This window comes from Convolutriloba macropyga, chromosome 7 (genome assembly GCF_964194025.1).
Source record: "Convolutriloba macropyga chromosome 7, txConMacr16.3, whole genome shotgun sequence".
Classification (NCBI taxonomy): Eukaryota; Metazoa; Xenacoelomorpha; order Acoela; family Convolutidae; genus Convolutriloba; species Convolutriloba macropyga.
In genome coordinates, this window is record NC_134474.1 from 48,055,553 (window position 1) to 48,118,201 (window position 62,649).

The 62,649-nt window shown below is 36.4% G+C and overlaps 1 protein-coding gene across 1 annotated transcript; it reads right to left on the minus strand.

Moving 5' to 3' along the window:
* Positions 1–9,023: 9,023 nt before the first annotated feature.
* LOC142343050 (uncharacterized) lies at positions 9,024–36,468 on the minus strand. Its single transcript, XM_075394737.1, is given in 3 exon segments — positions 9,024–12,844; positions 12,847–14,243; positions 34,883–36,468. Coding segments are annotated over 3 exon segments (6,624 nt in total). The 3' UTR covers positions 9,024–9,203.
* Between the last annotated feature and the right edge of the window lie 26,181 nt (positions 36,469–62,649).

The window sequence follows — 62,649 nt, forward strand, 5'->3', positions numbered from 1 at the left end:
TTCTTGGTTACGTTTGTGTTCTCTGACCGTTTTGCAGGCTACAATATTTATCAATCATTTTGGTGGAGATGTGTGTTCCGTGTGTGTAATGTTTGAGTGACTATAGCTAATTCGTCTTTCGTATTAATGTGTTTATTCTAGTTCGTTTTGGCCAGAGTATTCAGTTTTGCATAAGGAACAACTAAGGAGTTGATAATAATATAAATCAAAACAAAGTCTTGCCACTCAACTGAAATATCTACTCTCTTATATGTTAAAAGGAGGAAACTACTGAAATAAATGACAAACAAAACTGGAAAAGATGCTCAAGCTTATCTCGAAATTTACAGGCGAACGACATGAAGCACGAATGCCGTGCAGTGAACGAGATCCAAAACTACAAAACATTTAAAGTTCTGGTTCGTGTCAACTTTGCTTTTGGACCAAATATTTCAAAGAGAACATAAACATCGAAAACGTGTATCATAATTAAACAAAAATAGTTGCTGGAAAATTTTTTTTTGAAGTTTTCATATGCGTTAGAAGGTAAAGCAGTTTCTGGAAAAAATTGTTTCTGGCGAACCATCCAGTAGTCCATCTCAAATCACTGCAAAAATTTGACAAGCTTGCCCCACTGCTCTGTCAAAATTTTGCCTAAATGGCAACGCCCTATCCAGATTTGTTTTACTGCATGCGCTGATTGGACTGGTTTTCCGAGTCTTCAACGAATCTTTCAACGGATTTTTAGCTCGACAGCTGATATGGAAACAAAGCTTAGGCAACTGCATGTTCCATAAAACAACCAGACTGGCATGAAACTTCGTTATACAATAAAAATCAACGGGCTTGTTCAACTGTACGAGTACTAGCACGATGTCTTCAGCGCAAAATTTGTGCTGAAAACGCACTCAGTTTCGAAATTGACGATGCAGATGTGTTTCCTGTGGACAAATCACAAAATGTCTGTGGCAATTTTTGCAATTCCGAAGAAACACAAGAGCTATTGAAGTTCCCATTTGACTAGCATTTAATCTCTCACAACACAGAAATGATAACCAACAACGAAGCAGTCAAAAGAAACAACTCTGGAAAATCAATCCGCAAAACTGAGAAGTTGAGGCTGAGTCATCAAGTTGAAGCATTATCTTTAGCTGAGATTTAATTGAATGTTATTGACGCCAGTCTTCAAATTTCCACAGGGACCAGCCAACAAGTTGATACTAACCTAATGCAAAATAAAAACTTATAATTATCTATCATATTAAGTGTTAATAGGTAGACACTACGAGGAAAAATGATCAGCAGGACTGGAAAACGTTGGGACAACTATATGTACAGACTAGCAACGAAGCAGAAATTTTAGAAAAGGGACTTGGAATTATAAATGAAGCCAGCATCGTAAAAGACACTTGAGCACTTAGAGTGATAGAAGTGTGGTTCACGGGTTCAGTGACTCTGGGGAGCACAAAATAAGTTCACCTGTTTAATTACATTTGCGGCCAGAAGTTTAGCTAGGGGAGATAGAATCTGTAAACGAAAAAATCTTTTTGTTCAATTTTGCCTGGCTTAGAGCTGAAGACAGAGGTATTTTGCGGAGAGATTGAAAGAGCACTTTTTTAGGGAGCCCATGATGAAAAACCAGAGTTGTAATTTCTAGACGCACTCAATTAAACTGCTGCAAAGTATAAACGGCTCTTACCACGAAAGGCAAAACTTTTATGCAAAAAGAGTGACCGCAACAATGGAAGCAACTAGTGTTTCACAGTTAAAACATGTAGGCGCTAGCAAAACAGTAAAGAAGTAAATCTGGCGGATATAGTCGACAAACTCAAGTTTTGAGAGCCACATTTCTCAAAAACCACCTTCTGCATACAAAGGGCGTTTCGATCATTAAATACCATTTTTTAACAGCAAAACTTTTATTGAGAAAGTTTTATTAAAATTTTTTAAGGAAAAGTGTTTATCCAGCTACCATTTGAACTCTCACAACACAAAACTGAGTTGTACAAATTGGTAGCCAACGACAAAACAGTAAAAGAAGTAAATCTGGCGGATATAGTCGACGAACTCGAGTCATGCGAGCGGTCTACTTAGCCAGCGTTGTTTAAGCAACCAGTGAGTAAAGATCCTGTGCAAAAAAGCTATTTTCAATTCTGACAAAAAATGAGACCCATCCAACTCATTATTCCAATTAAAATCCGAGGAAATTAGTGAATGTTCATTGGGTTTGATTCAGCTATTTCAGTCAACTACGGATAAAATAGAATAGGTGTTGCAAATTCTGAGCGTAACAAAGCCAAGAAACGTGGTAATAATTTTTGAAAAAAGAAAAAACACGTTTGAAGTTACTACAACAAGAAGCTACAGTCGTATCAGAGAAAACAAAGGAAGAAGAAATCATTTTTGAAGAAGTTGCAAAAACATTATGTCAGAAAGCATTGGAAATGAGAGCCACATTTCTCAACCACCTTCTGCATACAAAGTGCGTTTCAATCATTAAATACCATTTTTTAACAGCAAAAGTTTTATTGATGGCAGATTTTTCTGTAAGAGGTCTTGTTGGTTGAACAATCCTTGACAATGTCGGCGTGAACAACATTGGTCAAACTACAAAAAAAATTAAACGGCAAAATGAAATTAGACGGTGCTCTTTCCTGACAAATCCTACTGTACGAGCTCTGCCTACAGAAATTGTATCAAAGGTACTCTGAAAATTTTTAAACGGAATCATGCAGTCCAAAACTCGAGGAAGCAGTCCGGAAAAAACAGTCCTTGACAGCAAGATGATTATCGTTGGAGCAAAAAGAGATCGCAATTTGTATGTTGCAGCAGAACAATTAGTCCAACAGGGGACCAGTTGGATTTTAACCGGACCCGCAGCAAACGTTTTTTGGAGTGCACCCACGGATGCTCAGAGGATACTAGAAAAGTGTAAACAGAACTAATCAATTAGGCATATTTACTCTAGAACACTGTGTCTGATTGAGAATATGTCCAGTTCACACCCATTAACGGCAGAAAAATCTGTTGTATCCACATTGGATTCTATCTATCACTCTAAAAACTACTGAGGTTGGAACCTATCACCCCAAAGCTCACCGCTAGTATTGGAAAGTTGGCAAATTTAGAAGTCCGATTCGAACAGAAAAATATTAAAATCAAAGTTGATATTGTTTGATAGATCGATGACAGTGACAAACGAGGGTTGCGTGTGTAACTGCGTGGGAGTGGGAAACCAATTTCAGCGGTTACTTTTTTTACTCTCTGTTGCCATACAAAATTTTTTAAGGAGAATAAAAGGGGAACGAAACAACAACAGTGCAACACAACAGATTCCACAGATAGTGGTTTTTCTTCAACTCATACTAATGACGCAAGGATAATATGATCTTGAACTGCTGAAATGTAAAAATATTGTTACTTGTTTGTTAATCTAAGTATTCTTAGCAGTAAACAAATTGCTACAGTGTCATGTTTTTAAGAATGACTCGTGATCAGTATATAACTGGCTTCTGTGTTTGTGAACAGCAATTTTCTCATTTATTTGGCACAGTTTTCAGATTCTTCGAAGAACCAGCAGATTGAGAGCTGATATTGAAAAATATTTTACGCAAGTGCAAGATCTAGAAAGCAACCGGGTTTGCGTAATTCTTTTTTTTGCAAAAATTAACGAGCTGGTTCAATTGTAGTAGAACGATGTTTTTACAGACAAATTTTACCAATTTCTGCAGATTACATACTTAAACGTGTTGAACTTGACAACAGACGAATTTGCTGTGAGAAAAATAAACCCAAAAAATGTCGTTTGATTTTATTCAACTCGATGTAACCACCTGAAGAAGCTGCAAAAGTGTTTATCCGGCTACCTTTTGAGTTCTCACAACACAAAACTGAGCTGTACAAATTGGTAGCCTACGATAACACAGTAAAAGAAGTAAATCTGGCGGAAGAAGTCATGCAAGCGATCTAATTAGCCAGCGTTGTTTAAGCAACCAGTGAGTAAAGATCCTGTGCAAAAAAGCTATTTTCAATTCTGACAAAAAATGAGACGCGTCCAACTCATTGTTCCTATTAAAGTCCGAGAAAATTAGTGAATGTTAATTGGGTTTGATTCAGCTATTTCAGTCAAATACGGATAAAATAGAATAGGTGTTGCAAATTCTGAGCGTAACAAAGCCAAGAAACGTGGTAATAATTTTTGAAGAAAGAAAAAACACGTTTGAAGTTACTACAACAAGAAGCTAAAGTCGTATCAGAGAAAACAAAGGAGGAAGAAATCATTTTTGATGAAGTTGAAAAAATATTATGTCAGAAAGCATTGGAAATGAGAGCCACATTTCTCAAAAACCACCTTCTGCATTCAAAGTGCGCTTCAATCATTAAAAACCATTTTTTAACAGCAAAAGTTTTTTTGATGGCAGAAATTTCTGTAAAAGGTCTGGTTGGTCGGACAATCCTTGACAATGTCGGCGTGAACAACATTGGTCCAACTACAAAAAATTCAACGCCAAAATGAAATTAGACGGTGCTCATACCTGACAAATCCTACTGTACGAGCTCTGCCTACAGAAATTGTATCAAAGGTACTCTGAAAATTTTTGAACGGAATAATGCAGTCCAAAACTCGTGGAAGCAGTCCGGAAAAAACAATCATTGATAGCAAGATTATTATCGTTGGAGCAAAAAGAGATCGCAATTTGTATGTTGCAACGCAAAACAACAAAACGATTCGTATTGCAGAACAATTAATTCAACAGGGGATCAGTTGGATTTCAACTGGACCCGCAGCAAACGTTTTTTGGAGTGCGCCAACGGATGCTCAGAGGATACTAGAAAAGTGTAAAAATGTCACAGAACTAATCAATTAGGCATATTTACTCTAGAACACTGTGTCTGATTGAGAATATGTCGAGTTCACAACCATTAACGGCAGAAAAACCTGTTGTAACCACATTGGACTCTATCTATCACTCTAAGAACTACTGAGGTTGGAAGCTATCACCCAAAAACTCACCGCTAATTTTGGAAAGTTGGCATATTTGGAAGTCCGATTCGAACAGAAAAATATTAAAATCAAAGTTGATATTGTTTGGTTGATCGATGACAGTGACAAACGAGGGTTAGGTGCGTAATTGCGTGGGAGTGGGAAACCAAATTCAGCGGTTACTTTTTTCACTCTCTGTTGCCATATAAAATTTTTTAAGGAGAATAAAAGGGGAACGAAACAACAACAGTGCAACACAACAGATTCCACAGATAGTGGTTTTTCTACAACTCATACTAATGACGCAAGGATAATCTGATCTTGAACTGTTGAATTGTAAGAAATATTGTTACTTGTTTGTTAATCTAAATATTTTTAGCAGTAAATAAATTGCTACAGTGTCATGTATTCAAAAATGACTCGTGATCAGTATATAACTGGCTTCTGTACTTGTGAACAGCAATTTTCTGATTTATTTGGCACAGTTTTCAGATTCTTCGAAGGACCAGCAGATTGACAGCTGATATTGAAAAATATTTTACGCAACTGCAAGATCTAGAAAGCAACCGGGTTTGCGTAATTCTTTTTTTTGCAAAAATTAACGAGCTGGTTCAATTGTAGTAGAACGATGTTTTTACAGACAAATTTTACCAATTTCTGCAGATTACATACTTTAACGTGTTGAACTCGACAATAGACGAATTTGCTGTGAAAAAATAAACCCAAAAAATGTCGTTTGATTTTATTCAACTCGATGTAATCACCTGAAGAAGCTGCAAAAGTGTTTATCCAGCTACCATTTGAGTTCTCACAACACAAAACTGAGCTGTACAAATTGGTAGCCAAAGACAAAACAGTAAAAGCAGTAAACTGGAAAATCAACCAGCAAAATTGTGAAGTTGCAGCTGAGTCAAACACAGAGGGATCATGTTTAGCTGAGCAATAATGGAATGTTTTTGATGATAGTCGTCAGGTTTGCACTGGGATGAACAAAACAGTTGAGACCATTATAATCCAATCAAACAATGGTCGCTGGTACTATGGGTATGCGACCCAATGGTATTAGTTACCCCATAAAGTGTTTGTGTGAGGGGGGCTACTAAAAAAATCTTCAAAAAGATGGGACAACTTTGAGACAACTAAGTACAGAGTAGCAAAGAAGCACAAACCCTAATTAAACATTCAATTGTTGCTGAAGCAAGCATTGGTAGAAAACACTTCACCACCTAGAAGGACAGAAGTGCTGACTCTTAAAATGTCATAACAATTGCACTTGGTTAATTACGTTTGCGGTCGAAAGCTTAGCCAGTGGAGCTAGCATTTGTAAACGAAAAATCATTGTTGCACGGATCTTATATTTGTCAATGCTCGGCTTAGTGCTGTAAGCAGAGGTCATGGCAGTGATATTGAAAGAGCAAGAGCAATTTTTAGGGAACACGTAATGAGCACTTTTTAGGGAACACATAACGAGAATACACATAAAGAGTTGACATTTCTGGTTTTACGAATGGAGAAACATCCCTCACATCAAACAGTAAACATTTCTTGCAAATAGAGTGACAGTGATACTGGAACCAATTGATGTTTCATAGATTTAACATGTGAGCGCCACCAAAAAGGCAGAGTAGATTGACATCACTGCGTAAAATTTTAAAAAACTCGAGTCATGCGAGTGGCTTACTGGGCCAGCGTTGTTGAAGCGACCAGGAAGTAGACTTCTTGGGCAAATAAAATTATTCTTCGACTGGGATAAGAAAAGTCGCTACCCCACCCGAAGTACCTACCCCACCCGATTCTCCATATTACAGTCTGAAGAAAATACGGATTTTTCTTTGGTTCTTTGGGTACGGTTTAGCAAATTAAACCAATTAGAGAATACAGAAGAACAAGTGTTTCAAATTTTCAGTACAAAAAATCCGCAAACGTTGTAATAAACTTTGAAGAATGAGAAAGACAAAGGCAATACGTTTCGAGTTACTACACGAAATTTATGTTTTACCAGAGAATGTACGAAACAAACTCTGCTAGGCTTTACATTAACATTGCTTATCAACATCTTTTAGCATACGAAGCGAGTTTTGTTCATCGTTTAAAAATTTTTCAATAGCAACAGCTTTTTGATAGCCGAGATACCTGCGGAAGGTCTTGTTGCTCAAACAATGTTTGCAAAGGCCGAGGTGAACTACATTGACCGAACAAAAGTGAAAATTGTATGCCAAAATGAAAAGTGAGTGTGCTCTTTATTCAAACATCTCACTAATTTTTTGAACGGAATCATGCAGTCCGGTAAAAACGTTATTCAATGACAACTCATTGAATTTCGTTGGAGCAGACAGAGAGTTCAACAAGTGTGTTGCAACACGGAACAAAACAGTTTGTATCGCAAAACTATTGATTCAACAAGGAATCAACCGAATTTTCAACGGACCCACTGCATTTCATTTTTGAGGAGTCTGGCAACGGTTACTCAGAAGATACCAAAATATGTTCCCAAACCAATCAATTGCTGACATTTAACCAAAAAAATAGCATCTGTTTGAAAATACGTTGACTTCACAATCATTGACACCAAAAAGATATGTAACCAAATTGGACGATAGATTATTCTCATCTCATTTATGATCAACTCCGACAAAACCCTCTGCCAATTTTTAATATTCGGCGAAATTGGATCTTCAATTCAAACAGAAATATAATAAGAGAAGGTGGTACTGTTGATTTGATCGATGACAGTGGAAAACGAAGGTGTTAATATCTCGGTTCGGTTACGAAAAATATTAGGAGTTTAGGTGGAGCATTTCGATTGGCAAAATTTGAAAAAAAAATGTTGGAGTTTAGCAGAGGCATGCTGAGAAGCTCACTCCAGTGCAACCAGTTGACGAAGTTTTTCTGAAAAAAAAACAGAACTGGAAATTTAAGAGCGCAGCTTGCGTTCTAAGGGGGAAAGAAAATCAGCGTTATGAATTTCCTACCCTCTATTGCCATAGCAACTCTTCTAACTACGGAAATATGACTTGACAAAAGGGAATAAAAAGAGAATCATCAACAACAGCACAACACTATTAAAAAACTTATTACTGAATTTTGAATCTAATTATTCTCAGCAGTAAGTAAATCTTTATAGTGCCGTGTATTAAAAAAATTATTGGTGAGCAGTATATAACTGGTTGCTGTGTTTTGTTTTATTGAAAAACTTGGAGTGTAAATTTTTTCGTTTGGCTGTCCTGTTCCTGCGGATAACTTCAGCTGCAATTTTTGCTACCCTGATCGGTTTTTCAACTTTTGAGTACATAGAATGGGACTCAAGTTAAAATTCATTTGCATAAACAAGTTTTAGGCATCTCTTTGCCTTCGAGTGGTTGAGATATCAGATTGAAGTGATATACATAAAAAGGTCCGTATTGTGAGATTTATTGCAAATCGAGTTGCATTTCAAAATCGTAAAGCTAAAAAATCGATTTTCTAAAAAAAATGTAATGGAACAGCAATAATATAGCGATTATACAGTTACAAAAGTTAACTGTAAAAATATAACATCTGGATAGGTTTAGAACCACTGAATGGAACTGGGGTGTATAAAGCTTTCCTTTTCAAAAGTGGGAAAGCAGCCTTTACAAGTCTGATTTCCCATGCTGCAAAGCTCACCATTGCACATAGTTTCAATGCCATCAAATTACTAATTCCTTGGAGAAAAAATTGTAAATGGATTTTGAAGACATCGGGCATCAAAATGGTGCATCATAAATTAGTCTGGAATGTCCTCAAAAAAATCTGACTTTGTTTGATTTAAAACAACGTGGAATGGATCCAGCATAATTTTTTGCATTAATTTAATAATATGTGGGAACAATTGAAATCACATCATAAACACACTCCATGCATTTTTCCTTTCTTTTTTTAATTACTGAGGCCAACGAACTGAGGTTAGAATTCTAAGAGTTTTCTGTTCCCGATGATAGTTGATGTTAGAAAATATTGGGTTTTTGTTTATATGAGTTAGAAATAAAATATTAACACAAAGTTTGGTAACTTATTATTTTTCAATAAGTATTACTGGAAATCAATCAGAAGTTGGTGGGCTGGAGCTAACTATAAGTAATTAGAATTTCTCAACGACTACTGTTATTATTTTTTTCTAGAACGGATATCACAGCTAGTTGTTAGTTTGGAGCAAATCAGATTTTGCCAGCTCAGCAAATCTTCGTCGGTCAAATCAATTTTTTAGTGTCAATCAATGCGTTCAGTTGATGTTCTCCAAATTTAGAGACACGTAGCCAATCACGTGGATTTGGTAGGGGTCGTAGATAAGACGAGTTGGCTGCATAATGTCACGGGAACCCTTTTCATTAACGCCAACTAGGGCAAACTGATGCGTTTGGTCTTTGGGTTGAGCTATAATGACACTACAAACCAGAATGTTCTCATGATCGGCCGATTCTGAACATAGTTCTTGACTCGATCGGGGAAAAATAATCGGGGTCCTTGACTGGCCAGCCGGAGTTTTGTTCATATGGAATCCGAATTTGCAATATCTCTCCGGATCGCGAGAGGTCTCTTCACTGTAGTAGCAAAGCGTTTCAACAACAGTTGCTGGACTATTAAGCTCAATTTGTTTCTGCAGAAAGGTAATTTTTGCTGGGGTATGGTCGACAATGACAATTTTGCCGATACGAGCCTCAGAATTGGGACTAATGGAGATAAACCTGAGCGTTTTTTCTGTCATTTCATAATAAAGGGAACTGTATTGGCTGTCTAAAGATTCCAAATTATTCGGACCGAGTTCCAGATAGGAAAGACGTGTCAACCGTCGCGAAGATAGTTGTTGAATTCGCGCTTGAATTGCATCATTGTTGAGACTTTTCGTATCTACAGAAGTGCTTTTTTGGTCATCATCCATCTCAATTTGGCTGGTTGCTTTGCTTTTTTTCTTCCTCTTTTCTGCCTTAGAATTTTTACCTGCCACTCCATAGGCCGCTTCATTTTGTTCAACAGTTTCCACAACAGGCAAGGCTCCTGTTCGAACTTGTTCGCAAACTTTACAATCTGACGCCTCACACTCTTCGAAACACTTCTTCTTACATTTATGTTTGCAGTCGAGAGTTTTTGTGCACTCTAACTGGCATAGGAACTTATCACTAGCGTTACAGCACGTTCGTTTTGAAGACCTCTCACATTTTTTGCAGGTGTGGTGGATATGTGCATTGCATTTAATTTCACTCTCTGATTGATCCACTTTTCGTTTCAGAACTCGGTTGCATCTGTTACAATTGAAAGTGACTTCCTCTATTTCATAAGCTTTAACAACATCAGTTTGGTTCGGTAACCTGTATGGTTTCTGGTGTTTACCGTTTCTTGTTACAGGTAATGGTTGAGAGAATGATTTTCTCAGTTCAGTATAGTCGTTACACTGAACGTACCCGTGGTCCGTTTTCACATCAACCTTACAAAATAGGGAGTTAGTGTGGTCATGATCGGAGCCGCACATTTGTGAGCAAGCATGTCCGCATTTTTCCAATATTTTCCCACATTTTTCCTCGCATTTTGGAACATTATTCTCTGTAAGTACGTGACATTTGACATAATCATCATGGCTGCATTCGGAGTAGGTGAACAAAACGGGTCTAGTGCACTGGATATCCTTGACTGTCCGGCTGCATGGCCTTTTCACGATGCCAGTACAGTCGGGACATGTGTCCCTAACCATGACCCCACACAAGACGTCGTCATGATTGTGAGCCGGACCACAATTCTCGGGGCAGGCGTGACCACATTTCAACATGTCTGGACAGTCAGCTATGCAGAATAGATCTGACCCTTTTTCGTAGCATTTTTTTGTGAGTGTAGTTCCACAGTGATGCAGAACTGTTTTGATAACTTGGCATTTCTGGTCAAAATGGGAATGCTGACTCATACATTGTTCTTTGCAGGGATCTCCACAAGGGTACAGTTTCTCATTACAGGTATTATGACATTCTTTGGTGATAGCATCTTCATAGCAATATCCATATGATTCATGACGACCACAACTCAAATTGAATTGGACTCTGGCGAAACATTGGACTTGGAAGATATTTTCATGGCACTTCTTGGATCCATGTTGACCACATTTTGGACACGTATGATCAACTTTGATCACGCAGATGATGTCTAGTGGATCTTGATGACATAGTTTGACCCCTGTATGACCACAAGCAATGTGTGTGAATTGAATCAGTTCACAACATTTGTAAAGATAATTCTTCTCAAAGCATTTTCTTTCAACTGAATGCAAATTTTTGTCACAGAATACTTTCACAAGTTGAGGACAGTGGTTGTGTGTGTGCTCGTCCCCACATTGTCTGTCACAAGAATGCACCCCATCCCTGTCTTCATCATGTTCTACATCATCACGCTGTTCTTGGTTCGGCTCTGTTTGATGGTATTTGTAAGCACAAGGTGCATTGCATTTGACATGATGCGGCTCTTGGTAACACTTCTTTGTTCCTTGATGGATTCCACAAATATGAATGAACTCATTTTGAGCCTGGCATTTCACATCTCTTGCATTCATATAACACTTCTTTTGACCAACATGTCCACAAGCATGCACATGGTCAACCATTGTGGTGCACTTCAATTCTTGAGCATTTTGATAGCAAAATTTCTTGCCTGTGTGGATGCCACATGCATGTGTGAAGTCAACTTGTTCACTGCATCGACTATGATTGAAGCGGCAATTGCGACAGAGCTCCGGACAAGTATGCATTCCACAGCTCATCATTCTGCCACAAACTTCATTGCAAAATTTAGATAAGGCAAAGTTTTCGCCAACAGACACGCCTTTGGTAATATCAGGGTGCTTCGGACAACTTAGGATCAAAGATTTGCCAAAATGTCCATCTTCTTTCAACGCGTTCAGAAACGGCGTCCAGACTTCTGCGCTTCTTTTGCGACGTTCCAAGGTAGCTGCATTACCCAGAAAGATGACTCCAGATCGCGCCCTGCTCTGGGCAACACAGCGTCTATTTAGAACTCCAATGAATCCAGATGTTGAATGTCTGTTGTTCCTCACAAGGGACACGATGACGATGTCGTTTTCATCACCTTGGAACATATCGATAGTTTGCACATCAATCGGTCTACCTAATGCCATTCTAGTATTTTTTCTCATCAATTTCCTCAGCTCCCCTGTTTGGCCTTGGTACCCTGACAGTACTGTAATTTTCTCAGGAAGATATCCGATGCCGTCCACGAGATACGACACGAGTTCAACCACGGCTTCTGCTTCCGCATAGTTGTAATAGCTTCTGCCTCCAGTTTCTAAGTTATCATGATCCCAAAAGAAGCAATTATGAGCCAATCCAGTAACAGCCGGGTTCATTTTGACGCGTTCATGGTCTTCCAGTTGAGGATAGATATCTCTCAGGTATTTGGAAATGTCTGGCCTCATACGATTCTGAGTAGCCAAGGTTGCGAACTGAGCGTTGTTGTTGATGAGCCTTTCCATCATGCTAACGTCAAAGTTACACTTCTCAACCAAATCGAAGCAAGTTACGCTTGGTCGCAGCTGTTTGTGATCTCCAATCAGTACCAAATGCTCCACGTGGTTGCCTAGTAACGGTATCAAATGAGCCTCACTGATTTCTGCAGCTTCCTCCACAATTATTACTTGAGGTTTGACAGCATTCAATAGATCCACTCGCACTGCAGCTCCTGTCACCGTCATTGCCACCACTTTGCACTTTCCAACTGCTTCCAGTTCTCTCTGCAATTTCATTCTATTTCGCTCCTCAACTTTCTCATGCAACTGGTCTACTAACAAATTCATTTCATTGCGGACAAATTCACGTTGCTTCCAGACTAAGTACTGAACCAGGTGCAGCCTGGCTAATTCAGACATTTCCCACAAATTTTAAGCGCTCGTATTTTTTTTGTATCTACTTTCCGCGCTAACATTTCAGTGACAAGGTCAAAGTTGCGGAAGCACTCCGGACTCTGGCTTCCGTAAGGGTCAATCATTGGTCCAGTCAAATCGCTTTCGCGGATGACAAAGTTACCTTGCACTTCATTGCCCAGGCCAGAAGCTTCAAAAATCTCCTCGAATAGCTTTTCAGATTCAAATGTAGCTTCCTGATCATCATAATTTGAGAAACTTGTTCGGTCGTGAGTTGCGGTTTTCATTCTCTTTCCGGCGCTTGTTTGGCCACAACTAAGCATAAATGCATCCGTAAATTTGTCAGAAGGCAACCAATCTTCGAGTGCTTCCATCAATTTGTTCATGAGAAAATCAATAGCAGGATAGCACTTTCTTGTTCCGAGATGTTCAAAAATAGCCTGGCCAATTGCTTCAATCGAGTCATAAGTTTTCAGGTGCTCCGGCCAATCATCTTCTTTTATTGTTGCTTCAATCATACTCGCCAGTTGAAACGAATCAAAGAACTTCAACATAGTGTCAATTTCTAGCGGATCGTTCAAAACACTTCTAAAATTTGGAAAAGCGTCTTTAACTTTCACACTCAAACGCTTAATTTCGTTTTTCAGTTTGAATTCCGCCAATTCAGGTCGTTTCACATGGTTCTTGAGCGCATATTGGTTCATCTTTTCGTTTTTCGATTGATTTCCAAATCTTAGAAAATTTCCAGGCGTTTTGAGCGACTCGCTTGACAGTATTGATTCGGAAAATTCATCTAATGCGTGGTTCTTGTATGTCATTACTAAAACTGGAGATGCCAGGCTAGGATCAAGATCGAGCAAAATTTTAGTCAGATGCACTCCGATGTAAGTTTTTCCAGTTCCTGGTGGTCCTTGAACTACTGCGATTCTGCTTGATAACATGTGTTTCATCGCTTGATATTGACTGTTATCCAGTCTACAACCAGCACCGTACTCAATGTTATTAACTAGGTTGGTAACCGTGATATCTTCACTTCGGTCTTCAAACAGATGGTTTACGTTCAAGTTACCGTTGGCATAAATGGATGGCATCTCCGGCTTCTGTTCATCAACTTTCACTAACTCAAGAAAAAACCCGAAATTTGGCGAAACTTCCTTAATTGCTTTTAAAGCGGGACAATATGCAGCTGATAGAGTTTGAGCTTCAATCAGAATGATAGAGCCATCGTTTGAAATCAGTGACTGCAAAGCACTGGCAAATGTCGTGCCTGCCGCCTCAATACTTTTCACAACAACTGCCACCTGACCACTTTCACTTTCATTACCACGACGCTCGATAGAACCCCAAACAACATCCTGAGGAGAAATACCACCAATCAAGGCAACAAGCATTCCTGGTTGAAAACACCTGAAAGGAGCAAATGGGTGTTTAAAGGGGTTAAAGAGTTTTCCTTTCGAAACAAGTAAAATACAAAATATGAAAGGCTAAATATACTTGAAACAAAAAAAAAATAAAAACATACAAGCCTTCATCAATATCATTTTAACCTTGAAACCAAACCGTCAAATTAATTAAATTAACGATTTTGCTCTTTTGTTTCCAAAAATGAAAATAGCTTTTGCATGAACATTCCTTGGCAAAATCAAAACTCTTACATGATTTTCGCCAAATAAGCTGAAGTGAAACTGAATTACATTTTTGGAGACAACCACTAATAATAGGTTATTCAAGAAACTGAATTGAGTAAAAGAAAACTTTTTTGTCAGCAAATTATTTTTTTATTGTTTCAGCACTTCGCCGGTGAACTGACACGTATGTTTTTTAAAAGCAACTTATATACAAAGCACATGGTGTAGAATTGCCTCATCAATCTGGTCAAACACTCCCCCTCTTCCATTGAACCCTTTTGCAAATGAGGTCGGAGCTATTCTTGAAACAATTTACAACGGGTGATATTTGGAGCAGTGGAAAATTAAAATTTGCACTCGCACTGTGTCGGGTTATGGGTTTTCGCGAGCGGAATAAAAAGCGTTTTTTAACTAGGTAGAAAAATTAATTTCTCAAAATGAGAGAATAACAAAAATGATATTTTACAGTACAATTTTGAGATTTACAGGACAGATCTGATTATTGGATCAAGAAGGTGATTTGATTTTGGGGGATGAAAAAACGCTCAAAAATCAGCTGTATATATACCCCTTATCAGTGCGAAAAAGTCAAGATACAAAACTAATCTTAGCACCATGATTTACAGTGGGGGTCGCAATGGTATTTCGTGGAGATGTTGGCTGAATAACAAAAGCCGACTGAAATTTTGTCTCAATGCGTTCGCTCCTGTTGTGCATGACTGGGTTTTGGAGCAGTTTGATACAACTCTGGTTGTCCTGTACAATTGCTTTTGGATGTTTCTGTTGGATGCCGAAATCCTCAAGCAGTTGTATGAGATAAATGCCTCTTGAACTGAAGCTGCCATGCCGTAATATTCTGCTTCTGATGAAGAAGGAGCAACTGTGTCCTGCTTCTTGACACCCCAGCTGAGTGCAGCGCCACGTCCGTTGAGCTTGAAGTAATAGCCCTTCGTTGATTTTCTGTCGTTCACATCACCAGACCAGTCTGCAACACATTCCCCCACTAAATGATAACTAGCTTCTTTTGTGTAAGAAAGATTTAGATCTTTTGAACAATGAGGATATCACAGAAGTCGTTTTCCACATATCCAGTGTTGATTGGTAAGAGCATTCGTGTGTTCGGACACAATGTTGAATGTGAGCATGATATCTGGCCTCCTCTGTTGGTCAGATACAGAAGTGATCCAACCAAGTTTCCGTAGATTCCTTGTCCACATCTTCGTCTCCGTTCTGTGCTGTCTGAAGTTTCATATTCAAATTGGCTGGAGTTCTTGAGGGTTTGGATTGATCTATATGAAACCGTTCTAGCATTATTTCTATGTACCGTTCTTGATCGAGTGTGACCTTGCCCTCTTCTCGTCTGATTCTTAGACCCAAAAACCATTGTGGTCTCTCTCTGTATTCCATGTGAAAAGTTGCCTTGATCGCCTCTTTGACACTGGAGATCACTTTCTTGCTTCTTGCTGCTACTATTATGTCATCAACCCAGACCAAGATGAATGTGTGACCCTCTGTCTCTGCTCTCGCGAACAGGCAATGATCGCTCTTTTTTCTGCTGAACACTTGTCTCAGCAGGAAGTTTGCCAGTTCCTTATACCAGCTGTTAGCTGCCTTTTTCAAACAAAAAAAAAGGATTTATTCAGTCGACATATCAACTTCCCTACATCTGTTTCTTGTTTTACAAACTCCTGTGGCTGTTCCAGATACAATTCTTCCTCTATTGGTGAGTGCAGGAAAGCCGCCTTGACATCAAGCTGGTGCATCAAATGACCCTGCTTCTCTGATAGTTGAAGTAAAATCCTGAATGTCTCTGACTAACAGGTAGGCGCAAAAGTCTGAATTTAGTCCAGTTCTTCCACTTGTTTGATGCCCTTTGCCACATAGCGTGCTTTGTATTTGTCGACTTGACCACCGGATTACATTTTTAGGTTGCAGACCCATTTGCCCGGTATGACGTCCCTGTCTGTGCGTGGTCTCACTGGGTTCCAAGTCTTGTTGTCTTGGAGTGCCTTGACCTCATCCTTCATTGCCCAGTGCCACTGGTCCAGGTTGTCACCTTGCTTGGCTTTGTAGACCTTGTCACCCTCAGACACAACAGGATAGGTCCTGACTTCTTCAGAAAATTGCGGAACATTCCTTACTCGTTTACCCCGTCTGGTCTCTGACCTGTGCGCTTGCTCCTGTGCCTCCTCAAAGTAGCTAACTGTCTCTGACTGTGAGAAGTCCTCTGTGTCACTGTCTTCCAGTGACTCCGAGTCTCTGAGATTCCCTCTTGTTGCAGTAGATTCTTCATTTAGTGCCGCTTCCTCAACATCGGAGTCATCTTGTCTCAGTGTCGATTTTTGAGTGTTCACGCTCTATGCGTCATGCCACTCCTCTTTTATTGCAGTAGATTTGCCCTGTTTCCCTTTGTTGCCATCAAATTGATGGCCGTCATCTGTGGGCCAGATACCCAATTGCGGTGACCCCTCATCTAGTAGGTCGCGCATCTCTGTGTTGTCAGGGATTGAGCCCAATTCGGACTCCTTGATAATAGAATCTCGAACTGCCACCACCTTACGTGTATTGGGTACGTACACCAGGTATCTGTTGCCTCCTTCAGCGTAACCCGCAAACTTTCCTTCCAGTGCCTTGGGTTCAATTTTGCTGACGTCTCTGTCCCTGTTCCTGATGAAGACTGTGCAACAAAGATTAGATAATTTACTAATTGAAAGCTTAGTTTCTACTCTGAAAGGTACCATCACGTCTGTAAACAACCTCTCCAGCTTCTGTTCTGCTTGGGTCTCTGCCAATCGTGGTGCTGGAGTCTTTGTGATCTTGACAAATGCGCAAACATTGCATACATCATCGAGTTCCCCCATTGTCTCTGGCGCATTCCTGACCACATCTGCTTGATTCAAATGACCCAATGGTTTTTGCCATTTCCTCGCACTATCAAGTGTAACGCTGATGGAACTTATCTTGGATTCTAGATTGCTGCAGGGTAAGTAAGTCAAATATTCTTGTGTTAGTTTTACCCAAGTTCCCTTCTGAAGTTTTATGCAGCTATTTTTTTCTCGAAAATGAAGCAATGTCCCCACTCCTTGCATTTTGAGACTGATAGGAGGATTGAAGAATAGTCAGGCACACACAAAACGTTTTTGAGTTTGCATTGGAATACTTCTTTGTCTGAGGGTATGCTGATCTTCGCACAGCCTCTGTACACCACTCTGGAAGCCTCTTCGTTTGAATTTCTGACCACTGATTGAATGTGCATGAAGTCCAGGAAAGCGTCGATGTTCGTCACTATGAGATCTGTACAACAACTGTACACTAGCATGCCTGTTGTCTTTCACTAGGTAGGAGCTGCCCAGTATACTTCGTCTGGTGTAGCTAATGTTGGACCCCTTGCCACTGACTCCGGTTGGCCTCCATCTCTTTGTCTCTTGCATGCCCTGTCTAGGTGACCATTCTCACCACACTTGCTGCATTGTGCCGTCTCCTTCCTCCTGCAGTCCTCGGCAAAGTACCAGGGTTCCCCCATACAAAGCAGTTTCCTTTCTTGGGTGGGTGCCTTCTTGAAGTCACGCTTCACTGCCAGTGCCACTGAACCATTTTGTCCCTTGTGTCTGTGCTGTTCTCTCATAGAAGCTCTGCAGCCTTTTCTTCAAGTCCGTGAAGTTCGTTGCCGGCTCGAAGCTTTCCTTTATAAAAAACTTTAATACCTCATTGGCAGACCATTGAGAGCCAAGGCGTTGAAGAGGGTTTCTGAGACTGCTTACCCTGCTTCTTGTAGCCGTGTGAAAATTTCCTCTCCTCTGATGAAGAAACTATCCAAATCCTGAGAATCCTCGAGCAAGCAGTGCAAGCGAGGTCGCCACTATCGGTGTCTCCGCACTCTGAAATCTCTCTTGCAAAAGCTTCCAAGCTTTGCTCTATTTCCGATGCCATCATCTCCCACACAGTCATGTCTCATCAGCATGAGATGAGGATTGTTGGATCAGTGGCAAATGGCAGCACACATTGTTCCGTTTCTCCTTGATTTCTCTAACTCCCTTCTCATATGCATTCTTCAGCACTTTGTGGTTCTTCTTCTCATCATTGCTCGCCCCATTGGATAGTGGTACGGGCTCATTGGGTTGCTCCTCTGTCCCAAGTAGCGATTTGTAGAGTCCCTTCGTCTGCATCATTGCGACAAACTTCGTGCTCCAGATTGGAAAGTCCTGTGCTTTTCCTGTGTAGTTCAGCAGTTTCACTGTCTGTTGATCCATCGTAGCTTGATTAGGCAAAACAGTTGTGAAAAAAAAGCATTAAGCAGAAAAGGATTATGACTGTCGACAACAAATTAGTTTTGTTTTTGAAATCATTTTTTGACTTAGACAATTGATGGGACGAAAAATTGTTCGGTTATGGGTTTTTGCAAGCGCAATAAAAACATTTTTAACCACTTAGAAAATTCAATTTCTCAAAATGAGAGAATAACAAAATTGATATTTTACAGTAGAATTTAGAGATTTACAGGAGAATTCTGATTTTTAGATCATAACGGTGATTTGGTTTTGGAGAATGAAAAAAGGCTCAAAAATCAGCTGTCTAATATACCCATTATCAGTGCAAAAAAGTCAAGATACAAAAGTAATCTTAGCGCTAAGATTTACAGTGGGGGTCGCAATGATTACCCAATATAGTTCGCTTCTGCAAATTGCCTAGAAATCAATCGCAGGGGGTACCATAGATGGTATGCATTTACACCTTTCTAAGAGTTCGTTCACATTTCCGGTGGTATCATAATCATTCAATACATGCTGGGAAGCTTTTACATCAAATAATCTCACTCTAATAATAGTTATTTAGATTCACCAATTTGAACCGAATATTGATTCTAAGCACCATTTCTTGACGATTCATTTATATAACTTTGTGACTAAAATCAATTTGCTCCTGTCTTGGTTATCTGGTAAGTTAAACTTTCTTTAATAATTCTCACTAAGTTCAGGACTATAGTTTGATCGATATTCTAACACACAGCATAGTGGTCACAACCTCGAATTTCAACAACGTGATATTTAGCCGAATATGAAGCGAAAAGAAGTTGTTGCTCTGCGAGCTTCGTGTGTTGGCCTCCATATCTGTGCTATCGTTGGATTAGATCAGACGAATAAAGAGGCATGAGCTAGAGCAACGGTCCATCATAGCGATCAAAATTAATTATAATTGCAAGTGAAAAGTACATAATTTCAGACTAGCGCCCCTACAAAAAATAGGACGGACAATTTGGTCTATTTCGCCCATCGTCTTCCACAAAATGTACCTTTAAACATGTAAAATTGGCTAAATATGTGACACACGGCCACGAAAGAATTGTTTGGAAATCGCTTCACTTTTTGCCACCAAATTCCTACTCTATTTTGTGGAGTTCGGTAAAAAAATTTTAGCTCAGGTTCCGCACTTTAAAATAACGACATTCCAAAGTTTGCGGCATCCAATTTTTGTAACTTCTGCTCTCCTATCAAAGTCAGGGAAAACTTTACACCGCCCAGTTCGTTTCAGCGGTTTCAAATCTGTCAGAATACTGTGTTTTTGCAGTTAAATTTTGTGAACTGTATTATCCGCTTTTTTGTGGGTTACCGTTGCATTACGTGTTGCTCTATCATTCTTGATAACTAATTGCTCAGCGTTGCTGTAAAACAAACTTGTTTCTCTTAGAATAGCAAAATATTTCAATTGGAAACGATCAAATTATTGTTGAGTCTTTGTTAATAACTCAATTTATTAACCAAATTTAGGAATTCCCGTTCCTACAAACTGTAGCCCTATAACTTGGCTATAAATATGCAAAGTTTCAACCTGCTACAGTTAGCAGTTGTAAAACAGTTTGTCTTACCAAATGGAAATCTGATAATAATAATATTTTTCTAACTTCAAAGTTAACAAGTCTCTCTATTGGTTTCAATAACGCCAAAGTTGAACTAGGGTAGGCATCGTTAAGGCCAGTAAAAGCAACTGACCATGTGCTTTGCACAAAGTTTCTTTTCTTCAGGAACTTTGTTCACAGAAAGAAAGTTTTGAGAATAACAAAGTTAATTCTCTTTTCACAAGTCAAAGTAAAGTTAAAACTGTACGATCAATAATATGATCTACATAAACAAGACACAATAACAAGTAAATTACTGCTCAAGAAAGTGTGCTTCAATACGCACTGTATGTCAGTTTAATATAACCAAAATTGCGGATTTCTTCTAAGTTTTCGTAGTTTTTCAAGCTCCTTTTATGCTACTAGTCACGTGGGTTTACATGTCAAATTCAACTGTTGATTGGTTGTAGATAATAATGTCGACAGAATGTGAACACTTTTTTGCATAATGTCACTTTTTCTGTGTAAAATTGATCTCATGGGAAGTTTGATAACCATGTAGAAATTTTCATTGAATATTCTGTATCAGCAACAGGTTGAGTCGCAATCCAATCGCAAAGAATCTGACGCAATACTGTTAAGCCGTAGTATTGTTTTGCTGGTGGTTGAGGTAGTTCAAGTTTGAGTTTCACTTCATGTACGACGATTGTGTACTAATAATAGTTGCTAAATATAAATGTTGAACTAAGTGAACAAATTCGAGTGGCTTCGATAGAATATAACCTTAAATTTGCTTGTCATTCTATTCTAGCTTTAAAGCTTGAAATGGCCTTGAAGCGCTACTCAATTTGATTATTGATTTCAAAGCCGGCCCTGTTTTCCATCGCGAAAACATCTTTTCCAGGTAGTACTGGGGTGAGCTTCACTACTGGTCTCTTGTACACTCTCCGTCGTTCGTTTGAACTTTTGCTGATCGAATTACACCGTCGGACTCACCAATGGTCTCCGTAACTCGACCTAGATTGATTGTAACATCCACGCTTATCGCTGTCTTCTATCAACCAAACGAGATCGCCTTCTTTAAGGGTTTCGTTCGTCATAGATTGCACTTTTTGCCGGTTATTCAGAGTTGGCAGATATTCTTCACGAAATCTGTCCCATATGAGATTTGCAAACGCTTGAGTTTGTCGAATGAGCTTTCGATGGTCAACAAATTCTTCTGCGCACGGTAGGTAGGGTAAGCAAACATTCTTGTTGCCACGTAAGAAGTGATTGGGGGTCAATGCTTCTAAGTCATTAACATCTGAACTGACTGGAGCTATCGGTCTTGCGTTCAAAGTCTGCTCAACAATACACATCGTTGTTGAAATAACGTCCTCGGTTACTGATCTGTTCCCCAACACTGAATACATTGCTTTCTTGCGACTTCTCACCAACCGCTCCCATACTCCTCCAAAGTGAGGTGCTGCGGGTGGATTGAACTTCCATCTGACTCCTTGTTGAATTAGACGTTCTTCGATCCCTTCTTTTTTCCATGCTGCAACGTACTCTGCAAACTCTCTTTCAGCTCCAACGAAGTCCCTGTTGTCCCGTTGTCACTGACCATTGTACTTGGTTTGCCTCTTTGGGCAATATATCTCATTATTGCATTGAGACGGCTATCTGTGTCTAACTTGGGTACAACTTCTATATGCACCGCTCTCATAGTTAGACATGTGAAAAGACAACACCATCCTTTTCATTTCTTCGCCCAACTTTCACAATGAAAGGGCCAAAGTAGTCAGCTCAAACATTTTTAAAAGCTGTTGAAGCATCTAACCGCTCTTCGGGTAGATCTGCCATTACTGGTGCTATCGTTTGCGCTCTGCCCTTTCTGCAGGCAACGCACTTGTTGTTGATTGATCCTAAGGCGTTCCGTATGCCTGAGATCCACATCTTCTGCTGAACAATGTTTCTTACATGCTCAGTGCCCTCCTGTTGATTGTCCTTGCGCTCATTTCGCAAGAATAATTCAACCGCATGATGTTTCCAATGTAGCAAAATTGGATGTTTTGCATTGAAATCCAATTGACTTTTGCATATTCTGCCTTTGGCTCGAATAAGTCCTTCTTCATCTAGGAAAGGTGAGAATCGTAGGATTTTACTGCCTTTTGGAATTTCCTTTTCAGCTTTGAGAGATTTCAATTCTTCACCAAACTGTTCTTGCTGTACTAGTTTGAAGATTGTTGCTTTTGCTTTTTCTCTTTCTTCAATGATGACTACGAGTGTTGATGGTTTGTGTTTGTTTAATGCTCGCTGTAAGTATGCCGCTGTATTCGTTAGTCTGATAAAATAACTGACTCGTTACCACTGAATAACAGCTTTCTTTTCGTCAGCCTGTATCATGAAGACTGATGAGGGTATTTTCTCTTCATCTGATGCAAAAATTAGGTTAACTTGCTCTGGCCACTCGCTTTCTGGTCGTTTCAACCAGACCGGCCCAATGAGCCACTCGCTTCTCTTGAGTTCCTCAATGTTGATTGCTCTGGTCCAATATCCGCTGGGTTGTTGATACCGCTCAAATGTTTCCACTGCGAAACATCGGTTGTATCTAGTATCTCCGCCACTCGATTGGCCACAAACAATTGTTGTTTACGATGAGAACTGTGTATCTACTGCAATACTCTAGTTGAGTTTGACCAAAAACTGCAACTATTTATCTTCATTTCATGTTCCTTGACTATCTGTTCCTTCAACCTCACTGCCATGACTGCCGCTTGTAATTCCAGTCGGGATATTGAAAGATGCCTCATTGGTGCCACTCTGCATTTTCCAATAACAAATGCTAAGTCAACTGAGTATTCTTTTGGTTGTGGACGTAGATAGGCCACTTCGCACATCGTGTCTTCAGATGCGTCAGCAAAAACATGAAGTTCGGCTTTATTCCTCTCTCTGTTGAAGTATCTTCTATCGATGCTTGTTTCAGCTACAATTGGAAGTTGTTCTTTCCAATTCAGAAATTCTGCTTCGTCACCCGGCTCCACTTCGTTGTCCCAATGTTGCCCATTTTTAGTCCAGATGCCTGTAAGAAGTCGTCTCATGTGAACACTGAACGGAGCAAACAATCCGATTGGGTCGAATACTCAAGATACCAATGACAAAATCTTCCTCTGGGTTATAGTTGTTTCAACTTCGTTGTTTAAACCTCTGCATACTTGAAAACTGTCATCAGTAACAGTCCATTGTAGTCCTAGCAATGAGGAACCCTCCGTATTAGGTTCCACATCAATTTGCTTCGTGTTGCTGATTGACTTCAAGTCTTCTGGAATTGCTTCGGTAACTGCGTCATTGTTGCTTATCCACTTCTTCGGTTCAAATCCATGTTGTGAGAGAAGAGTTTGTAGTTGACTGAAGACTTCAACTGCTTCTTCAGGGATTTCTACTGATTTGATGAAATCGTCCATGTAGAAGTTGTTTTGTATTGCCTTTGCTGCAATTCGATAATCTTCTTCGTTGTCCAGTCCCACTCGCTTGAGAGCATAGTTTGCACAAGTTGGAGAACTTTTAGCTCCAAACACGTGACGCTGATATTCGTATATCTGAACAGGTTCGTTAGTTCTCGGACGCCATAAGAACCTCAAGCAACTTCTATCCTGTTCGGGAATTTGAACTTGTAGAAACATCGATTCGATGTCAGCTGTTAGGGCCATTGGTCCTTCACGGAATCTGAATATTGTTCCAATCAACCCGTGTAGCAGATCAGGTCCTGCTAGCAGCTTATCATTTAGGTATACTTCTTTGTACTTTGAGGCAGCATTGCAAACACGTCTATCTTTGCCAGGCTTGTTTGAGTGCAACACTGGATGGTGTGGCAAATACCATTTTTTCCCGAAGGTGCCTTTCACTTCGGAGTCGTCCCATATCTTGACGAATCCGTTTTCTACATCTGTATCTATCGACTGTTGATACAAACTCTTCATGTTTGGGTCCCTTTGGAATCTTCGCTACAGTGAGTAAAGCTGACCCAAGGCTGAGCTGTAGTTGTTTGGTAGGTTTGACTCTGGTTCACTCCACAGCATTCCCACTTCGTACCGCTCGCCTGTAAACTTCGTCGTACTCTCTAGCATCTTTTGTGCCTGCAGTTCCTTCTTTGACTGACTGACGACAGTGATTTTGGAAGTATAAGTTTCTATGTCCCACCAGGTTTGGATATTCTCAGCCACTTTCACATCCTCAGTGAAGGCGAAATGACAAACATTTTGTCTTCTTTTGCCCGTCATGGGTCCAATGATTACCCATACTAGCTCTTTTAGAACGGCGAAAGGTCCCCTTCGCGTTCCTATCTTATAGTCCAATGGGCGTTGTAGCTCATAAGCATCTTGACCCAGGATGATGCCAACTTCCATCAAGTTGAAGCTTTTGTTGGGTAGAACACACAAGTGATTGAAGCTTTGCTTCAGCTTATTGTAGTTGTTGTTTGTGTTTCCCAAGGAGATTAACGGGTGTGCAAATGCTTCAATTGAATGCACTTTTGAATGTAGTCCCTTTATTTTGAGAGGAATCTTTTCTGTCTTCAGATCCTTCGTTCCGTGTACGCCTGCTATGTTGAGCGTCACATCGGTGCCTTGGGCTCGTAACTTCTCTTGCACACTCTGATCGATGAATGAAATCGTTGATCCACTATCGAGAAAGGCATATGTGTTCAGCCTGTTGCCACCGCTCTGTATTGCGACAGGAACTATCTGAAGAAAGCTAGTAACTTTGTTACTCTGGCTGATTGTTGCTGCGCTTACGTTGAACGCGTGATTGCCCTCGTTCATTTGGTTTTCTGAGTGTAGCAATCGGTTGTGCTTCTTCAGGCATCCATTGATACCGCACGCGATGACTTTACAATCTTTGATTGCATGTCCTTTGCCTAGACATCCGTAACATAAGCGTTGCTTTCTCACTGCTGCGTACCGATCATTCACACTCATGTTCCTAAATAGTGGACAATTCCATATTTTTTGAGTGCCATCAGCTAACGGACAGTGATCACTTTGCGTTTGCTTCGTTTCTTTCACGTTAGAACTTGCACTGAAGTTCGATGTTTTCGAGAACCGTTTGTCTCTATTTGTGCCTCTTCGGTCTTCTTCTCTGCGCTCTCCCTTGAAAGCTGAAAACCCTTCGTGCACGAATGCTATCCTAGATAGCCACTTTTCAAACATAATTAGATCAGGCCAATCTTCATCTTTATCATCAACATAGAACCACCACTTCTCTTTGAGAACTTGAGGTAGTTTATCTACTGCCATATACAGTGTCGAGCTTGATTGCAGATCACCAATCTGCTTGTACTCTTTGAGCAGATTCACAAAGTTCGAAACAAAAACTGAGAAACTGATCAGACCGGTTGAGTCGTGAGGTTTCACCTGACTTGCTTTGCGAAGACTCTCCAGTTGTGCATCAATGATCACATGAGGCCTTCCAAATTTCCTCTCCAGAATACTCCATGCAGCACCATAGAACTGTCCAGAATAGCCCATTCCAGAGATTGCTGACCTTGCCTTGCCTGCCAGTACAGTATTCAGATGGCTCATCTTCTCTGAGTCTGGTATTGGTCGTTGATCCACTGTAGCAATGAACATACTAGACCACTCCGGCCTTTCGAGAGCGTTTCCGTCAAAACTTTAGCTTCAGCTTTGGTAGGTTACTAGTACCTGAATAGCCAGTGGTGTATCGTAGTAGACCAGCTATGGGGGAGACGTCCCGATCGTAAACACTTGAGGATCGGTTTCGTGATCTGAGATATCGTGAGAAGTGACTAGACCTGTTCACTTCAGGGGTTATTTCAAAGCAAGCTGTTGATCGCTCTGGTGTTAAAAGGTTGTCGATCTTGCTGACCCAGTCCGAGACATCTCTCTTCTTTGGAGTCCAGTTGAAGGGTGATTTGTCCCGAGCATCAGTTGATTGGGAAAGAGCATCATCGTTCTCTAATGCTGTTCTCTTCACCTTGCGCTCTATCTGACGCTCTTCCTCCAGCAGTTGATGCTCGGTTTCCAGTTCCTTCATTTGCATTTCCAGCTCTAGCTTCCTCCGCTCAAACCGTGCCTGTTCCAGTCGCATCTTGGTTTCGACCTCGATATCGAAATACTTCATCCTTTCCTCTCGCTTTTGCTTTGCTGAAGATGTCTCCGCAAAATTCTCTGTCTCTTGGCCACTTGATGTTGCTCCATTTTGCACTGTTTGAGCAACTGAGTTGGCCGTTGGGTAGTTGTTATTGCTCTCGCTGTCGTCACTGTTTGAGTTGTGTTGCTTTGCTCTGCATTCATTGCTGGTTGCGTGCCTTTGCTGATATACGCAAGCCAATGATAGTCCAAATTTGCTTGGCGCATTCCTGCTTCTTTCAGGTGTTCTTCAACAAAAATGGCCCAATAGGGCACAAGCTTGTTTCGACGCTGCAGTTGCTTGTGTAGTTCTTACTCTAGAAGGTGAACAGTCTGTTGGTAGAGGACCTTTAGTTTGTTGGGTCGATCTGAATCTTCAATTATTTTGTAGCCAATCCATGTTTTAGTGTTAACTTCTTCCACTAAATCTCGGAACTTCTTGTCGTAGCTTTGAGCTGTTGATTGAAACTCCTCTCTGCGGGTTATGCTTGGATTGCCTGGTTGCTGTTTGCTTTTGCTTTGCTTATTCCTGTAAAGCGAGGTCAACTCTTGAACGTGTTTTGTGATTTGTACTCGCACCTTTCGCTCTGTCTAACTGGCGTTGCGCTGTTTATTCGTCTGATTTTCTTTGGGGGTGTCTTCGGCTCTCTCTCCATCAGATTGAACAGCAGTTTGCCTTCCACTGTCCGGGTCGGCGGACCAACTGTAACGACTGCTCTCCTATAAAAGTCAAGGAAAACTTTACACCGCCCAGTTCGTTGCAGCGGTTTCAAATCTGTCCGAATATTGTGTATTTGCAGTTATCTTTTGTGAACTGTATTATCCACTTTTTTGTGGGTTACCGTTGCATTACGTGTTGCTCTATCACTCTTGAAAACTAATTGTTGAGCTTTGCTGTATAACAAACTTTTTTTACCAGAAAAGAAAAATAATTTAAATGGAAACAATCAAATTTTTGCTAAGTATTTGTTAATAACTCAATTTATAAACCAAATTTAGGAATTCCCGTTCCCACAAATTGTAGCCATATCATTTGGCTATAGCTATGCAGAGTTTCAATCTGCTACAGTTAGCAGTTGTATAACAGTACGTCTTACCAGTTGCAAATCTGATAATAATAATAATATTTTTCTAACTTCAAAAATAGCAAGTCTCTCTATTGGTTCAAACAACACCAAAGTTGAACTAGGGTAGGCTTTGTTTAAACCAGTAAGAGCAACTGACTATGTGCTTTGCACAAAGTTTCTCTTACTTAGGAACTTTGTTCCTCAGAAGGAAAGTTTTGAGAATATCAAAGTTTGATCTCTTTTCAAAAGCCAAAGTAGAGTTAAAACTGTACAATCACTAATATGATCTACAAAAACAAGTCACCATAACAAGTATTTACCGCTCAAGAAAGTGTGCTTCAATAAGAACTGTATGGCAGTTTAATATAACCAAAATTGCAAATTCCTTCCAATTTTTGGTAGTTTTTCAAGCTCCTTTTATGCTGCTAGTCACGTGGGTTTACATGTCAAATTCAACTGTTGATTGGTTGTAGATAAAAATATCGACAGAATAAGAACACTTTTTTGCATAACGTCATTTTTTCAGTGTAAAATTGATGTCATGGGAAGCTTGTTAACCATGTAGAAATTTTTGTTGAATATTCTGTATCAGCAACAGGTTGAGTCGCAATCCAATCGCAAAGAATCTGATGCAATACTGTTAAGCCGTAGTATTGTTTTGCTGGTGGTTGAGGTAGTTCGTGTTTGAGTTTCACTTCATGTATGACGATTGTGTACTAATAATAGTTGCTAAATATAAATGTTGAACTAAGTGAACAAATCCGTGTGGCTTCGATAGAATGTAGCATTAAATTTCGCTTGTCATGCTATTCTAACTTTAGTGCTTGAAATGGCCTTGAAGCGCTATTCAATTTGGTTATTGAGTTATTAAGCTCAGCCGCCACAATTTTCACACACTACGTACACTAGAGTCCAAGCAAATCAATTATGGTAGATTAAGTAGCTACTAATCCGACTTGAAAACAGCAAACTGAACCGACGCGTTGAAAACAGCAAACTGAACCGACAATTCCGAAATCTTCAAACTATGATTTATTTTTTTAAAAGAACATCCACATGCACATAACATAAACCAGGTTTTTCTATATTCCAGAACACTCGTTTTTGACGAACAAAATGAGGAAATTAGTGGCAAAACCAAATTGTTACGACATTCCACAAAAAGAGCCAGTTTGTAGAATTTGTGTTAATATAGTTTCAATTGGTAGGGGCACTAGTCTGTAATGCTGGTTTTTCGGACACCATAAGGTTTGTCACACTATAAAATTTTAGCACGACCAAGTGCTGTGAGACAGATGATCTTCATTTAGGCTCAAAATTATATCTAATTTTTAATTTTTGTTTTGTTTTAAAGTTCCTGATCTTCGCAGGTGCTTTCAAAATTCACCACTGACCATAACTTACGTTTGGGCGCAATTTATTCAACTGCATGTAAAGTTTACATAAGGAAATCTTTCAGCGGAAAGGCAGTCGGTGAATTTTAATGAAGAAAACTCCCTTTATCTATATTTTTCAATTTTTCTTCTTTAAGTTTTTTTCACGAGTTTACCACAAAATCGGCAACTTATTTTTTTAATATGCTTTAGAGACACTACATTTTTTCACTGATGCGCATTAATGCGTGAAATGAGATAAGTTTTTCTTTACTCGATAGTGAAACATCATCAATGGTGGATGGACGATTGTAAAGCAAAAACGTAAATTGTATTGAACAAGATTTTTTGTGTTTTCCGGCACATGTTGGAGAGAAAAGTTTCTAGAATCAAGTTACAAACCTCAGAAAAAAACAATTATGGCTTGATGAGAGCATGGGCTTATTAGAAACATGAAAGTTTTAAAGAAAAACATGTATAAAAACTGCATATTTTTTATTGAGAAAATCCAGAATATCAACTTATGAAAACCGTTTCTCAATTCCTCAAATTTTTCATATTGGAAGGAAAATAAGTGATATATAGATATTCCTCAGTTTTTTCCTCAATTGTTCTTGTTACTGAAACATTTTGTTGAGTTTATAGATTACCAATTAGACGCTGTCCACGTGTTTCCCCTGGATATGCTGTACCAACAATTTGCGTAGAATTACGATTTCGAAATAGTTTTAATATAATTTTTTTTATCAAAAAATAACACTCAACTCATATACTATTTTGTATATCGGTTTCCACAAAAACCACATCGATTCATGTTTCTCAAACTGAAGAGAACAAGAACCGGCCAACGAAATTACTTAATTAACTTTTTTTGTTAGATAATTTTTTCTTTCATTTTTAAACTTTTTTAATTTAATTATTTATTCATTTATTATTTAATTATTTGTTTGTTTCACTATTTATTTTTCTGTTTAATTGTTTTTACTTTTTTATTTTTCTCATATGTAATTAGTTTTTTACTTAATTATTTATTCATATAATTATCTATCTATTTATTTGTTAATTTAATTATTAAGATATTTTTTTAATTTTTTTTAATTTATTTTTTTGTTTAATTAATTCTTTACTTATTTATTATTTTCTTATAAAAATAGTTATTTACTTATTTACTTGATTTTTTAATTATCTATTTATTTGTTTATTTATTTATTTATTTTTTTATTTTTTTTTATTTATTTAATTATTTATTTATTTATTTATTTATTTATTTATTTACTTACTTATTTATTTATTTATTTATTTACTTATTTATTTGTTTATTTCTTTATTTATTTATTTTATTCATTTTTTAATTAATTGTTTATTTATTTACTTACTTATTTAATTTTTTGTTTAAATAATTATTATTTTCTTATTTATTTATCTCCTTACTTTTTTATATAATTATTTATTATTTTTTAAATCTATTTTTTTTTATTTATATGCTTATTTATTTTTATTTAATTATTTATGCAATTGTTATTTTTTTATTGATTATTTATTTAGTTATTTATGTATCTGTTTTTTATTTGTTTATTTAAATATTGTTTTTGTTTATGTGATCAATTATTTATTTATTCATTTATTTAATTATTTGTTTACCTATCTATCTTTCTTTTATTCTTTTATTGTCTTTCTCGATTTCTCCGTCTATCGCTCTCTTTGATCACCCGTTTTTTATATCCGACGAGGCTCCATAGAGACTTAATATAATCTTAACTATTTGGTAAACATAACTTTTTCACTATAGGCAGCTAGTGAAAATATTAAAAGGAAAAAGGAAAGACACATTTTTTTCTTGCATAAAATATATCATTTTGGCTCGTACGACTGCTTTTTGATCTGTTTGAATAGTTTTAATTTTTTTCTGCTTTGCAAAAACTTAAAATCTAACAGTTAGAGTTTATAGCAAATTAACCTTTTCCACGCTAAAAAATTCAGATCTAAGCAAAAAAGATAAATTTTTCTTCCGCCCTGATTGGTCCATGCAACTAATTCTTGAATTCTAATCAACATGTGTGCACTTCTGAACAATTTTTCAATTCAACAGCAAATTATTTGTTATATCGTTTTTTATACGATTTTCTGGTATTCTAACTTTATTCAAAGAAAGTTAAGCTACTTTGCTTTTTTATCGCCATTCAAAGACATAAGATCACTCATCCATGTCATCTATTGATAACGGATTTCATCTTGCTTTTAAAATGAAAAAAAAAGAGAAAAGTAAACCACAAAAAAAGATCGCACTGTGCCGACAAAAATTCAAAGTCACATTGTTGTAGCCACATCAAAGTCACATCAAAGCTGCATTGTTGTAGCCACTAATTTAGCTAAAGAGTTCAGTATCTGCAAATGAGCACATTTTACTTCCAATAGCTTCTTCGATGTCCTAGGTCGTCGCTCTTGCCATCGTGTCAATAATTTTTTTCAGGAACTATTCAGTTTATAAGGAAAAATTTTACGGCAACATTCCATGACGCTTAGAAAATTACAAATCCTATAACATGAACAAAAAAACTTCATATTCATCCTCTCCTGCTCGCTTTATTTTGATAGCCAATAAAAATAGTATTAGAAATAAGAAACAATCACAAACATTCCAATTCAATAGTCTTAAATATCAGGTAAAGTCAACCAAAAATTTAAGCTGACAATAAAATTGCTTCATTTCCAACAAAAGAAGTTTGGTACTCGAAACAACAGTGAATGAAAAGACACATATTTATCTATAGTTCTACTCTGCTGCTCCTTAAGTAGCCAATGTGGAGTAGCTGGTAAAACAACGTGCACGACAGGTTAAAATTGCAGCCGTGTTGCAGCAGAAAATAGATAAATCAGCTTGCACTTAATCAAGTCATTAATTTGATATAAATGAATCTTCAAGAAATGGTGCTGTGAATCAACACTCGGTTCAAACTGATAATTTTAAATAGTTATTAATTGATGTGAAATTTTCACAGCATGTGTTGATTAATTAAGATACTATCGGAAGTGCAAATAATTTCTTAGAAAAATGCAAATACATTTTATAGATGGTATCCCTGGCGACTTGTTTCTAGGAATATTGCAAAGCAAAACAATTTGGGCAACCCTTGCGACCCCCATATAAATCTTGGTGCTAAGATTAGTTTTCTTTTCTTGATTTCTCAGTAATAATTAGTCTGTATATATATATATATATATATATATATATATATATATATATATATATATATATATATATACATATATATATATATATATATATATATATGACTTAATGGATCGATTCTGTTCCCCCACCGTGTTTTTATGACCCCCAGTTACAAATTATATGTTGTTATATAGCACGGGACTTAGTAAGAAAATAGCACGTGCGCCTGGGGATCATAAAAGATTTATGCTCACTCAGCTGGGGGGGGGGGGGGCAAAAACAGAATAGATCACTCATTAACTCGGATCACTTATTCAAAACATTTATTCAGAATCTTTTTTTGGACACGGGTATAAAGTATTTTCCACGACAGATGTCATGACTGCGGTAAACGATATAAGAAAATCAACTGATTGTTGTGCAGCAGCTCAATTTAAGCCAGTCGTTGTAGAGTATGACAATTTTAAAGATTTTTTGGTTATTTCAAAATATTTGTCCTCATTTTTTGTCCCCAATTATTGCAATATAATATAATGAGAATGGCTCATCAAAGAACATATCAAACCAAAGCCGTTATCCCACAGCTTTCACTTTTTGTTAGTAGTCGAAAAAGTTATAAATTAGAAGCTGAATTCAGCTTCCAGTTTTAGATCTTTTTCAAGGAATACCAACAAACAATTTCTCTATCGAAAGTGAACGTGACTTATAAAAGTTTCACTGATTCTTTGCCCTTTTTTTGACTACCACCACTTGACCTCTTTTCGATTAAAAAGCTCTGCATAAATGTCATATTGAGTAGTAGCAATAATTGCTCATTTTTTAGTAAAATTGTTTATTATGAAACAAGTAAAACAAAGGAAAAAAATGGCAGCTATAGCAACAGAGAGATAAGAAAAAAAAAGAAACTAAAAATTAACTTTTTTGCACACAAGATTTTTGAGGATGCAATAACTCGATATAACTATACGGTTTGCATAACTAATCAAAAAACAAGTAGTATTTCCTGCTTTCAAAAGTTGCAAGATAGCTTTATTGAAGGAAATTATGTCGAATGTTTACTTTCCACTAACAATTGGAAATTTTGCCGAAGAACAGTAATTCAATTCAAAGTGTTTTTCGTGAGCAGCATTCTAATTAAGTTGATAAAAATGTGAATAATACTTTTTTGATGGTTTAAAAAACTGAACAATTTTAAGATAAAAATTTTTGTGATTCGCATTTGATTTCTGAATAATGTGAGTTATGAATTATGCCTCCTCAAAAAAAAAATCAGTAAAACTAAATAAATTCCAAAAATTGTATAGACTGAAAAAAATGTTGCAAAGCATTTTTAATCATGAATATATAATTATATACGCATTATTTTATATAAATTATTTGGCATTGTATGCATATATATATATATATATATATATATATATATATATACATATATATATATATATATATATAATTATATATAATATAAATATATATATACATATATATATATATACATATATATATATATATATAATTATATATAATATAAATATATATATATATATATATATATATATATATATATATATATATATATATGGGTATAATGTCAAGTAATGCATACAATATATTGCGTTTAGCTTTTTGGATAGTAATGGCTTGTATTTTTGGATAGTAACCGTTTGCTGTCTAAAATATAATTTGATACGTTGTCGATTTTCTACACAAGATGCGCTCATTTGTCCAACAGAAATCGCACGTTCTCATTTTGATTACAGTGAATATGTATCAACGGCACTTCTCGGCCTCTCAAAAGCATTTGACTCAATCAAACATTGTTTGAGTCAAATGCTTTTGTACAACAATTAGTGTATTGTACAACAATTAAGATCTTTAGGTTCGTAGAAAAATTGGTGAGCAAAAAAAGTTAAAATCGGTAAATTGGAGCAAAATATAAGCACTTTTTCAACGGAGAGGCTTCAAAAAATTTTCATCAACACGGAGTCAGATTGGATTGAGTTACGTCAGGGTGTTCCGCAGAGAACAACTCTTGGCCCTCTGCTCTTCAATAAATACAGAAACGATCATCGCTGCCATATTAACGAACACTGTTACTTGTTTCGATATGCTGATGATACCTTAGTTTTTTCAAGAGGCAAAAACCTATTAAAAACAAACGAAAAGCTTGAAAAATTGCTCATTTTTTGAGCTCAATTCTTTGACCAAAATAGCTTAAATCTAAACTTTAAAAGACAGGTTATATAATTGCCTGCTTTTGATCCATAAAAAGAATTGCAAAATCACCAATATCAATAAAAAACAGCTAAATTGGGCTCTTAAGGCATGTGTGAGTTGAAGAAAGTCAACATTTAAATTTAAACAAGAATACCAGATTGTGCGAATCGAGCATCTCTTGAAACATTGTATCTATTGAAAATCGTCACAAAGAGACTCCCGGCGTTTCAAAATCTGAATGTGCCATCATTGAAATACCGTCACAACAAACGCTCAAGAAAGATTCATTTTGAATTCAATTGTCAAATTAAATACCTAAAAAATGTTTTTTTTTTCGCCAGTGCAACGAATTCCTGGAATGACTGCATATGAAATGATTTTAACAAAAACGAGAAGCTACAGCATGTTAAAAAGAAAATATTTGCACATTTCATGAGGAGATGCCACTGTTCTCATAATATTCGGTATGAAGACCTGTTATGGAGAGACTCTAAGATTTCGTGATCTAAATTTTGTCCAGAAATCCAAGTTGTTTCTTTTTCTTTTAGTTATTTCTATCATTATTATCTATGCACTCCCATTGCCACGGTATAATATACCTGACATGGGAATTCAAGTGTTTTTTAAATACCTGATGTCTCTAATTGACGTAGAACCACCGCGGACATCAAAGACCACGCAAAAAGTTTTTGCATCCAGGTGTTGTTCCGGATGCAAGCTTATTAGCCTGCCTTTAGATGCCACGTTGGTGCCTTTTTCGCACTCACGACCTTGTATGACGTCACGGATTCCTTTCATAAGAGGGAAGAAACAATCGTATCTCAATAGAGAGAAGTATGTTTGCACATATTCCTCCAATGAAGTGTAAGATCCGTGGGTTCGCACGGGGCGTAACATAGACAGAAGTTCTCCCTCTTGGTCTATGAAAAGATTCATCTCGCGAGAAGATGGTGCCAGGCTCAATTCGACGTTATTTTCATCGCAGTGTTCTGCTCTGTAGAAGAAGTCATATAACTGATCCAATTTCAGGTTTGAATCAATCAAATTATCGCATGACTCTGAGGTACTGGGCACCAGACGCTTAGAAAGTTGGAGAAAACTCAAAATTCTTTCTGCTGAAAGGGTTGACGTGAAACAATTCTGAGAACTTAAAAAGAGAAAGAGTAAACTGCTGGGCTCGTAGAAACTTTGATCAACAAGAAAAACTATTAAATCTTTTGTTAATCTGTCTTCCGAAATACTGTCATATAAATCGATCAATGCAATAATGGTTTCAATGGACTCTGCAACCTTCACTACTTGCTCTTTGTGCAGGAGAAAAGCGCTTATGATGGCTTTCGCTGGCTCACTCATCGCCACATGATCACTAACCAAATTTTGCTCCGTCAGCGTCCTTTGTATTTCTCCAATGCACTTTAAAGTGTCGCTTGCTATTGCATTTAAAGTATGCGAAGTTAGCCCCGTGATTTGATTGAAGCTGAATTTTTTCAAATATGCTTTGGTTATAGGAGGATTAAACTCGGTTTCTCGAAATCTTTTCCCACCCCCAGGCCGCTCAATCTCCACAACTAACTCATCGTTTATCGTAATTTGATTCCCGAAATTGAATAAATTCTTCATGTCGAGCTTGAAGTTTTGGTTTTTAAAAAGTTCCTTTGACAGTTTTGAAGTATCGACATGTACAAAGCAGAAAGGCCTTCTGACGGGTGTACTTGTGACAACTCCTTCACATAGGTACTTTTTGAGCTTGTTTGGTTTGTCAACTTGTGCTTCATTTCGAATAGAGCAAAAGATCTTATTTTCATGTCTCACTCGGCGTTCTATAAAACTAACCAATTCAACAGATGATTTTTCGCCCTTGTGTTTGAGTTGAATGCAGCACAGAAGTTCATCCCCTTTCAAAATGGCTTCTCGAGAGAGTCCAACGAACCGTCTTTCCCGGTGTTTTTGCGTCTGGAAAGCTAACACTGGCTTTTGCCGAATTTTGTCATAAAATTCTACTAATTTCTTCAGCCGCGATTCTAATTTGTTGAAGCACAATTTAATAAGACCACTGTCCAATGACGACTTCAGAACTAACCCGGGGATTTGTTGAAAGACCTCAACTTGGCATTCATCATCGTCTGAGCAGTCCTCGTCTGATTTTCCGGAGTTTTGCGACAGCAACTCAAAAACATTAGAATTTGGATGCCCAACATTTTTCCATCCGTCTGCCATTGAAAGAACAGTGGCTGGAAATAGCACTAAATTAAGCAACCATGATAGATCTGTCGGGTATGCATTGGCAAGTTTATAGATATCGAATTTATCAAATTCATATTTACCTCTTATGCTTAACTTTACCATATCGCTCGGATCTCCTTTACATAATACATATCAAAGCAATATTCTCAACTCTTTTATATGGTTGAAATTGCGCAAAAAAGAAGGACACAAATTGTAAGGAAAATTCGATTTGAAACATTGTACCAAGATTGTAAAACAGATTTTGCTGGCTATTCCAAATCAGTCCACTTGCCTTTTCATTATGCCAAATGGCATAATGTCAAAAATGGCCGCTCGTTTCTGCATAGAAAAAATGGCTCAAGTGAACTGAAAAAACATCATTGCAAGCCTCATTCTTCAAAACCATTTTGAGAAAACTTCAATTTTAGTCCCAATTTTTCCCTGGATTACAAATATCAAATTTTCCCCAGATTATCATGGCATCCTTTACCCAAATGGTGGAAGCAATTAACGACCCAGCAACAAAGAAGCAATGCAAAAGATGTACGAAGAGCTCAAAGAAGGTAACCAAAAAACCGCGAAAGAGGTTAGACATGTTTTTGATTTTTCTGACTACCTTGATGAACGACTCCGCAACCAAGAACAATACACAAGTAAAGATTGCGTTATTCTGCAACCCCCCCCCCCCCCTTTGACGCCCGAGACGAAGCAAAATTGTGCCGAAAAATCTTGGAATTTTCCAAAGATCAACTTAAAGTTAAGGATATAGTTGATAAAAGTTTGAAAGCGTATCATATCTTGCCAAACCGGAGGGAAGTGTCTGGAGGTTTAATGCCCACAGTTATTGTCAAGTTTGTATATTTAGAGGACAAGGACGAAGTGTTCAAAAACCGACGAAAACTTCGCGACTTTAAAAATCCGATAAAAAATAAAAAACACTTATATCATGGAACGATTGCCTCCTGTTGAGCATGATATAAAGGCGGAAGCTGATAACCGAATTTATGTGGTGTCTACCAGAAACTGCATGATATCTGTACTTTGTCACAAAAAAGGCAAAGACATATTTGTTCCCGTAAAATCAAAACAATGTCTTGACAATCTGAGGAAACCAGTTGTGCGCAAGCAATTTGCTACCTGATCTAATGTGGGGCAAAAGAGAGATTGCGATACTGAGAATTCGCATCTAACGCCGGACCAGAAAAAGACAAAATAAAAGTCTATAGAAAGAAACTCAATCAAACGGACGAGATTGTTTGAATTTTGTTTTGTGTATTACGTAAAACTAAGATCAAATTACACGTTGGTGTTTTTTAGTTTTTTTGTCGTGTTGAGCTTCAGGTGTTCAAGGGGGGAGAGGGTGTTCATTTTGTTCGTCTCGTAGTACTTTCTTTACTTTTTTTTAGTCAGCATTTGAGGATTACGAACACTTTTTCATTTTTTTCTTTTGTGCCTCTTAATAAATTCGGATTGCGAAGAAATTTTTTTGTAATTAAAAAGAAGTCGCCACTTGTTTCGTTGGCAGTCGGGTGTCTGTGATTTCCGCGGAAACTCTTACAAGATTTTTACATATAAAAAGATTAGTTGTGATATTCGCAACTACGAAATTATGTATGAAAACAACAAAGAACCTGTTATTTCCGCGGATTCTTAATAGATTTTTTGTTTAAGTAGTTGTGGTTTCCGCGACTGCCTTATCATAAATTTCAGTAACCTAGTGTCTGTGAATTTCACGGACTCTTATTAGGTTTAAAATTGAAAGTAGTTAGGATTCTCGCGACTGCTTAGCCATAAGAGTAAGAACTAAGTGTCTGTGATTTCCACGGACATTTTTAGATTCTGTACATTATTATAACATTTACAATAACCTTCCAAATTAGCACACTGTGAAAACCGCGTGATAACTCCAAAAAATCGGGGAAAAGGAAAACGTGGTGAAAACAAAAATTCAAGAACTTGCAAAATTTTATGAGCTGCTTTTCTCATTGCGTGTGTTCTTAAGACCAGATGAATGAGGTTGCAATTCAATCAGTATACTAATGCAATTAATTCTGCAGAAAATTCGATCGATTACTAAGAACTTTTCTGAACTTGAAGCTTTCCTAGCCGAGACATCAGAACCCGAAGTAATAGCACTTACTGAAACTTGGCTTTCAAAAAGTCCCACTGATGATTATTTAAAAAAAAACTGTCAAAATTTGGCAGTCGCCAACAGGGAGAAAAGAGGTGGGGGTGTTACCTTTTACGTTGGGAAAATCTTGCCTGTAAGTTTCTTGCAAAACTTGAGCTGAATGAATTGCAGATTCTTACAATTTTATTGCATCCGGTCACATTTTTAACAGTTGTGTACAAACCGCCTTCTACAAAATGTGATTTTCTGTCAAAGCAGCTGACAGAATACATACTCAACTTAAACATACCCTTGGGTCAGAAACACTTGGTTTGTGGAGACTTCAATATAGACGTGCTTCGTAGCAGTAGTGCATCCGAAATGCTTAAAGGCACGTTAAGACTCTTTGAGTTAGAAAAAATGAACACGGAATCAATAACCAGAACATGTAGAGGTGGAGGCACATCAATAGAACTTTGCGTTGCTAATCATGACGTGACAGTTCAGAGTTGGCTATAACAGATCATTTCACTGTACTTTGTGTTACACAGATTGAAAGATGCAGCTATAGGTATTGGAAAAAAAACTAAAAATTGAACAAACACTTATATACAAATTTTGTTTTACAACAAGAATTAGTAAAGAATGCTAAAATCTTTACGTATGAAACAAGTGAGGTAGTTTTCACAAAGTTTTTTGAGGTTCTTGCTCAAATTTTGAACGATTATGTTCGCGAAAGAAACAAAAAAGTCTACTAAGAGACCGAAAAAATGTTGGGTGGATAATAAGGTTAAAAAAGAAAGGTTAAAGGTTAGAGGTTGAAGGTTAGTCAGCGCAAGAAAAAGCTATATCAGGAATAATTTTACTGTAAAACACAAAAAAATTGGTTGGAGTTCAAGCAGCAGCAAAACAAAGCCAAAGCAGTTATAAGACAGTCTAAAAGGAAGTATTTCGATGTATATCTCTCCTGCAAGGAAGAACAAGGGAATAAAAACTTTTACAAAACAATGCAAAAGTCTGGAACCCTCAGCTGCAAGTCTCAATGAGAAAGTGAAGTGCTCATTACTTTCTTCAGCACGATAAGATCTGACTTAAACAGTAAGTTTGACTCTAGTCTAAATTTCTCCCTTTTTGACAAAGTACCAGGAACTATGTTACTTCTCGGCACTAATGAAAAGGAAACAGATAAACTATCAAACAAATTCTCTGAAGATCAGTATGGAATCAGCAACAAATTCCTTAAAGCAGTAAAATGCACCATAGCACTTCTTTTGACTGACTTAATAAACCGATCAATTGCAGACGGCATTTACCCAAACTGTTTGAAAACAGCCAAAGTTGTTCATATACACAAGTCCGGAGACAAGACCGTTTGTTCTAATTACAGACCTATTTCCTTACTACCTACTGTAGGCAAAATTCTTGAAAAAATTCTGAAGTTGAGAATAGTAGACTTTCTGGACAGAAACAGCGTCTTTACAGATAAACAGTATGGCTTTCGTAATGAAAGAAGTACAGTGGAGGCTATAGCAATTCTGATAGATAGCTTGAGGTCAAACAAAATCACTATTACAAAAACTTTTTGCGCGTTTTTGGAACTAAAAAAGGCCTTTGATACCGTAGATCACAACCTGTTGTTAAAAAAATGTGAACTTTATGGTCTTAGAGGTCATGTTCTGGAATTAATTACTTCCTACCTTACTGACCGAAAGCAGTTTGTGCTACATAACAGCCTATGGTCTAGAGTTTTAGCAAAAAACTGTGGGGTTCCACAAGGCCCATTTTTAGGACCCGTTTTGTTCCTTTTGCATACAAATGACATGCCGAAAGTCTGCCATGCACTTAAGGTCACTCTTTTTGCTGACAACACCTGTTTGCATTGTAGTTACGATAACAAAAACATTGATTGTGTGCAACAAGAACTAACCAAAGATGAGAAGTGGCTTGGTGAAAATAAACTAACGTTAAATCAACAAAAATCGTACTTGTTGACCCCAAGCTCTCCATTGCTAACTAATAGGGCCAACTTTTCTTTTAACGGTGTGACTATTGCCTATGCACAATGTGTCAAGTATTTGGGATTACATATTGATATGAACCTGACTTTTAAAGAACATGTTAAGTTCGTTAAAAAAATTTTTCGGCAATATTCAACCGCTGCGATTTTTCAGACAGTTCGTGAGTCAAAAACGAATGCTGCTTTTATACAAGATCTACATACAACCTGTTTTTCAATATGGAGTTCTGATTTACGGCTCTGCTAATAAAACAGATCTCTTGGCGCTTTAAAAAATACAAATACTGGTAAGGAGAATACTCTTTAGTGTTAAAAAGTTTAACTCAATTAAAAACATAAGACAAAAGCATCGTTTACTATCAATACGTGAACTGCATGTTTATGAAATGATGAAGTGTCTGAATAAAACTATGAGAAATGAACAACATAACACAGAGTTAAATGATGTCATATCCAAAGATGAAATAGAAGTTATTACTAATGATTCAAAAAGAATCAAAACAATTAAAAATACGTCAAAAGGCACTAAGCAAAAAAGCAAAATTCTTAAGTGGCGCTTACGCAAACTGTTGAATGTTTTAGTGAAATGGGATGTCAGCATTGTCTTAAATATTGTTCAGTGTAAATCCAAACAATTTCCGCATTTACTTCATGATCTGAAAGATAAATATATTTTTGACAACGAGGAACATATAAACGTTTTTTGGTAAGACTTCGCTCTTTTGCTGTTTTTTTTTGTTTCTGTACTAAAATCAAAGAAGAATTTTTTTTCCAGTTCAGTATTTAACTTTTGATTTGATTCGGGAGATGGGTGTTGGAGGTAAAGAAAATCGCACAACCCATAAAGAAACAATTTGCTCTTAGGCACCACTTGACAGGCTTAATGCCTTTTTGGTGTCCTTTCAGATACATTTAGATCCAAAAAAATTGTATTTACAGTATCTGAGAAGAATTTATTATTATCAAATCATCTCTGGCAACGGCCTATATATATTTTTTAAATCTTCAAAATTGTAAATTTAAAGTTATAACCACAACAAACACGTTTGGTTATATATTTACATTTTCAAAATTGCCTCGTAAATATATGAATAGTTTGGTCTTTATACCCATTAGAAAAACTTCCTAAAGCCTTACTTGTCTCTTTAATGGAACACGCTTATGCAGTTTGACTATTTCGCTGCTTAGTTTGTCCTCAAATTCATTTTTAGTTTTTTCTTTTCGGATTTCAATTGGTCATTGACAGGTTTGATACGAAAAACGTCCTTTTTTAACAACACGCATTTTTGATCGCATTTTGCCTCTCTTCTGAATCAATGAAATAGTTGAAAGAAACGTAATAACTTTTTAAAAAAAAAAAACGAACACGTACAAGAATCTGCGTTTAAATTATTGTGAATTTGGATTGAACTCCATGAACAAATTTGGTTTAAAATACAAAAAAAAACATTGGGGGACAAAACATCAAATTTGCCGGCCAAAGATGTTTCAATCTGATTATAGCCCTTAGCGGAACATATTCTCAAAGTGGAGGTATCTCAAAACGCAGCGGCTATCAGATTGAGGAAATTTAGCTCAAAGCATCATTTCTTGCCCTTGAAGAGAAAAACTGCTGCTTATAAACTCATTTTAATAATTTTCTAAAGTGCACCCGTCTCACATGCTTAACAGGTTGCGGGCATAGCACAAGATGCCATTGTAATTCAACCTTCACGAACTTAATGATGATGATTCAAAAACCGCCAAAATAAAATAATTTTTTTTGTCCCAGTAATGTATTGTGGAGCAAATGCTGAATCACAGGCCACTCGCAACAGTCTGAGGAGACATTGAGGATTTGGAAGCCTTGACTCGAAACCATTTCCTTGTGGGACCATTGAATGTAACTTAGCCAAACAGTCTGTTCTCAGATACCACTGCTAGTTAGAGAAAACTAAAAAGACCAACAGCAAGTTCTAGCCGCATTAAGGGACAGAAGGATGTCTCAGTACCTTCCTTGCCAAAACGAAATAAGAGTTCGAGAGAAGAATTGGAAATACCAAAAGTGCGAGCTTTTGTTTTGTTGATCGAGAAAGAGAACCAACCTTCAACTATCCATTGGGAAAAATGCTTGAAATGTTTGAAGGACAAGATGCAAAAGCACGCTCAATTTTAGTGAAAACTGCACTAGGGAGCTAATAAAGGTACATTGGCAAATTGATAGCAGTTCAAAGTGTTAGCAAATCCTGTTAATTTTGATTTTTTGACCAAAACCCGGCCGTCTATGTGTTAATCAATAGTAAATAGTTAATAGTAACTTGCTACTTATCAATCAAGGTACCTTATGATATTGTATTGCATGTGTTTCCATTAATCGCGTATGTTTATCACAGTTTCAGTCTTCGAAAACAATAAAAAAATTTTACTTGAAACTGAAAAAAACACAAAAAATGCTAATTTTGGTGCTATTGAGGTCGGCCGGTTTTGAACTTCTTTTCATATCTCTTTTGGGCACTAACATTTCTTTTTTGAGCCCTTTGACCAAAAAAACGTTTGGTATCCTGTCATCAGACCTTTATTTAGGAAACAAACATCCTAATTTTTCTAGATGAACCCGACAACGCCATAATAACTTTGCTTACCTCGCATATTTTTTATCGCATGCTACAAACCTACCCCAGACGGCAGGTTTTGTCATTAGATTAAAAAAATGTGCTTACACATAATTTGTGTCTAGTTACAAAAAATTTGTGGTACCATAAAAGCACTATGAACTCAATTAGAGACTCACAAGAACTGAGTAAACACAATCTGGCCTCTTACTCAGTGTAAAACATCCTTTATTTTGAGATAAATACGAGAAATAATTATGAATTGGTTGTTTGAACCGTAAAAATCTAAAAGTCTCTATAATTTCAATATTTTTAACATGACAGAACGTCGTTTGCTATCAATATTGATGAACTTCAACCCAGGAACAACTCACTCATCTGTTCAAAATAATTAAAGCCATTGCAGCTCAACCTTCATGAACTTAATGATGATTATTCAAAAACAGGCAAACTAAAATAAAAATTTGATTTTTTTAAAATATTGTGGATCAAATATTGAAAATCAGGCCACTCGCAACAGTCCGTGGAGACGTCGAGGATTTGGAAGCCTTAATTCGAAGCCATTTCTTTGTGGACCATTGAATGTAACTTGGCCAAACAGTCTATTCTCCGATACCACTGCTAGCTACAGAAAATTACAAAGACCGACAGGAAGTTCTAATCGCATTATGGAATTGTTGGATGAGTGAGTACCTTCCTTGCCAAAACGAAATAGCTGGTCGGGAGAAGAATTGGAAATACCAAATGTGGGAGACTTTGTTTTGTTGATCGAGAGGGAGACTCAACTTTCAACTATACATCGGGAAAAATACTTGAAATGTTTGAAGGACAAGATGCAAAAGCACGCTCAATTTTAGTGAAAACTGAACTAGGGAGCTAAAAAAGGTCTTTTGGCAAATTGATAGCAGTTCAACGTGTTAGCAAATAGTGTTAATTTTGATTTGTGACCAAAGCTCGGCCGTCTATGTGGCAATCAATAGTAAATACTTAATACTAATTGCTACTTATCAATCAAGGTATCTAATGATATTCTGTTGAATGTGTTTCCATTAATCGCTTATGTTTATCACAGTTTCAGTCTTCGAAAACAATTAATTACAATTTACTTGGAACTGAAAAACACAAAAAATGCTAAATTTGGTGCTATTGAGGTCGGGCAGTTTTGAACTTATTTTCACATCTGTTTTTGGCACTAACATTTCCTCTTTGAGCCTTTTGACCAAAGTAACATTTGATATCCTGTCATCAGACCTATATTCAGGGAGCAAACATCATACATTTTCTAGATGAACCCAACAATGCCATATTAATTTTGCTTACGTCGCATTTTTTTATCACATTCTACAAACCTACCCCAGACGGCAAGTTTTGTCATTAGATAAAAGTATGTGCTTTTACATAATTTATGTCTAGTTCAAAAAACATTTGTGGTTCCATAAAAGCTCTATGAATTCAGTTAGAGACTCACGAGAATTGAGTAAACACAATCTGGCCTCTTACTCGGTGTAAAAAATCCTTTACTTTGAAATAAATACATAAAATAATTGTAAATTGGTTGTTTGACCCGTAATAATCTGAAAGTCTCTATAATTTCAAACTTTTTAACATGACAGAGCATCATTTGCTATCAATATTGAGAACCTACAACCCTGGAATAACTCACTCATCTATTCAAAATAATTAAATCCATTGCAGCTCAACCTTTAAGAACTTAATGATGATTATTCAAAAACAGGCAAACTGAAATAGTTTTTTTTGTCAAAGTATTGTGGACCAAATGTTGAATAAAAGGCCACTCGCAACAGTCCGTGGAGACGTCGAGGATTTGGAAGCCTTAACTCTAAGCCATTTTCTTGTGAGACCATTGAATGTAACTTGGCCAAACAGTCTCCGATACCACTGCTAGTTACAGAAAACTACAAAGACCAACAGCAATTTCTAGCCGCATTATGGGACAGATGGATGTCTGAGTACCTTCCTCGCCAAAACGAAATGAAGGGCCGAGAGAAGAATTAAAAATAAAATTGGGAGATTTGGTTTCGTTGATTGAGAAAGAGAATCAACCTTCAACTATCCATTGGGAAAAATACTTGAAATGTTTGAAGTACAAGATGCAATAGCACGCTCAGTTTTAGTGAAAACTGCACTAGGGAGCTAAAAAACATCCATTGGCAAATTGATAGCAGTTCAAGGTGTTAGCAAATAGTATCAATTTTGATTTATGACCGAAAATCCGCCGTGTATGTAGCAATCAATTGTCACTATTTAATAGTAACTTTCTACTTATCAATCAAGGTATCTTATGATATTGTATTGAATGCAATTCCATTAATCGCGTATGTTTATCACAGTTTCAGTCTTCGAAAACATAAAGAAAATGTTTAATTGGAACTGAAAAAACACAAAAAAATGCCAACTTCGGTGCTATTGAGGTCAGCCAGTTTTGAATTTCTTTCCATATCCGTTTTTGGCACTAACATTTCATTTTTGAGCCGTTTGACCAAAACAACCTTTGGTATCCTGTCATCAGACCTTTATTTAGGGAGCAACCATCCTACTTTTTCTAGATGAACCCGACAATGCCATGATAACTTTGCTTACTTCGCATATTTTTTATCGCATGCTACAAACCTACCCCAGACGGCAGGTTTTGTCATTAGATAAAAAATGTGCTTATACATAATTTGTGTCTTGTGCAAAACAAAGTTGTGGTTCCGTACTAAACTTGAAAAACTCTATGAATTCAGTTAGAAACTCACAAGAACTGAGTAAACACAATCTGGCCTCTTACTCAACGTGAAACATCCTTTTTTTTTCAAGTATATATATAAAGCAATTGTAAATTGGTTGTTTGACCCGTTTTAATCTAAAAGTCTCTATTATTTCAATTCTTTTAACATGAAAGAACATCGTTTGCTATCAATTTTGAGGACATACAACCCAGGACAAACATACTCATCTATTAAAAATTATTAAAGCCATTGCGGCTCAACCTTCAAAAACCTAATGATGATTATTCAAAAACAGGCAAACTAAAATAAAAATTTGTTTTTTTTTTGTCCCAGTAATACACTGTGGAGCGAATGCTGAATAACAGGTCACTCGCAACAGTCCTTGGAGAGGTCGAGGATTTGGAAGCCTTAACTCGAAACCATTTCCTTGTGGGACCATTGAATGTAACTTTGCCAAACAGTCTGTTCTCCGATACCATTGTTAGTTACAGAAAGCTACAAAGACCAACATTAATCTCTAGCCGCATTATGGGACAGATGGATGTCTGAGTACCTTCTTTTCCAAAACGAAATAAAGGGTCGAGAGAAGAATTGGAAATAAAAGTAAGAGATTTTGTTTCGTTGATCGAGAAAGAGAACCAACCTTCAACCATTCATTGGGAAAAATACTTGAAATATTTGAAGGACAAGATGCAATAGCACGCTCAGTTTTAGTGAAAACTGCAATAGGGAGCTAGTAAAGGTCCATTTGCAAATTGATAGCAGTTCAAATTGATAGCAAAAAGTGTTAATTTTGATTTTTGACAAAAAATCGGCCGTCTATTTGGCAATCAATAGTCAGAACTTAATAGTCACTTGCTATTTATCCATCAGGGTACCCTATTATATTGTATTGAATGTGTTTCTATTAATCGCGTATGTTTATCACTGTTTCAGTCTTCAAAAGCAGTAAAAAACCTTTACCTCGAATTGAAAAAAAAAACACAAAAAATGCTAACTTTGGTGCTAGTGACGTTGGCCAGTTTTGAATTTCTTTTCATTTCCGTTTTGGGCACTAACATTTCAATTTTTAGCCTTTAGACCAAAATAACATTTGGTATCCTGTTATCAGATCTTTATTCAGGGGGAAAAACATGCTACTTTTCTAGATGAACCCAACGTTGCTAAAATGTTTTTGCTTACTTCGCATTTTTTATCGCATGCTACAAACCTACCCCAGACGGCAGGTTTTATCATTAGATAAAAAAGGTGATTTTACATAATTTGGGTATAGTTAGAAAAAAATTGTGGTTCCATAAAAGCTCTATGAATTCAGTTAGAGACTCACAAAAACTGAGTAAACACAATCTGGCCTCTTACTCAGTGTAAAACATCATTTATTTTGAAGAAAATACATAAAACAATTGCAAATTGGTTGTTTGACCCGTAATAATCTAAAATTCTCTATAATTTCAATACTTTTAGCATAACAGAGCATCGTTTGCTATCAAAATTGAGGACGTACAACCCAGGAATAACTCACTCATCTATTCAAAATAATTAAATCCATTGCAGCTCAACCTTTAAGAACTTAATGATGATTATTCAAAAACAGGCAAACTGAAATAGTTTTTTTTGTCAAAGTATTGTGGACCAAATGTTGAATAAAAGGCCACTCGCAACAGTCCGTGGAGACGTCGAGGATTTGGAAGCCTTAACTCTAAGCCATTTTCTTGTGAGACCATTGAATGTAACTTGGCCAAACAGTCTCCGATACCACTGCTAGTTACAGAAAACTACAAAGACCAACAGCAATTTCTAGCCGCATTATGGGACAGATGGATGTCTGAGTACCTTCCTCGCCAAAACGAAATGAAGGGCCGAGAGAAGAATTAAAAATAAAATTGGGAGATTTTGTTTCGTTGATTGAGAAAGAGAATCAACCTTCAACTATCCATTGGGAAAAATACTTGAAATGTTTGAAGTACAAGATGCAATAGCACGCTCAGTTTTAGTGAAAACTGCACTAGGGAGCTAAAAAACATCCATTGGCGAATTGATAGCAGTTCAAGGTGTTAGCAAATAGTATCAATTTTGATTTATGACCGAAAATCCGCCGTGTATGTAGCAATCAATTGTCACTATTTAATAGTAACTTTCTACTTATCAATCAAGGTATCTTATGATATTGTATTGAATGCAATTCCATTAATCGCGTATGTTTATCACAGTTTCAGTCTTCGAAAACATAAAGAAAATGTTTAATTGGAACTGAAAAAACACAAAAAAATGCCAACTTCGGTGCTATTGAGGTCGGCCAGTTTTGAATTTCTTTCCATATCCGTTTTTGGCACTAACATTTCATTTTTGAGCCGTTTGACCAAAATAACCTTTGGTATCCTGTCATCAGACCTTTATTTAGGGAGCAACCATCCTACTTTTTCTAGATGAACCCAACAATGCCATGATAACTTTGCTTACTTCGCATATTTTTTATCGCATGCTACAAACCTACCCCAGACGGCAGGTTTTGTCATTATATAAAAAATGTGCTTATACATAATTTGTGTCTTGTGCAAAACAAGTTGTGGTTCCGTACTAAACTTGAAAAACTCTATGAATTCAGTCAGAAACTCACAAGAACTGAGTAAACACAATCTGGCCTCTTACTCAACGTGAAACATCCTTTTTTTTTCAAGTATATATATAAAGCAATTGTAAATTGGTTGTTTGACCCGTTTTAATCTAAAAGTCTCTATTATTTCAATTCTTTTAACATGAAAGAACATCGTTTGCTATCAATTTTGAGGACATACAACCCAGGACAAACATACTCATCTATTAAAAATTATTAAAGCCATTGCGGCTCAACCTTCAAGAACCTAATGATGATTATTCAAAAACAGGCAAACCAAAATAAAAATTTGTTTTTTTTTGTCCCAGTAATACACTGTGGAGCGAATGCTGAATAACAGGTCACTCGCAACAGTCCTTGGAGACGTCGAGGATTTGGAAGCCTTAACTCGAAACCATTTCCTTGTGGGACCATTGAATGTAACTTTGCCAAACAGTCTGTTCTCCGATACCATTGTTAGTTACAGAAAGCTACAAAGACCAACATTAATCTCTAGCCGCATTATGGGACAGATGGATGTCTGAGTACCTTCTTTTCCAAAACGAAATAAAGGGTCGAGAGAAGAATTGGAAATAAAAGTAAGAGATTTTGTTTCGTTGATCGAGAAAGAGAACCAACCTTCAACCATTCATTGGGAAAAATACTTGAAATATTTGAAGGACAAGATGCAATAGCACGCTCAGTTTTAGTGAAAACTGCAATAGGGAGCTAGTAAAGGTCCATTTGCAAATTGATAGCAGTTCAAATTGATAGCAAAAAGTGTTAATTTTGATTTTTGACAAAAAATCGGCCGTCTATTTGGCAATCAATAGTCAGAACTTAATAGTCACTTGCTATTTATCCATCAGGGTACCCTATTATATTGTATTGAATGTGTTTCCATTAATCGCGTATGTTTATCACTGTTTCAGTCTTCAAAAGCAGTAAAAAACGTTTACCTCGAATTGAAAAAAAAACACAAAAAATGCTAACTTTGGTGCTAGTGACGTTGGCCAGTTTTGAATTTCTTTTCATTTCCGTTTTGGGCACTAACATTTCAATTTTTAGCCTTTAGACCAAAATAACATTTGGTATCCTGTTATCAGATCTTTATTCAGGGGGAAAAACATGCTACTTTTCTAGATGAACCCAACGTTGCTAAAATGTTTTTGCTTACTTCGCATTTTTTATCGCATGCTACAAACCTACCCCAGACGGCAGGTTTTATCATTAGATAAAAAAGGTGATTTTACATAATTTGGGTATAATTAGAAAAAAATTGTGGTTCCATAAAAGCTCTATGAATTCAGTTAGAGACTCACAAAAACTGAGTAAACACAATCTGGCCTCTTACTCAGTGTAAAACATCATTTATTTTGAAGAAAATACATAAAACAATTGCAAATTGGTTGTTTGACCCGTAATAATCTAAAATTCTCTATAATTTCAATACTTTTAACATAACAGAGCATCGTTTGCTATCAAAATTGAGGACGTACAACCCAGGAATAACTCATTCATCTATTCAAAATAATTAAGCCATCGCAGCTCAACCTTCAGGAACTTAATGATGATTATTCAAAAACAGGCGAACTAAAATAAAAGTTTGATTTTTTTTGTCGAAGTATTGTGGAGCAAATGTTGAATAACAGGCCACTCGCAACAGTCCATCGAGACGTCGAGAATTTGGAAACCTTAATTCGAAGACATTTCCTTTCGGGACCATTGAATGTAACTTGGCTAAACAGTCTATTCTCCGATACCACTTCTAGTTTCAGAAAACTACGAAGACCAACGACAAGTTTTAGCCGCATTATGGAATTGTTGGATGTGTGAGTACCTTCCTTGCCAAAACGAATTAACTGGTCGGGAGAAGAATTTTAAATACCAAATTTGGGAGACTTTGTTGTGTTGATCGAGAGGCTGACCCAACCTTCAACTAACAATTGTGAAAAATACTTGAAATTTTTGAAGGACAAGATGCAAAAGCACTCTCACTTTTAATGAAAATGGCAATAGCGAGCTAATAAAGGTCCATTGGCAAATTGATAGCCGTTCAAAAAGTGGGAGATTTTGTTTCACTGATCGAGAAAGAGAACCAACCTTTAACTATCCATTGGGAAAAATACTTGAAATGTTTGAAGGACAAGATGCAAAAGAACGCTCAGTTTTAGTGAAAACTGCACTAGGGAGCTAATAAAGGTCCATTGGCAATTTGATAGCCGTTCAAATTGATAGCAAATAGTGTTAATTTTGATTTTTGAACAAATTTTGGCCGTCTATGTGGCAATCAATAGTCAATATTTAATAGTCACTTGCTACTTATCCATCAAGGTATCCTATTATATTGTATTGAATGTGTTTCCGTTAACTGCGTATGTTTATCTCATTTTCAGTCTTCGAAAGCAGTAATAAAATTTTAATTGAAACTGAAAAAGACGCAAACAGATTCTAACTTTGGTGCTATTGAGTTTGGCGAGTTTTGAACTTCTTTTCATATCTGTTTTGGGCACTAACATTTCATTTCTTAGCCTTTATGCAAAAATAACTTTCGATATCCTGTCATCAGACCTTTATTTAGGGGGACAAGCATGCTACTTTTTCTAGATGAACCCAACGATGCTATAATAATTTTGCTTACTTCACATTTTTTTATCGCATGCTGCAAAACTACCCCAGACGGCAGTTTTTATCATTAGATAAAAAAATTTTCTTTTATGCAACAAACCTACCCCAGACGTCAGGTTTTATCATTAGATAAAAAAATGTGCTTTTACACAATTTGTGTATAGTTAGAAAAATTCGTGGTTCCATGAAGGCTCTATGAATTCAGTTAGAGACTCACAAAAATTGAGTAAACACAATCTGCCCTCTTACACAGTGTGAAGCATCCTTTATTTTGAAAAAATACATAAAACAATTGTTAATTGGTTGTTTGACCCGTAATAATCTAAAAGTCTCTATAATTTCAATACTTTTAACATGACAGAACATCGTTTGCTATCAATATTGAGGAGCTACAACCCAGGAAAAATTCACTCGTCTATTCAAAATAATTAAAGCCATTGCAGCTCAACCATCAAGAACTTAGAGATGATTATTCAAAAATAGGCAAACAAAAAAATTTGATCTTTTTTGTCCCGGTAATTTATTGTGGAGCAAATGCTGAGAAATAGGCCATTCGCAACAGTCCTTGGAGACGTCGAGGATTTGGAAGCCTTAACTCGAAACCATTTCTTTGTGGTACCATTGAATGTAACTTGGCCAAACAGTCTATTCTCCGATACCAATGCTAGTTACAGAAAGCTACAAAGACCAACAGCCAGTTCTAGCCGCATTATGGGACAGATGGATGTCTGAGTACCGTCCTTGCCAAAACGAAATAAGTCTTCGAGAGAAAAATTGGAATTACCAAATGTGGGAGACTTTGTTTTGTTGATCGAGAAGGAGACCCAACCTTCAACTAACAATTGTGAAAAATACTTGAAATGTTTGACGGACAAGATGAAAAAGCACGCTCACTTTTAGTGAAAACTGCAATAGGGAGCTAATAAAGATCCATTGGCAAGTTGACAGCCGCTCAAATTGATAGCAAATAGTGTTAATTTTGATTTTTGAACAAAACTCGGCCGTCTATGTGGCAATCAAAAGTCAATACTTAATAGTCACTTGCTACTTATCCATCAAGGTATCTATTATACTGTATTGAATAGGTTTCCATTAATCGCGTATATTTATCACAGTTTCAATCTTCGAAAGCAGTAAAAAAGTTTACTTCGAACTGAAAAAAAACACAAAATTAGCTAACTTTGATGCTATTGAGGTAGGCCAGTTTTGAACTTCTTTTCATATCCGGTTTGGGCACTAACATTTCATTTTTTAGCCTTTAGAACAAAATGACCTTTGATATCTTGTCATCAGACCTTTATTTAGGGGGAAAAACATGCTACTTTTTCTAGATGAACCCAACGATGCTATAATAATTTTGCTTACTTCGCATTTTTTTATCGCATACTACAAACCTACCCCAGACGGCAGGTTTTGTCATTAGATAAAAAAATGTGCTATTACATAATTGATGTCTTGTGAAAAAAAATTTGTGGTTCCATATTAAACTTGAAAAGCTCTATGACTTCAGTTAGAGTAAACACAATCTGAGTAAACACAATCTGGCCTCTTACTCAGTGTTAAACATCCTTTATTTTCAAATAGATACATAAAACAATTGTAAAATGATTGTTTGACCCGTAATAATCTCACAGTTTCTTTAATTTCGACACTTTTAACATGACAGAACATCGTGTGCTATCAATATTGAAGACCTACAATCCAGGAATAACTCATCCATTTATTGAAAATAATTAAAGCTATAATTAATCGATCTTTTGTTCGTTTTTACAACCTCTGGTTTTTACAACCTCTGCTATCATATTTTTGAAATCTTAACAAAAGAGTTGCTAATGTGATTTTTTATAATCTTAACCGCATCACCCTTCTGAAACTCAAGTTCATTCCCACTTGAAAAAATTCTTTTCCCCTTTGATAAGCATAAAAATCTATCTATAATTAGTCGCTAAAGTTAGGGATTAGTTCGTTTTAATGTCACGTTTACTTAATGTTTGCCCTATCACATGAACTACAGTGCAAACTTATTTGTTCTCATTCATTCTTGTTCATAAATATTGGAATACCCATTACTATGAAAAATAGAGTTTGTGTTTAAGTTAATTTACGATTGGAAAATTCATGGGCGATGTTTATCAGATGACATTCAATTGTTATGTAACTTTCAAATTCGGATGGTTGAGGAATATCTGGAATAATTTAAATGCCATTAAAGGATATTCATTAATCAGAGAACTAGAGTTGGTTGATACATGCGGAAAAGTTGAGTAAATATGTTGATATAATTCACTATTTGAATTTAAATACAAGCCCTCAACTTGTTTTCGAAGTTATCAAACCAAGTTGCGTAACGGCTTTTTTTGGTTTTAATAAAGTTCTGACACCAGCAGTGAAACAAGTAATCAGGTCATCATAAATACAACAACATTGAAGCTCGGTGAAACGCGTTCGCACATAATGATCGGAACCCATCATCGTTTTTCACGTAAAAGTCAACCAAATGAGGAAATGAAAGAATTATTTCAAAAAAACAATGTTCGAGATTACTTGATTAATAATTGAATAAAATTGTCTCAAATCCAAACCACTAAAAGAAATCAAAATGCGGCATTGGATATCCAATGATATCTGCCATTAAAATAATATGAGACTGAAAAGAACAATAAAACTACAAACTTGTTAATTATAGAAAAACTCAATATTCATCCCTTTTCTTTAAAAAACAAGGTCAAAATAGCTTCAGTTAACACCCAAACCAAACAAATTAATTTGCACTTTAATACAAAGCAGATGGCTATTTTACGTAATGAGGCTCCGCAAATACTCCAAAAAAAACAAGAAAAAAACTCATACCAACTATCAGCTTTCAACTGAAAACACCAGAGAGATTCTTTTCTAGCTCTATCGGAGACATTGGCGCCAGTCATTAGTGGGACAAAAGAATTTAATAAGCCCTCCAAAGAGCCGATGAGACCTGCCAATGATGAGACTATAAGACAACATGAACTGCAAAAGACGCTTTTTACGCCCAAATCTCAATATTTTTCTTAAAAACATTTTATAACGCAGTCAGAAAATACCAGACTAAAAGGCATCAGAAAATACCAGACTAAAAAATTAAAGGTATCAGAAAACACCAGACTAAAAAAATTACCAGGTCAGTTAACATCGAAAACAAAATTTATCTTATACGTCTCCAGAAAACACATAAGACCCGTCCTTAATGAAACCAGGAAAAAAGACGACAAAAAAAGTTTTTTCTGTACACAATTAATTTCAAAGTGAATTGAATCATTAGCAATGAACTGAAATTTCAATTGGAAATATACATCCATAGGAAACCGTCGTCTGCGTGGGAAACTGTCATTGAACTCTTTCCTTTATACCTGCCTGGGAAACTGTCATTGCTCAGAAAATGTACTTTGACTACAAAAAAACAGAAACTGTTTTAAATTTTAAGCATCCTTGATGACGTAATTGGACACATTGACGCATTGACGTAATGACCGGAATTTTTTTGTTTTTCCAGTTTCTTTCCATTTTGATATTCTGAGCATGACCACATTCAAGTCATTGCGCAATTCAATGACTGAAAGAAAGTGAAATCCTTCGGTTCAAATAGTGAATGCGGTAGGTCGGAAGTCAAAAATGAAAGACGCGACTTATGTGAAATGAAAAACCATATTTGAAAAGTAAAAGCGACAGAACAGGAGAGAGCCTAAATAGTAGACGTTGGTAAGCTGACTGCGGCTATTCGCAAGTTGACGCGTACTTCAATTGAAACAATATAGGATCTAAGAGTCCAAATTTTTTGCAAACAATTAATTTCAAGGTCAGGAGAAACCTTAGTTGTCATATGAAATCTTAAAAAGGTTCAATTGTTTTCCAGAATATTTCACACGAATAGAAAAAGAGCAACAAATACATCCAAAAGTAATCAGTGAACTTCGAGAGAAATCGACGTCGAAGCCGTGAAAACAAAGAACTATTTGTTACTATTTCATCAAAAAATGGCAATTGTTGTTAAAATTTTAATTTGACAAGAATCCAAAATAAATCAAAAATGGTCGAAAATCGAAAAATCGGGATTTTTTAGGCAAACACTAAGAAGTATCAAAGTCACAAATTTCAAAGTCACAAAAAACACTAAATTAGAACAAATTTGTTGTTCTTAAGAAAAAAATAGATCCTGTATTAACTGATACTGTACTACCAATTGACAGAAATAAAATTGAAAAACTGGCAAAAGAGCAAGATTCACAGATCTTTTTCAACCATATCTTTAAAAAAATTTAAAGTCAACCGTAAATGTTCAACTCAAAATCAACAAGATAGATTATTTCACAGGAAGCTTGATTAGTTGTAATTTCACAGGAAGCCAATTGTACCTCACATTAGTAAAGGCTCAGTCTTAAGAGTACAAATTAACAAAAACAGGCAGAACTCAAAATTGGACAAATAACTTTACGAAAACACTGTTGAAGCCATTGAAACTCGAGGCTACCAGCTGGAGAAATATGAGCGTTAAATTTGCTCAGTTTGGACGCTCATTGGAGATGAATTATGTGAAATAGATGACAAAAAACGACAATCAATGACCAGCACCAAAATTTCAGAATATTCTCGTGACACTACATAGTGTCAGAGCCATAAAATCAAGAGCTTCAACGACCTGTAATTGTTTAGAGTATGTGATACGGTTAAATAAAGAACAATAAATACAGACAATCAGCAAAAAATGCTTTTTAATTTGCAAGATAATGGTTTTGAAGCAGATAATACCGTACATGTTTCTACTCTGGTGTATAATAGGCAAAAAAATTCTGTAAAAAAACTTTTTTAAAAGACCTAGCCCTAATAGAATTATAACAAGTTTTGCTCCTCAAAAACCACGATTAGACCGAAACTGACCTTGATATAGCTCCGTTGTTAGTAACAACAGGTACTGAATCCATTTGAATTTCTATCGAATTAGATTAATCTGGCTACAAAATTTCATTTTATTAACAACAAATGATGCATTTTGAATAATGATTATTTTAAGTCAGCGAAAAGCCGGCGAAATTTTTATTCCAGAATACTCTAAAAGTAAGAGGACGTGAAATTATCCCGTTTTTGGGTGTATTTAAAAATGTCTCGTTAACTTTGAGGCCTGTAATTCAGGCAAATTTGTGAAAAAGTGGGCTAAGGAAATATATTTGGGGCTATTTTTGATGAGAAAAGGCTGAGTTTTGTACACAACTCATCAAATTATGATCTAAAATTGGCGGATCAAAAGAGTCGGGAAACCTCTTCGGTCTTTAGAGGCAAACCGATAACACTACTGTTCAATATTTAACAAAAATTAAGCAAAATGGACAAAAAATTGCGCAAAAATCCAGAAAATCGCGAACTGATACAAAGGATGCGTTCTATTGTTCACAAATTATTAAACCCTCCATAACCGGCTTGAAAAACGAAATTAAAAAAATCTTGTTATTTTTATATTCTAACCTGTACGGGCTTTCTAATGATACCACTCACAACTCTCTACAATTTATATATCGGTCGGCCAAAATTGACAGAACATAAGAAACAAGTTTAACATTAGTTCCATCTTCGACTGGTCGAAGAAACTAAAGTGGTTCGGAACAAAAAATAATCGCATCAAACGTAAATTTTTGTGTTAATAATTTGTGTTAATAATAATAATATGTTGAGCAATGAAGAAAAAGAGAAAACATTGTCGACCAATTTTAAGCACGAAACAAATTCGAATAGCTTCGGATTGTTTAATATTTGTCTCCTTTTTGTGATCATGCTTTTAAGCATTCAGAAAATGTTTAATGAGGACTTTGAAATAATTATACATGCCATTCCATCGATTTTGGTTGTTTTGCTATTTGTGGCGTTAGACGAAAAATGAGATATAACAAGTTAAAAAAACCATTCAATTAATTGAAAAAAGAATATCTAAAACTTACCGTTTATCGTCTGATAGTCAAAAGAAATCTGAATAGATTGTTTTTCTGTAACGTGCAATGGTATTAAAATGCTTTTGATAGTTTTGGTATATCAGCTCAACATACTGAGTATACTGTTTACAACAGCTCTGTTCTATTTTGAATTGAAAGCAAATAACATAGCAGTTATTTCTGAGAAATAAGAAAACATTTAATTACAGTCCTCTCAAAATCGTCCCATAATCTTATAAGCATACCCGGATCATAGTAACATTGTAAATCAGCGCTGAATCATAGTATTTCTCAGTCTGTTTTTCATTATGAACAGATTATGATCATGTCACGTTTTACACTGTTCAGACAAAAAATCATATTAAAAAAACCGGCTCTCTGAAAACACTCTGAACAGTACAAATTCCAATTCTGTTAAGTCAACAATCCGTTAAGACAACAATCCGTTAAGACAACAATCCGTTAAGACAACAATTACGAGTTGAAAAATCGATCAAAACAGTATTTGGCGTATCGAAAAACTTGACAACTGCTTGAAACTTATTGGCAGTAGACAATATTTTTCTGCTACATTAGAAGTTAATAAAAAATGAACTGAGATTTCAACGTCCGAAAAATAACGTAGCAAAAAGTTTCCTTTTATTTTTACTTTTTATGCAAAATAAGAATTAGAAGAAAACTGCTAATCTGAACGTACAACTGAATTAATAAAAAAAGAGAGAGCATTGGATTGAAACAAAAACGGCTCGATTTAAGTTTTCTTGAAGTAAGTCTTACATGAATAACTTAAGCTTTACTGCACTTTGAACAACAATGTCTAAAAATAAGGAGGTGTGGTAATCTGTGTTTTTGCACATATGGTTCCGAACCCGCTCATCCACATTTTTGGCTTAATTTTCTAATGACGAAGTGATAAAAAAACCATTTAAAATATCAAACATCGTTCGAAAAAAATTAATGTTTTGATTAAAAACTGCGTTCACCTCAATCACATAGTAACGTAAATAATGCCACAAAAAAGAGCCAATGACACCTGTCATTATTAAGACTAGGAAAGAAGACAAACAACGAAATCAAATAACATGATCAAACACTAATTACATCCAAAACTGAATGTCTATTTTTTTTGGAAAAAAAAGAATACCGATGAAAAAGACTGAACAACGTCCAGCAAAACCTAAACTAAGCAAATTAAACTGTGCGAGTTAACTAGAAAAAACAGGGCGCCAGTCCTTAAAGAAAGCGGTAACAAATAGACAAAAAGCAACAAGAACGGTAAAGTTAAAAATTATGTTTATATTTTTTTGAACGAAACATTTAAAATAAGGGAAACTTTGGATATGAACTGAAATATTTGCAATAAATTATGTTCATACATTCCCGCATAGGAAGACTTTGAGGTCAGTCATTATCTAGAATATTCTCTACGTCTTCAAAAACACACCAAAAACACAAACGGTAAAAGTTCAAATAGAAATAGCTAGAAAATGGCGTTGAAGCCGTTAAGACAACAATCAAGACGGTCAAAAAAACACAAACAATCACAAATTATAACGCGATATATGACCTATATGAATAATGAGACTAGGTAACAAGTAGACTAGGTAACAACAAAAAAGAACAAACCAGGCAAACTAAAAAAATAAGCTTCGATTATTTTTAAAGTTTTACAAACAATAGTTATCAAGTAAAATCAATAAATAATTTCATTTTTTTTCTTCAAATTAAGCCATTGAGGTCTCTCATTAATCAGATTATGTCATGGGTCTACATGACGAATGAAAAATACAGACAAAAAAAAACAAAAATTAATTCAAACAAATGCAAAAAACCCGTGTCGAAGCTGTTAAGACAATAAGCAAAAAAAAACGTTTACAAATTTTCAATATACTTTTCTTGAACGACAGTAATGTGATATGCGACCTGCGATTATTGAAACTAGGTAACAGGTAGGCAAAAAGGGACAGCAAAGTACAAACGTAGAAAAAAATTACGTCTTCAAGTTTCTTTAAAACCATTTGCTTTGGAGGTTATGTCTAATTGTAGCAGCCATTTGAAATCAGTGAAAATTTCATTTGCGCTTTCATAGGCCGCCATTAGAAACTGAAATTATCCAGAATTTTTCATACGAAGTATAAAGTACGACAAAAGAAAACAAAATATAAAAAAAAAACCTTTCATTTATAATAGGACGGCTGAAAAAATTGATATCTTCATTTATACCTTCTTTTTGACCGTGGCCAGTTCTAACTCCGACTTTTTAAAAGTGTGAGAATAGACAAAATTTACTCTGTTTTGTGATTAACGCAAAGAAAACAAAAACAAACAGAAAATATTTTTTAGAAGTTTTGCAAAAAATTACGAACCGAATTATTTTTGGACTGCAAAACAACGATTAGAGCAAGCCTTGCTTTTGCTGTTCGTCTTTTAGGTAGACGTAAATTTTCCAAGTTTTATAGACGGGAATAATTTGATAAAAAAAAGTCTTTCATCAAAACTAAATGATTCATTTTGAAATTATCGAATCAAATAAAAAAAACGGAAGAATTCAAGAGCACTCTCAACAGAAACTCAATTAAAACTAGCCCTGATGGGGGTTGACAAAAGTTGTGTCGTTTAGTAGGTGTGTTTATCTTGCAATTTTGAACAAAGGTGACCAAAGAAGCCTATTTCGTGGTATTTTTGATGGAAATAAGGTTGAACTTTGAAAAATTTAGCAAAACTGATAGCCAACACATTTGACTGGTGTTTATGGAATCAACGACAATAAGTGAGCACGTGAAACATCTAGTTTTTATTTTTTTGTGTGTTTCAACCTCCAAAATTTTGTTTTTTATCAACGCAATTTGCAATAGTGAGCCTTACCATGTACATGAGTGACCATGTAAAAGGTTTAGTTTCGTGCTTTTCATGTGTACACCTCCGAAAAGCAAACAAATCCAAATAATTAAAGAATAAGATAAATGGTACGCTCTGCACACCGTAGTTGTCAACATAGCGTGGGGCTTTTAGGAGCTCTGGTCAGCTGCTCTGGTCAGCTGCGATTGTTTTAAGCGTGACTTAATGAAATTTCGAGGAGCGATTGAAACAACGAAGTAATATTTTTTCAAATTTTTTTTCCTCTGATATTCTATAGCATTTCACATCAAAATCGGCGGAGGTGGAGAAGAAGTACTCGCTATTTTTTATTTTTTCAAAATGGTAACACATATTCTAGACAATTTATGACCGTCAGATTTTCATCTTAAGAACAGAAGCATCAAAAACATGGTAAAACCGTAAAGTGAAATTGATGACAAAAACTACGGACAACATCTTTAATTTTATGCTGTAAAATTTTTGGTCACATTTGGTCAAATGATCTAATTAGCTCATTTTGGTTTGAAGAGGGAACTTTGGGAGTCGTACAAGGCTCAGAAAAGATTTTACAAGGCTCAGCTATGTTACATTTTTATTACCAAACCACTAATAATAATTTCAGCTGTTTTCGGTTAGCAAATAAAAATATGTCAACATTGAAAGCTTGAGTGTGAGAATAAGCAACAGAGTATTAAAATTCGACGAATTCAAAAAAAAGTTTCCAGACCTTAATTTAATTTTTGTTGTTGGTTGTTCTTGTTGCTGTTGTTGTTGTTCTTATTGGCGCTGTGGAAATGTTGATATTGTTTTCGTTGTTGCTGCTGAGGTTGTTGTGGTTGTGGCTGCTGCTGTGGTTTTTGGTGCTTTTGTTCTTCTGGATGCTGCTGTTACTCAAGTTTTTCTTGTTACTGTAGTTGATGCCGTCATCGTTTTTGGCGTTGATGGCGTTGTCTTTGTTGATGTTGCTGCTACTAATGTTATGATGTCGTTGTATTTGTTGCTTTTAATGTTGGTGTCGCTGATATTGTTTGCGTTGTTATTGCTGCTGTTGTACTAGTTATGGCTTTTCTGTTGTTCTGGCTGCCGTTCTTCCTCTTCTTGTTTTTTTTTCTCTCCTTATTCTCGTTGTTGTTGTTGTTGTTATTGTTGCTGTTGTCGTCGTTATTGTCGCTGATTTTGTTTCGGTGGCTGCTGTCGTGAGTTTTGTTGTTGTTGCTGTTGATAGTTTTCTCGTTTTCGTTTTGGTTGTCTTTGTTGCTGCTTTTGATGTTGTTGTTGTTTTTGGTGTTGCTGCTGGCATTGACAATATTGTTCTTGTTGATGATTTCGTTGTTGTTGATGTTGTTGTTGTTGCTGTTATGGTTCTTGCTGTTGTTGTTGGTGTTGCTGCTGCTGGTAATGTTGCTGTTTTTGTTGTTGCTGTTGTTGTTGTTTTCATTGTTATTATAGTTTTTTTTGTCGTTGTTATAAATTATTTATAAAACCAGCGACTCATTTTGAATTCGGAAAAAACAATGAGAAAAAAGAGATCTTTTCTTTTTGTGACCTCTCGTATCCTATGCAAACCCAGTTGCAGAGCTCATGTGAACGCAAAACATATCAATAAGTAATAGTAGTGCACTTGCGTCTGGTGGTTGCAAAACGTTTGCAGCCACTAAGCCGAAGAGGCAAAAATAGAGGGGTCAAAAACGTAACTTTATTCAGCGCATAATACAGGAGTCAACCAAACAATGGTCATGAGTGACTGGTGTACATGGAGTCCACAAACAATCAGTGAGCGTGTAAAATGCTTAGTTTCGTGCTTTTCATGTTTCCACCTCAAAAAATCAAGAACCCACCTCATTAACAAAAAAAAACTGATATGCGCTGCTCACCAGGGATGTCAAATTAGGGTATGGCTTTCTTATGTGTTCGGGTTAGCTGTGGTAGTTTTAAACACTCATTTGCTGAAATTGATAGAAGACATAGGAGCAACAAGTTTCAGACGTCTTATGACGATCAGATAATCATTCAAAAATCTTAAGCATCCACAACATGGTAAAACAAAAACTCCAATACACTAAAATTGACGTTACCACTTACACGCAACATATTTTTCATACATGCAGTAAAACTTTAGATGTTTTAGTTTAGTTCAATTTATTTAACCCCTACAATTTACTGGTGCCTTGTCTCACATTTGTTCATTCATCTGATTCCATTACTTCCCGCACTGCTGAACAACTGTCTGCTTGTTTTTCGATACCTACCTGCAAAACTGAATAATTTTTAAGATCTCAATTCTGCGATTCAAGTTCAATTGACTGAAATATGCTTTGCATGCGCCCGCGTTTTCGAGAAGAAAACAGAAGTCATAAATTAATCAATTTTAAAGTTGTACTCGCTCCTCGAACCTCGCAGACGTAGCACGAAATGGCGCAGTCGGCAAAGAACAAACAACCCTTCTTGGATTTGATGCTCTGATGCTTTTTATGACAACCTGACAACAGATCCCCCACACTGCTGGAAGAAGTGGTAAAACCAACTCAACCTCGCTATCCTTGCAAAAGAAAATACTTTAATGGACGCTCTGCATGCCCGGAAGTTGTTTCGTCCAAAGAAGATTTTCAAAAACAATTGTATGGACCAAAATTAAAGCCTGTTACAGCTCATGGAGCTTTACTTTCAAAATTAAAAGAATTTTTGCTCTAA